The 72,089-nt window shown below is 43.7% G+C and overlaps 1 protein-coding gene across 2 annotated transcripts; it reads right to left on the bottom strand.

Moving 5' to 3' along the window:
- Nucleotides 1-29,838: 29,838 nt before the first annotated feature.
- ETNPPL (ethanolamine-phosphate phospho-lyase) lies at nucleotides 29,839-56,315 on the bottom strand. Of its 2 annotated transcripts, XM_019797184.2 has the most exons (15): nucleotides 56,030-56,315; nucleotides 53,227-53,390; nucleotides 52,420-52,530; nucleotides 45,452-45,570; nucleotides 45,034-45,193; nucleotides 43,137-43,211; nucleotides 39,654-39,744; nucleotides 38,616-38,732; nucleotides 36,671-36,753; nucleotides 35,845-36,070; nucleotides 34,777-34,931; nucleotides 34,034-34,123; nucleotides 33,483-33,613; nucleotides 32,212-32,279; nucleotides 29,839-31,084 (listed from the first exon to the last, which is right to left on the bottom strand). In XM_019797184.2, the coding sequence occupies exons 4-15, from the start codon at nucleotides 45,504-45,506 to the stop codon at nucleotides 30,956-30,958; spliced, it is 1,380 nt and encodes a 459-aa protein (XP_019652743.1). In that variant the 5' UTR covers nucleotides 45,507-45,570; nucleotides 52,420-52,530; nucleotides 53,227-53,390; nucleotides 56,030-56,315; the 3' UTR covers nucleotides 29,839-30,955. The 2 variants fall into 2 exon arrangements, with proteins under 2 accessions (XP_019652743.1, XP_011220238.2); XM_011221936.3 differs by lacking the exons at nucleotides 52,420-52,530; nucleotides 53,227-53,390; nucleotides 56,030-56,315 and adding an exon at nucleotides 48,767-48,986.
- Between the last annotated feature and the right edge of the window lie 15,774 nt (nucleotides 56,316-72,089).

The raw sequence follows: 72,089 nt of genomic DNA, 5'->3' as shown, positions 1-72,089 counted from the left end.
AACTGGAGCTTGAACCCTCTGGGATTTTCCCTCACCCGAGTCCCTCAAGGTACCAGCACGCACTCGGAATTTGGGTTCATGGAGTGCAGCTCTCTTTCCCTTGCTAGCACTTTAGGCTCCTCAAGACAGAGCCCGGTCTCGCACACCCTACGGCACATTCAGAGTGCTCTGCATGTCGGAGGGGCCCGTGTGTCTTGTGTAAAGGTTGTTTTCATTATTTGTTTACCTTTTCACTTTTATCACAGAAACTTTAAACACAGGCAAAGAGGAGCGAACAGTAAGCCGAAGCCTCCCCTCAGCCGTGGTTTAGCTTCGCCCATTACGAACTCATGGCCAGCCTTGCTCACCAGGGCCCAGCCCCAGCCCCCAGCTTCCATCCCAGATTAAATTTGCAGTGAGTTCCAGAGAATGACATATACTTTTATCTGTAATCTTTAAAAAGGTATAAATATATTAGCAACTAGCTGTTAGACCAGAGCCACAGACTTCCCTTCAGGTTCTGTAAATGCCAGTCACATGTCACAAATTGCTGTAAAAGAGAAGTGCTACGTTATATAAGTCCGGCTCAAATACATAATTTGGATCCTACTTGAATTCGATCACTCTTCTCTTGACGTGTTTCCTTGCGACACCAGCATTCTTGCCCAACCATCACACCTTTGCCTCCAGCCATTTCTGTTCCTTACAGGTTTCTTGTTGACCAAGCCGTAGCTGGGGTTGTGTCCTGGGAGACAATCCTGGCACATGACAGTTCCCACTGGCTGCAAATGAAGTCAGCCTGGCACTCACTCTAGCGTCCATGTGGGGCATGCTTTCCTTAGTGTTTCTCATGAGCTGATGGTTCCTCTTTTGGCCAAACAGGAATCAGCCGTCAAAAGGTCCTCTTTGTACTGTAGTCGGGATTACAGCCCTCTGGGCAACCACCCTGTGGGGTCAGCTGCCTTCGCTTTCCGAGATGCTGGTCTGGTATCAGTTCCACCAGCCTTCCAGGGCTGCCCTGGTAGCTTGCTTCTCTCACCTGCCTGCGGCCTCTGAGCAGGTACGTTTCTGGCTGCAGTGATCGTCATGCTACCCGCCTCCAAGCCGGTGCTCTGCTGCTCGTCAGAACCAGCACCCGATCCAAAGGAAACAATTATTTTATTTTACTTTATTTTATTTTAATCGATTCTATTCTCTTCTATTTTATTCTATTCTAGTCTTCTATTCTATTTTATTTTATTATTTTATTTTATTTAAACCCAGTCAGGGTCTGCTTCTTATAGGCAGGGGCTGAAATGAAGGCTTTCTTCGCAGAGCGCACAGGCAGGGTGACATGAGGGCACAGGGCAGAGCCTGGAGACTCTGGGNTTTCTTTGCAGAGCGCACAGGCAGGGTGACATGAGGGCACAGGGCAGAGCCTGGAGACTCTGGGGGCAGTCTAGGTTTTAATCTGGCCTCCACCATCTACTTACTGTGTGACCTTGGCCAATTTACTTGATCCCTCAGTGCCTGTTTTCTTACTTGAGAGAAGAGCTAATCATATTACCTATATCATAGCACGTGAGGGGATTACATTTATTTATTCAACAGATATTTAAAGAATGCTACTAATTGTCAAGTATTTTTCAGATGCTGGTGATATAACAGTAAACAAAATACCCTGTCCTCAGGGAGATTATATTCTAGAAGGAGAGACATATTGAAAGAAATACATATATAGCATCAGGTAGACAGTTTTAGGAAGGAAAATGAATCGGAGTAAGAGTATGGAGATGGAAAGACTTAATACAGGGAAAGCTCTCAACAAACACTAGGTGTTGCTACTGCCGCTTTTAATTTGGGTTCAAAGGAGTGGCCAGAGCCATGGCCCTAGATAAGGAGGAACCGACGTGCGTGCTTGTATGCTTCAGAGGAAGAGGACAATTCCTGACAGATTCCTGACAAATTGTGATTATGGACTTGGCTTCGCGTGTTCAGCACTTTTAACTCCTTCAAACAGTTCTGTAAGTTGGGTATTTTAAAGCCAGATTTTAAGAAGACGAAACTGAAAAAGACAAGGAAGTCGTCTGCCTACTTCATGCCTGTTCAGAGCTCTTGTAGTTTCTTCTACGTGATATTTATCAAGGATGCTCTTTTTCATGCAATGGTCCAAAGAGACCAAAGAGTTCGGAACTATGTGTCCTGGACAGGTGATTTACATGCCCCCTCGCCTGAGATCATCGATTACGGGCCTCCATGTTCTGAATCTCATAGTTTGGTTGCCCTGATCTCAGCTGATCTTCAGAAGCTTCCCAAGCCCAAGGCAGCTATGGAGAGATGGACTAGTGACCTATATGGAGACTAGCAGAGGTGAAATTAGATGTGGGAAATGATGCAACCAGATATTTTTAAATGGTGGTTGGTAGCAGCAGGAGAGGCAGCTAGAGACTTAATGAAAGCTACAGAAGCAGGCAGAGGGGAGGGAGTAGTTGAGGGAGCAGAGTAGATGTGCCGCAGTAACCTGGGGGACTGCCAGTCTGCCGTGCTGTCCTGAGTGGCTGTACGGGGCCAGTTATTTTACTGCTAAGAGGGCTTCTGGTTCTTATTTCCCTCTGATACTTTAAAATAACTCCCTCTTAACTGAAGTTGAAAGAACCAAATGTCCACTGGATGATGCCCATCTTCACACGGCTATGACTATTTACTCGATGGAGCTATGACTGGGTAGGGAAGACAAAGTATGGAGCAGAGAACACGTCATTCTTGCCAACTCCTTTGTCATTCCAGATCAGGACAAACTCTGGAGAACCTGCTGGGGAATCAGAAAAAAATCTTCAATGGCAAGATGTGATAGGTTTTAACACCCCAACAAAGACCTAGTTTCAGAGCTTGAGTCACAGCCCTTGAAAGCCACTCGAGCCTCTTTAAAGACAAAGCTTGCCGCCAGCAAGGACTCTTTTAGATGTGGGAGAGTGCTCAGGTCGGACCTCTTGGCACTGGCTTCTTCTGGCTACATAGGCCCTTCGCATCCAACATGACAAGTGGGGAGGGAAATAGGTCAGAGAGATATTGCTTGTTTTAGGTGTGGAGTGCAGTGAGGCTGGCTGGGGAAATGCAGGAAGTAAGCTGCAAGAATTGATTCATTTACTTGATATCTGTTCATATTAGGTCCCGTTGAGAGAAAGGGTGAGCTGACTGACCGTGCTCACTTGGGGAGCACAGGCACCATCTCAGGCCTTGGCTTCCTCAGCAGTGGAGAGGCTCAAACTTGGGCAGAGTTAGTCTCTAAAGTCACAGGTCTAAATACCTGTAAGCCCAAGATGGAAACCCCACCAAGTAGGAGTCTGAAATTACGTTATCCTATGACACTTGATTCACCCTGATGCTCGCCACAGCGGATTCCTAGAGATGGATCGAATGACATGAACTTGAACATATGAAATTTTGTAACTATTCAAGTCATCATTTTTAACTGGAGCATTGTTCAGCCTCAAGACAAGAAGAAGGTGACTTGGTTTGTGTCATAGTGGAAGAAACAGAGGTCATTGTAGGGGTGGGGAAAATCTCTTGTATATAATGCACTTTCCCTTTTCAGCAAGCACCTTCTCATTCTTCAAAGCTCCTTTGTCCCTGCAGACTTCCTTGCTCTTGTNTTATTCTGATATAATGAACTTTCCCTTTTCAGCAAGCACCTTCTCATTCTTCAAAGCTCCTTTGTCCCTGCAGACTTCCTTGCTCTTGTTCCCATTACCCTTTGTCCATTACTGGGCTTATTACATTGTGTTGAATTAGTCTAAAAGTCTCCCTCCCCTTTCAGATTTTGATCTCCTCAGAGGCAAGGACTGGGCCTCATTTATTTTTGCATCCATTATACTCTACTTGGAACCTTGAAAGTCTCTAAATGTTTGTTGAATGATGGATGATATCTTAAATGTTTATGCTCAGGCTGACACAGAGAGACAGACTATAGGAGCAGAAAGTCATAATACAACCAGTTCCCTGAGCTTAATTAAGTCGGAATAGAATCTTCACCAGTTACATTCGGGAACAAAACTAAGAGGCAAAAGCCAAGAAGATTGAGGCCTGATAACCTCACAGCATATTGAAAAAGGACAGAATTCTCTTTGCCTCTGTTGATGAGTTAACACGTTGAGCTTGACAAACCTCTTCTGGTGAAGAGCCAGTCCCCTCTGAGCCCAAAGTAAGCTTATTTGTCAATTTGTTTCATGCATAGCTTATTCAGCAAATATTTATATTGAACGCTTATTAGTTCCTAGACATTGATCTAGGCACTGGACAAAACAGTAAACAAAATAGACAAAGAAATCCCTATCCTCGTGGAGCTTACATTCCAGTGTGGGAAACAGGATAAACAAATGTGTACAATACGGGTAGATAGGAGAAATGCCGAGGCAGAAGAAAAACAGAAAAGGGGGATATGAATTGGGGTGGGGGAGGGTCCTTGCAATTTTTGATAGGATGGCCAAAGAAGGCCTTCCTGAGAAGGTAACTCTCTTGGGTGAGGAAATGAAGGAAGTGAGGGAGCCATGAGGCAGTTTGGGGGCTCAGCGGTCCCCGTGGGCCTAGTGAGTTCAGGGGATCAATAAGAAGCCCCCATGGCTGAAGCTGAGTGAACTCAGGGGGAGAGCAGTGGGAAAGGGGCAGATAGAAAAATAACATAGGATCATATCTCGCTGGGCCTGGTAGGGCAGAGCAAGGACTTTGCCTGTACTTTGATTGGGATGGGAGGCCATTGGAGTGTTTTGAGCAGAAGAATGATTTACCTTGACGTATTTGACAGGATGAGCTTGGCTGCTGTGGCGAGAATATCCTGCAAGAGGCATTGCAGGGAGACCGCTTAGGAGCCAAGTTGCAATAATGTAGGTGAGAAGTGATGGCGGCTTATACGGAGGGAAGCCCGTGGAGGCTAGAAGCGATCTCTGTCAAAGGCAGAACCAACAGGGAGACTGAGAATGAGCAGGCAGAAAAGGGAGCGGAATACCAGGCATCCTGCAAGCCCAGTGAGGAAACTATTTCAGGGAGGAGTGATCCCCTGGGTCAAATGCCCCTGCTGGGTGAAGTGAGATGAGCCCTGAGATATGACCAGAGGGCTCAGCAGTGTGGAGGCCACTGTGCCATTGAGAAGGGCAGATTCAGAGACGAGGTGGGATGTTTGTAATGAAATGGGAGAAGAGAGATTGGACCGGTACACGTAATGCTTGCAAGGACTTTTGTCAAAAAGGGATGGGAAAACTGAGTATTAGCTGAATGGTCATGTGGGGTTTAAAAGGTTCTATTAAGTTGGGCAAATTAGCAATCTACTTGCATGCTGATGGGAATAATTCAATAGAGAAAAGTGGGTGATACAAATGACAGAGAGGAGAAAGGTGGGGCGATGTGCTAAAGTAGGCGGGAGAGGGGATGACCTTAGCTGGGAGCCCAGACAGTTTAGCCGCCCACCGAAATCCGAGAGAAGAGAGAAGGCCCGGGGATGGGGGAGTGTGCACGATCTCTTCCGAGGGCATCAGCTGCCCCAGCAAAGCGGGAAGCCAGCTTGTCCACTGGATGAGAATGGGGGAAGAGCTGGAGATTTCAGGGGCGAAAGGACAACAGGAAACAGCCCTTTCTTGGCGAAAGGGGGAATGCTCTCTCTACATGCTAGGAAGTTTATGAACCCCAACAAGTTGTCAATGGAGAGATTTATGCATAGATAGAACATTTGCCAGTGATGACTCGGAGGGAATTCAAATATCAGATTGAGGATGTAGCAAGGGTTAAACACTCCCTTTTTGAGTCTTTAATACTTTTTCTTTCAGAAACTTATGTCTGGAAGAATTTTTTTGTATTACATATAAAATCACTGATGTGGTATAGAAATGTAAGTGTTTATGCATAGGTACAAATACATAGACGTATTTGTGTTTATATACACATTCTAATTTACATAGACTTCCAGAAATCCATCTCATCAAAATATCAGTAAAATGCCTAACAAAACTCTGAAGATGAAAAAACCCTGAAATTTATTAAAATCTGAAAAATTAAAATTAGGAATTCTTATCTAATAGCCTGAGGGGAATGTGTGCTCTTTTATAAACCCTGGAAGTTCTCGATAATCTTGCAATAATAATGGTCCTACACTCTCAGCACTCAAAGCACTGCTGGGAAATTGCCTCATTAACCTTTATAATACCCTCGTGGGGTCGGCAGGAATTTGATGAGATTTCCATTCTCTAGAGTGGGCAAATGGAGACAGGGAGATTTGAAGAAAATTGTAGACATAGCTCAAATATAAGTAAATCTTGTGTTGAGTCCTGTGAGAGTCATCAGTTTAGGGGCCTAAGAATGAATTAAAGTCTATTAATCACTGTAAGATGATTTTAACTTACACCATAGATCTCAAGGATAGAAAGTCTTGTTAGAAAACATGGAGGGAGTGAAGGTAGAAGAAAGAGAATTTTATCCAGCACTTTCTATTTGAATCTTTTAAACTGTCTCCCATCATAGGTGTTAGAGAAGCAGGTGCTCATTAGAGAAAGCACCAAGTATGAGAATAAAATGAAGATTGAGCAAAAACAGGAATTCTAAAGTTGCAAAAATGAGAGGGAGGAATGTGATTGAGGCGGAACAGAAGAATCTTTCGTGAGATGTGTAAGGGAAGGAAGGGGAAAAGGTTCTGAAACTTTGAGGTCTGGGAAAGCTGAGCGGACTATAAATCCTATGATTGTGAACTGACCCGAGTGTGTGTGTGTGCATGTGTGTGGGCGGCTGGGGGGCGGCAAGGAGGGGTAGTGGCGTGATGGAAAAAATTGATAATCTCCTAAAAATAACAATTCCTAATTTGACACCCAAATGGCCTTCTGTTACTACTGAGAAGCAGCTAATATTTATAGAGACCGTACATTCTCCAGGTACTCTTCTTAGCGCTTTGCAGGCGGTAATTCAGTCCTTCCCACGTATCTACGAGGTAAGTGCCGCTGTTACACTCATTTCCCCGATGAGTAAATTAAGGCGCAGGGGCGAAGTAACGGGCGCACGGTTAGTCGTGACACGGAGCGGCCCGTTGTTCGTGCTCAGGAACTCTGTACCTGCTGTCGTGAGCAGCGACACGCTGGGTCCCTAATAAACGTCATCGGACGAACGAACGAACGAACGAACGAACGAACCAGTGAGTAAATGACGTGGCAGGGTTCAATGCCAGGGGAACACCCAGTTAATGCTCAAACTACCCAAGGCCCCAACTGAGGTATCCCGGCCTCTCTTTGATCACCTTTTCTCCTCAGCCCAGTCCCCATTGCTTTCATCCTGACCGCAGCTCCCTTGGAGCTTCCCTCACCCACTGAAACCATCTTTTCCTCAAAGTTTAAATTCAACGATCCACCGATACCCTCAACCCTCTTTCTATGCTCACCTTAGCTAAAAATCAGTACTGTTAATACTCGAATCCTCAACACCTGCAGTCAAAATGTGCCCACCGGAAATGACTCTCACTTGGCAAGGATGAGAGGTAAAAGTGGACTCCCTAGAAATGTGTCTTCAGCGAGGTCTTTCCTGGTGTTTTTTTCCTTTCCTCCTGGTGTCTTTCCTTTCCTTTGATGAATGTGGAAGCCACTAGGTCGTCATGCTCAGGCCCCTGAAAGAAGAAAGCTGTAATAAAAATCTTCCCTGTAGAAAATCTGGAAGATAAGTGTGGAAACTCCCAGCTTCTGTAGGTGGGGAACTTGTCAAGATAAAAGCCACAAACACTGCTATCCATAAAGACACAGAATTTGCTGTCCTTTCGCACGTCTATGAGAACTATAAGAGCAATGGCCCGGGAACTCACGTACTCACTTCTTATGTATGTTGTGATATAATGTTCGCAAGGGTCCTGAGGGGCAAGACAACAGGCTAGTAGGGACCTTGACCAACACAGTAAGTGGGAAGGCAGAGTTCCAGTTCATTCTCCCGAACTCCCAAATGGGTGCTTCTTCGTCCTTCAGCCCTGTAACCCATGTACTCTCTACTGGTGACCAGATGGAGACACGCATGGCCCCGGGCTCTCCACAGGCTCCCCGAGGAGAGCTTCGCAGCAAATGCTCTTCAGAAAGCAACGAAAGCTTCACTCATCTGGTGCAGTAATTACAACGTTTATTTCCTGAAACCTTTTCTAAGTCAAATCCCACAGGCCCAGGGAGAGACACATTCCTGCTCTGGATGTCAGACAAGAGTGTTAGCCTTGGCCACATTGTTACTTCTTGTCACTGAAGTGACCCCAAGCAAACCACTGGAATGCTGCTTTTCTCAGCCTTACCACCCTGCGTGCTGGTGACGGCGCATTTGCACAAATTCCAGCAGCTTCCGAAACTTTGAATTTCAATGCTTTTTAGAGTTTTCCTTTTCTGTTTATCCTCCTCCCTTTCCCATCTACCAGACCATTGTTACGTGTCTATTGTTGGTCTCAGATGTTCTTGAGTTGTTATCTTGTTTCATCCAATGGGCTCCAAATCCCTCTTAGGGTAAGCCCCATAAGCCAGGGATCTTGCCTTTGTTGGTCAGGCTGCATATGCCCGGCGCCTAACTCTGTGCCTGGTATACAGTAGAAACTCAATAAATGTTTGCTGAACGAATGAGAAAGTCAAACTCCACTCAATGGAAGAAAAATAGCGAACTACCTTAATACCTTGGCCCTAGGGTATTTAGGAATTTTGCAAATAGAGATTTCCAGACCTCGCAGTAGATCTGCAGAAATAGAACCTACATGGCAGGAGCCTGGGGAATTTGTACTTTTAATAAAAACACCAGACCCTTCTTAGTATTAGGCACATTTTTGAAACACGGCCCTGGGGTTTTGAATAACTATCCTTCACCTGGTTGGTGTCTGAAAGCGTACTTTTTTCACGATCATTTCACACTCATTTACTGAGCCGCTACTACAGAATTTCTGAGTCAATACCAAGCATTTGTCTCTTTCCCATCATGTCACAGTGCTTACATCAATTCCCAGGTTGTCTTTAGATTAGCAAATCCTTTCACTTGTTCGTTTATTCAACAAACACATGTTGTGAGTCCATCTGAGGCCAGTGGTGTCCAAATACGTTCGGTTGAAAGAGGACAGCTTCACTGGGGTTTTATCTCTGGGCCCCTGTTCGGCTGTGTTCGTTGGGTTTGACAGGCAATTTCTGGCGAGGTGGAGGACCGCGGAGAAGGAAGGACCGGGAAGCGATGTGGCTTGGCCCTTTGTCAGTATTACAGTAGAGTCCTGCCCTTGGCAGTGAACAGACTCCGACGGGCTGTCCGGATTCCTTCGTCGGCCACAAACGTGGTTGCGTAAAATATTATGTGCCACTAGGGCTCGGCGGTGACCGCTTTTTCACTACAGAGGTTTGGGGACAGTACGTGAGGTAGCGTGATTCTTGTGCAGGAAGGGGCATGTAGGCCCAAATCTATTTTGTTCTTGCACTTTGCCTACGACCTTTGGTTTAAGTATGGAATCCTTCTTGCTGGACAGTACAATGTATTAAGCAGAGCCAAAATTCCAGCTGAAATGGTAGGCCTGAACCTCTGCAATTTTGTGTGTGTTCGTGGATGTTTTTACTCACCGGTGTCAAAGTCAAGCTCAATAGAGGAGGTGTGTGGACGAGAACGTGCCTCTGTGCTTAAGAGCCCTGTGTCTGGGCCTGGCTGCCTCTGCTGCCTCGTCTGGGCCCCGTTGGTGTTTCTGCAGGAGAACGTGTCCCCCCAGCCTGCCTCGCACGCAGGCCCTGCCCCCCTCTCTGCCGCTCTCCCCCAACCTTCAGCCTTTCTCGATTTAGCCCTTCGACATCAACAAGGAAGAAAGCTGACAAACAAGCCCCAAAGATATGTGAAGTGTATCCCTTAACATTTTAACGATTTCGTCAGTCACCCCAGTTAGTACGCAGTTAATAAAGAATTGTTACTCAACTATAGCACTTTATTACTAGATACCACACTACATACTACTGTATTACTATCGTCCCGAGTTTATTCCTCCTTCCTCCTTCCCTCTGGTCTTCTTTCCTTCTGGTAATTTTTTCTTGAGCATCTGCTTTTTGGGGGGCCCCCCAGTCGTGGGGGCCCACACTTGAGAAAACAGTTGAATTGGGCCCCTCTCAAAAGCTGTCTGGGAACCGCGGGCTGCAGACTAAGCTGGAGCGCTTTGGGGAGAGACTTGAACCAGTCCAAACCTGGTGACCTCAGCCCTGCTGGACAGGGCCGGGAACGCGCTGCTAGCGAACGCCCCTGGTGACTTCGACGCCACTCAAGGCAGTACGACCGGGCTATCAGGGAAGATACAAATTCTGCGCCCGGGAGTCTCGGTCCTTGGTGGGGTTACGTCGGCTGCTGAGGTCTAGCTTCCTCAGCTAGAGAAGCTCCAGGGCCACCGTGACGGGGGAGGCAGATAATAAAGGCAAAGTGCCGTTTCTGGGGGTTCTTGGTACTTGTCGCTACTTAAATCTACATGCCCTGGCGGATAAAAAAAAAAATGTAGTCGGCGTGATTCTCATCACCTTTACCTTTTCCTAAAACCAGTGTTTTCTCCGGAACATCACTGGTTCTCAGCCGGGGCTGCTCTTTAGAATCCTGTGGGAGGCCAGGCAATTTTTAAAATCCTGATGCCAGGGCCCCCCACCAATTCCATCAGAGTCCCTGGGGGTGGGGGAGACCACGCACCATGATTTTTAAAATTCTTCAGAGGATTCCAGTATGTATCTGGTCGACATTTCCTTCATTCTGTCCCGTTCCCTTCGTCCGTGTCTAATAACACAGTCGGGCCCTGAAGTTCTTTTCGGGGAGAATAGCCCATGGCTATGCCATGCCGCTTGTAGTGACCTAGAGGAATGTACTCTTGGTTGTTTTTAAGGGGCACGTTCTGGTGTCTATCCTGTTATTGCGAGGGATAAGAGGGGACCCATATGGTAAATCTGGGATTTGGGTCACAGGACGGTGCTGGTGATAAATGTTATGAGCAACCTTTGATGAGCACAGGTGGAACTAGAAAGGGAAGCTATGAGCAGAGCACGAGGACCCGTAACAAGGACAGACACTGAGGGAAGCTCAGAGGCTCTGCTGGAAGGATTGACAAATGAAAATTCTCTAAGCTCTACTGTAGGAAAAGGGGGTCTTTTCCTCTTGAACCCCTCATCCACACTTAAACTACTTTGAGACAAAAGCCAACCAACCAACAACTATGGATAGGAATGAAAAGGATAATGGGACGTTTGAGGAACTCAGAACAGGTGTGCAGTGACTTCCAGGAGGGGCCGAAATGAGGAACTACCAAGCCCTCAGAGCTCTTTCTCTTAATCTTTTTATTTTTATTTTTCATTTTTGTGTTTTTGAGACAGAGAGCACGCTCAAGTGAGCACACAGGTGGTGGTGGTGGGGGCAGAGGCAGAGGGAGAGGGAGAGAGAATCCCAAGCAGACCCCACCCTGAGCTTGGAGCCTGACAGGAAACTCAAACTCATGACCCTGCGATCCTGGCCTGATCTGAGATCAGGAGTCTGACGCTCCACTGACTGAGCCCCCCAGGCGCCCCTTAACCTTGTTGGTTTTTCTGCTTCTCTTTGCACCACTGTTTCACTGCTCTTTCTCTGGTGAGCACGTTTCTCTGCTCCTCTGGGCACAGGGCACACTGCTCCCTCACAGCTCCCGAGCTTATGTGTTAGATTTCTGGCCAAATAGGGGCACCTGCGTGGCTCAGTCAGTTAAGCATCAGACTCTTGATTTCAACTCAGATTATGATCTCAGGGTCAGGAGATCGAGCCCTGGGTAGGGGGTTCCGCAGAGTCGGTTGGGATTCTCTGTCCCTCTTCCTCTCTCCCTCCCCCCACTCGTGCTTGTGCTCTCTCTTGCTCGCTCTCTCTCAAATAAATAAATAAAATCTTTTTAAAAATTTCTGGCTAAACAGACTCAAACTGCTCTTTGTTTCAATTCCAAATTTTTAGCAGAGGGTCTGATTGGTTTTCGGTCAGGTATTTCCTTTAACCACAGACAATTACTTTCTCTAACTCATAACCAGGGACTACTTTTATGCATAGTTGGTCATCTTATTTCCTTCCGATGTGGAACAGTCTGGCTATAAGAGGCACTTGCGGTCCCTAGGGTTGTGGGATGTGTGCTCCTCTTCCATCATCTCATTTTTACCAGGAGAAATTAACGCTCACTGAGCCAGGCAGAGCAGGGCACTCCCCGTGGTGATTGGTTAGTGCTCTGCTGTGTGGCCACTAGTCACAAAAATCACACAGGCTGCAGAACACACACCGCTGCGGCCGTCATTCAGTAGAAGCAGAAGATATGACACGGGAGCCCGTCTGCACGCCTGAGTGTGTGTGTATCTCCACTCTTTCAGTCCGGAACCTGTCAGTACACAAAGTTAGATGTACAGTCAAGATGAGACACTGGGGAGGTCATCACTTCTCTAAGATCCGTGAGGATCTTACTTGCTACCCCGCGGGGAGGAAATTAAGTAAGACACCTGAAGTGCTAGCACAATGCGTGGCATATGTGGCAATCACTCCAAATATCTTAAATATTATTGTTTTAATTTTTAGTATTAAGGGACTAACTTTGGTGCCTCACTCCTAGAAACTGTGAAGGACATACAGGTGCTTGATGGCATTATTTTAAAGTGGTATCAATTCAGAATGAATTATTTTAAAAATTCTACCACTATTTATACAATTTGGCAGTGCTGACCAGTGGGGGGTCGAAGGCTACAGGTCCACTTTCTCTAGAGCCGAGGACAGAATGAAAGGGGTGCGGAGAGAGCCCATTGCCAGGGGGTGACTCCGGCAGAAAGCTGGTTTAGAGATAAGCATATTGAACGAGTTTCACTTTGCCCTACACCTGAGGTGATGAAACTGACAGATGTCATGATTTCCAGAAAGAGCAGGAGATAACGTCACTGTCCAGTACAGGACAGGGTGTAAGTCCAAGGCTGCATCCCGGGGACTCCTGGATACGTAACCCTCACAGAGGCTGTCCTCTCTTCTCTGGCTGATTCTATTTGAGCTTGCTGTGGAGGGGGAAGGAAATCAGCATTTCTTGGTTCTCTAGCATGTGCTTAGCACGCTACTGTGTTCTGTTTGCCTATGTCGTAAGAAGAAGAGACAAATCCGTGACGCAGGTATGAACTCTAGTTTACAAATGAAAAACGGGCCAGGGTGGGGAGGGAGAGAGAGAGAGACTAATGTAACCAAGGCAATGCAACAACTAGCAAGAGGCAGAATTAGAACTGTTGAAATATTTAATTATGAAATACACATTCAAAAATTAGGTAAATCAGAAATACACATCTTAATAAGTAATTATAAGGCAGAGACCCATATAACTACAATCAGGTCAAGAAACAAAGGCTCCTTATGTATCCCTTGGAAATCATCCCTCCTTATATCCCTCTTAGAGGTAACCACTCCCCTGACTTCTGTGGTAATCAATTCCTTGCTATATTTTAAATTTATCAGTATCTAAACACTATGGATTAGTTTTTCTGAGTTTTCAATTTTGTATGAATGAAAGCATACTATGCGTATGTCAATTCTCCCCAGGGTGATGCATAAATTCGGCAACCCCAGCAAAAATTCCGGCTCTTACATTGACAGGCTGATCTCACGAGGTATACAGACAGAGAGCCAAAGATCAGCCCAGGGTGGGGCGGACTATGTTTTGCACTTTCTTCTGAGAGTCGGTAGAGTGAGACAAACTGACAAATCAGGCAGAAGAGAGGGACAGATACGAGTCTGGAGAAAAAGTTTAAATGTTGGAGGGCTTTCTCAGGCCACCATGTGGGTGGCTTAGGCCCATTCTGTTATTTTAGAGGAATCAAAAATGCTCGGTTCTCTGCCGTATACAGATGTTCATAAAAACCGAGGGAATTACGTTGACTTGGTGATGGGAGAACGACTTGGGGTGAGAGGGTGAACTCTACCCTGTGTATGCTGCCTTCTTTCAGATATTTTCCCTCAGCTGCCTTTTCAACATAATTGTAATTAACCAAGGGACAGATTCCTTTACAGTTCCGCAATTGATTTTACTATTTCCTTATTTAATATTACATTACACTAAATGATGTTTGGAAAGGCGTGAGGAACAATCGTTGAGCCCGTAAAGGCATCAAGGAGTGGCCTCGATACCCTCCTCATCTCCACCAGCCCCCCAAAGACAGCCTCCAAACTCAGTTAAAATAAGGGGAAACAAGGTGCTTACCTTGCAAAAGGCCCTCCAAGACCAGGACCTGAATTCTCAGCAGGCTAATTGGGATTGCTGCCCCTCAAAGCCTCTATCTAGAAAACCATGCCTATAAATCTCTATTCGACACATAGAATTCTAAAATTAGCTAACCATGTTTTCCTAGTTAGGAGGAGCCCAGAAAAAAAAGCAGATCTTTTGATATCAACACTAAAAATGTTCTGAGTACCATTAAGGAGAATGTTGTAATGAGGTGGTTTTTCTTGCTATTCATTTGTACATTCATATTCGTTCAGCAAAGAATATGTATGTATCTGTTAGTAGTGTTAGCTTGCAAAGTAGAAAACCCAATTCAAATTAGCTTAATGACAAAAAGGATTTATTGGCTCATTTAACTGGACTATCCAGAGGAAGAGCAGGTTTTAGGGTTGATTTTTCCAGTGGTTCGGCAATGTGCTTCTCTCCATAGAGATATTACTTTTATCCTCTTGCTGGTTAAGTGCCTACAGAGGCTCCAGGTTCGTGTCTTTGCACCACGAGAGCTCTTCTGTTCCCGCATGCACTCTACTGGGAACAGCTTAGGCCAATGGTCCGTGGACTGTGGGCCAAGGGACAGAAAACTGATTGACTACACCAATGTGTGTGTGCGTTTGTGTGTTAAATATCCATATGAAAAATCAGCACTGTGAAAATGAGGGAAGGAGGAAGGCGCGCTGGGTCAGCAGACAACAAATGTCTAGTGTAGATGTGTGCTCCACTCTGTGGGGGATAAAAGTGTGGATCAGAGCGATTAGGGCTCTCAAGGACCTCAGAGGGAAATAGTGGAGCTAAGCTATATTCGCATCTCTGTGCTTTCCCCACGGGACTGAACTTGAATGCTGGTATCAAAGTCCCATGAGAGAGAACATTGTTACATTTTGCATGATTCCTAGGCACTGCCACACCGGAATCACAGCACTTACATATGAAAAACACACACACACACACAAAGACATTCTGTATCGGTAAAAAGAAAATAAAACCTGATATTCTTCCTCCCTCGAGCCCCCTTACTTTAAGATATTCCCATGTATCTTACGGGTTCATTGGACTTGTCTCTCATTTGGAAACTATCATTGTGGCAGACTGAATAATGGCGCCCCAGGGATGTCCTGTCCCGATGCCTGAAACTGTGAGTATTACCTTATATCCAAAGGGACTTTGCAGATGTGACTAAATTAGGGATTTTGAGATGGGGGAGATTATCCTAGATTATCCAACTGAATCTGGTGTAATCACAAGGGTCCTCAGATGAGGGCAGCCAGCAGGTCAAAGAAGGAGGGGACGGGATGAGATCTGGAAGTCGGGGTGACACACTTTGAAGGTGGAGGAAGTGGCCCAGGAGTCAAGCAATGCAGGTGGTCTCGGAGAGCTGGAGGAGGCAAGGAGATGGATTCTTCCCTGGAGCCTGTGGAAGAAACCACCCCTGCCAATATTTCGCCTTTTAACCCTGTAGGACTCACTGTGGGCTTCTGACCTCCAGAGCCCGAAGGAAATACACTTGTGTTTTAAGCCACAACGTTTGTGATAGTTCGTTACACCAGCAAAGGAAACGAACCATCCCAGCCTCTCTTCCCTATTTCCAGACTCACCTCTTTGCTCTGTACCCTGTGGCTACCTTAGAGATCTTTGTAGAATGAGAATCTGTTTGCTTAAAGCTCTTCAAAGCCCCCTCACGGTTTAGAAGCTAATGTCGATATTCCTTTACAATTCCTTCCTCGCCTTCCACAGCGCTTCCATTCTCTTCATCCTCTGATCTTCCTTCTTCCCATGCTCTTTGATTGTTCTCACTCCAGACCTGGGGCTTTTGCACGTGCTGTCTCTCTGTCTGGAAGGGGGTGTCTACCCTCCTCTGCCTGGGCGATGCCTTTCTTTCCTCATCTCTTGGACCAGGCAGACTTCTGGACCGCCCTGGACAGAGTCGACTGCTCCCTTTTCAGGGAGCCCAGCACTTTCTCTATGCATCTTGACGATATGTAGCACTTAGCAGCCTGTGTTGTAACTGTGCTGTTTCCATCTTCTCCTGGCAGGCACTGAGCCTAAGCAGGAACACGGGAAGAATCCCAGAAACATTTGCCAAAGGCATTAATGCTCATGCCTGCCTCACCCCAGCCTGCCTCCAGGTCTCCGGGGAGCCAGGCTGTCTCTCCTTTCCCCCCCAGCACAGAGCAGACGGACTTCAAAATGATTCCTTGGGTTTGGCATTTACCAAACAGACCTGCATCTCAGTCACAGGCTTTCAAGCCAGAGAAAATGCTCCAGGAGAGGCTGGGGTAGGAGAGCAGACCAATGGATGCTCTTACTTAGAACACAACCATCATACATACGGACACAAATACAGGGACAGCAGGCCTAGCATGGAACTATTTTTCGAGCAATGACACGTCATGGAAAGTTTGTTAGAGCTCATATTTGGCCTTTAACTAATGATTTGAAAGTACTTTGAAAAAAAGTCCACATGAAGGTGGTGATTCCCTCATTATTGTTTTTTCTCACTTCCCAGACTCGCATTCCCCATTTCCCCACTTCGGCTTCCTGGGATTATCTCCAAAGCAAACTATCCGTCCCCAGGTCCTCATCTCCGGGTCTGCTTTTTAGGAAAACCCCAAACTAAGGCACTGTTTAAAACCACATGGCTACCCATTAGGGAAAGTCAAGAAGTTTATGACTTAATTATGGGATGGAGATAAGAAAATGTTGCAGCTCTTTCATCTTGAAGTTTCACTGCCTGTCCCAAGCATCTGTAAGTTAGACGACGTTCTGCTTCTCTTCCCCCGGACTGGCAGCAACTCCCTCTCCAGGGGCCCTGTCAGCCAGCACTCCCAAGTTATAACACCCAGAATCAAGCCAGATCAGATATAAAACTAATGTAGGACTATCTAATGCAAACATGCCATTAAAAGAAAAAAAAAAAAAAGACTGTTTTCTATCATTCTTGGACTTGACCTGTGAAGCTTTCAGAAAGACACATGGAAACAATCACAATGAAAGGATTTCATGCATTTTTGGAGCAAAGCTTATTTATTCAAATTATCTTTATATTTGGATCCCATCACATTAGAAGCATTTAGAGAAACTCTTAGGTTTTCTTTTCAGAGCTACAGATTTCTTATTTAGTAAGTTATTATTATTATCATTATTTGGTAGAGATAAAGTGACACAGTCAGTTAGAATTTTGGCTGATTCCCTGGACATGTGTCCTATTGAATATGTAAATTGGCAATTTTGTTTGAGGAACCCAAAGCGGTTCTTGGTAACAGTGACAACTTCTCACATTTTCATGGAAAGGCCAGCTACCTGTAAAGTACCACCTATCGAGTCTTTATTCTAAAACATCAGAGCCTTCTTGACTTTCCAGAGTTTTATTTTTATAACTTTGAAAATCAGAAAAAAATGCACCACACCGCTCCTTTTAAAGCAGATGCATCAAGACCTCCACGTTTATAATAAAGACGCTAAAATTAACCTCAGGTATTGTGCATCTGACTGTGGTCTCCAAGGGCAGGGAAGGTCCTGACTTTCTGAAGGATAGAACTTTGACTCTTGACTCAAGTGATGAAACAGAGGAGTTATGTGAAGTCTCAGCCTGACACCCTTTGCCCTGGAAAAGGGTAAGAAAGCACCCAGCTCTTGTCCTGCCCACAGGAGTGGATCCTCACATTTCCCCACCAAGACTTAATCGCAAAGAGCATCTCTGAGGGCTCCTGTAGCAGTAGCGGGTTCTTTCCCCTCCCCTGCCAAACCCAGTCTAGGTCTGAAGATTTGAGCCAGAAATATACTCCGTGGGTATGCCATAGACCGAATTGAACTCCCCACACCCAACAATTCCTATATGAAAATTCTAACCACCAGTGTAATGGCATTTGGAGATGGGGGAGTTTGGGAGATAATTAAGTTTAGATGAGGTCCTGATGGTGGGGGCTTCCTGATGGGATTAGTGCCCTTATAAGAAGACATACCGGAGAGCTTGCTGTCTGTCTCTCCCTGTCATGTGAAGGCACAACAAAAAAGCAGCTATCTGTAAGACAGGAAGAGGGTCTCGCTAGAAACCAACCATGTTTCTACCCTGATCTTGGACTTCCAGCTTCCAAAACTGTGAGAAAATACATCTTTTTTAAACTCTTTTTTTTCCCCTAAAGATTTCACCCATTTATTGGGGAGGGGGCAGAGAGAGAGCCAGCATGAGGGGCAGAGGGAGAGGGAGAAGCAGGCTCCCTGCTGCCCAGGGAGCCCCGCTGAGCTGAAGGCAGATGCCCAACCGACTGAGCCACCCAGGCACCCGAAGAAATAAATCTTTGCTGTTTAAGCCATCTAGTCTATGGTATTTTGTTGTGGCAGCCTGAATTGGATAATACAGAATATAAACTCCAGAAGCACCACTTAGATATGTAGAGAACTCAAGTATTCTTACCTTTGTCTTTGAGACTTTTCATAAAACACACAGTTATCCTGACAGCCATGGCTCCTGGAATCAAGCGCACACTGACCACAGACCAGAAGGAAGGGGTTTTGGCTGCTTCTATACTCTTCATATATGTTTGTCAAGTGTGACATGTACTGTTAATCTATATACCTAAATGGGTGAATTTAGGCATATAAATTGTGTATAAATTATATTTCACACATAATTAACCTTGAATTAAAAAAAATCAGTGCTTAGAAAACAGGTTTCTCTGAGAAAAGCCTGGAATAACTGGGCTTAAATAAGAAGACAAATTCTTAAATTCTTGTCTTAAATTAAGACAAATTCTTAAATAAGAAGAAAAGACAAATCTGGGAGCATTTTAATAATATTGGAAATCCAAATGCCAGTTTTCCTCTCCACTTTGAGGGTCATTCTGCACCATTATATTTGGTAAAAGGGGGAGAAATGACATTCAGCCATGACTAGTTTGTTGGCTTCAGATGGCGTGCAGTGGGCTTGGCATGCCATTCCAGAAGACCCACATGGGGGGGGGTGCTGTTGATCCCTTTAAATCTAATCCTTTCTAAGGACTCCTTGCCAGGATTAGTTTTGCAGATATGCTAGTATACCTTTCAGTGTCCTTGAGGTACCTGTTGGAAAATAAACACACACACACCCCTCCCAAGGACCAATACAAATTCTCAGAAATAATATGTACTAAACACATACAAAGGGAGTCATTTCCCTAACTGACTCATAATTTATAAGGTTTTGTATGTTCACAATAGAATTGGCCTTAATTGCTCCATTACTGAACCCTTCGTGGCAACTTTCTTAGCTATACAAACTCCACCTGTTTCAATTCTTTAACCAGGTGTTTCTCAAATTCTGGTCCTCAGACTACCTGCATCGGAATTATCTGGAATGGTAGTTAAAAATGCAGACACCTGAAAATGAATTTCTAAGGAATCTGTATATTAAAAAGTCCCCAGGGGGCACCTGGGTGGCTCAGTGGGTTAAGCATCGGGAGATGGGGCTCTGGGCTGGGCGTGGAGCCTGCTTAAGATTCTCTCTCCTTCCTTCTCCTTCTGCCCCCCACCCCACTCCTTCTCTTAAAAAAAAAAAGTCCGGGGTGCCTGGGTGGCACAGCGGTTAAGCGTCTGCCTTCGGCTCAGGGCGTGGTCCCGGAGTTATGGGATCGAGCCCCACATCAGGCTCCTCTGCTGTGAGCCTGCTTCTTCCTCTCCCACTCCCCCTGCTTGTGTTCCCCTCTCTTGCTGGCTGTCTCTATCTCTGTCGAATAAATAAATAAAATCTTTAAAAAAAAAAAAAGTCCCCAGTGATTATTATACCACCAAGACTTGAAAACACCCATTTTAACTGCTATTAGGAAAGGATTAATTCTTTTCTCTTTCTCCTGGATACAAAACAAGAACAAACTCTCCCTGCTGCTGTTTTAGTTTGGAGATGGTGAGGTCCTAGGGATGACTTGCAGAATTGAGTAGTTGGTGTATTCTGAAGATTTCTTATGGAGGTGGATGCCCATCTTTGTGAAATGACACAAGGGGGGCCAAGCACAAAGGGAGGCAAAGGAATAATGGGGCACAACCACCCAACCAACCCATGCGTGTAGGGCGTTCGGCTAAGGCACTGCCTTGGATGATTTCTGTTTAGTTCTCTAAGGCTAATGATTTCTTCCTATCCTTCTGCCCTTTCTTCCTTCCCTCCTTTTTTCCATTTAAAAAACTTATATATGTATGTGTATAGAATTGAATGAACATAATCCTTGGTTTGTAAATAGGCTCATTGTTGGTTCATGCATGGTCTTTAGTCGGTTATTTAATTAGATATTTTATTTTGTTAAAGATTTTGTTTATTTATTTGACAAAGAGAACGAGAGACCATGAGCAGGGGGAGCAGTAGAGGGAGGGGAGAGGCAGGGAGCCTGATGTGGGGCTCGATCCCAGAATCCTGGGATCATGACCTGAGCTGAAGGCAGACACTTAACCAACTGAGCCACCCAGGCGCCCCTAATTTGATATTTTAAATAATGCAATAAATACCTGAGAACATAACACCTGAGTTGAAAACGAGGACCTTGACAATAACTTAGTTAACCACATGATACTTTCTATCAAACTATCCTTTGCCATCTCTCACCCTCATCCTGTGCTCATCACTACCTGCTTTGATTTCTACATACTTCTTTTTGGTATCTAAATGTATTATTAAGAATACATTGTGTATGTGTATAGTGTGTCTAGGAAGAGGTCTCATGTTGTATGGAACCTTTCAGACGTATTTTTCACCTATGATTGTATTGGTAAGGTTTATCCATATGGTGCGGCATGGCAGCTGATCATTTTTGAACGCTGTATTATACTCCACTGTGTACATATTTCCTAGGTCTTTAATCCACTCAACCGCTGAAGGGGCATTTGTGTGTTTCCAGGTTTTGGCTGTGTTCCGAACAGCACTAGCGACAATATGAAATACAGGAGAGGACGGGGGTCTGCAGGATCTCTTCCAAGTTGCCGGTGAGAATGGAAACAGAGGTAATGACTTCGGTGGGAATAGTTCGGCATCCTCCTCAGCTGAGCGTTCACAAACGCTGGGCGCTTGGCAACTCCACCCCTAAGCACACGGCCAACAGAAACCATGGCAATGTGCAGTCGGGGACGGGGAGGCGAACTTCCAGAACACTGCAGCAGTGTCTTTGCGACGAGTTCCGAACCCTCAAGCTCAGGGAACGGGGCGGGGCTGCGGCTGGGGGTGGAAGAGCCTGAGGTCCCGCGTCAGCACTCCGGTCCCCACGGCCACCCCTCACAAGGACGCCCCCTGGCGTTGCCTGCGGGGAGGAGCCGTTCTGAAAGGGAGCAACGCTCGGATCGTAATTCCTAGCCCAAGGGTTGGCAGAGGAAGGGCGGTGGACAAACAGCTCGGCCTGAGGTCAGTGAGTCCCCACCTACCGTTCTCAGCTCTCCTACTGACCTTTCAGAGCGTGACCCTGGCGCCAGGGACCCCGGAGCTGAGGTCTGGAGCCACGCACCGGGCGGCCCACGGCAACGGAGGGCAAGCGGGCACAGAGCCCAAGGATCTCGGCTCCTGTGTCCTGCGTCCTCCACCGCCCTGCCCCCCGCCTTGAGAAACCGGGGTCAGAGCCGCACCCACGCAGGCTTCGGTTTCCTCGCGTGGTTCCTTCAGCCTCGGGCTCTGGGGGAAGGATCAGCAATGGCCCAGCACCCCGGGGCGGCCGTGTGGGTGCTCGCAGCCTTGGTCCGAGGGGCGGACAGTAGAAAACCGGGGCCGTCCAGGCCGCCTGCCCCTATTCACTCTCGTTTCCTTTTCACACCGCCTTGGGGGGTAGCGAGCGCAGGTGTGATTATCCGGATCTTACGGAGGGACACCAGAGTCGGCAAAACAGACGGGTCACCGAGGTCACGTGGTGGTGACTAGGTGGCAGAGCTGGAGGAGACGCTCCGGCTCGCCTGTGATTCGGGGCGCTGCTGGGGCCTCTGGGAGCAGAGAGCCTGAGCGCCCGGGGCTGCTGCCTCCCACTCCCCTCGCCTGCGCGGGCCGCGGGGGCTCTGAGCGCACCTCGCTGTCTCCGTGCGTGTGTGTCTAGCTGCAAAGACAGCGGTCCTGCGGCGGCCAGTCCACGAGGCTCTCTTGTTAGTTTTGTGTGTGTGTGTGTGTGTTTTTTTTAAAGAATAGTTTTTTTTGTGACAGGGGAAGGAAGCCATGTTTTAAAATGCTGTTTACATGCTCAGACACCATAGTGAAGGACCATGCCCTCTGTCTCAAAGAAAATGTGTTAGAGGGCTCACGACAAATCAATCTCTTCTGAAACCCATTGTAATGGATGCCGCTGATGCCTTGCCCAGACAGACCCCTTTATCGGCCTAGCACACGCAGACCCCAGCTACTCAAGAGTTGACTGCTGATGGCTCAGGGCTTCCTTTTCTCTGGAGAATTGACTTCCGCCCAAGGGAGCTGGCTATCCTAGAGATGTCTAGAAACAGCCCCCTCCTGGCTTGCAGCTAACGACCACCTGATACTGTAAAGGTCAGGGCCCCTTGTCTGAAGGGGTGTTAACTGTATGGTGTCATTCACATTCCAAAGGTAATGGTCGGCTCCTGCTAAGGATAATAGCTTTGCTGCCTCTTTCCCTGACTCCTCCTCTCCCCTTATTTCCTTAATCCGTTCCTCCTGAGAGCACCTCCAATAAATCATTTGTACAAGAATCCCTGTCTCAGGCTCTGCTTCTGGGGAATCCCACCTAAGATCCCTTCAATCAACAGAGAATGTATTAATGCATTCTAGATGCTATATGGTAGAATTAAAAACTTGGTGTATTTGATTCAACATTGAATTTGGTTCAACATTTACCATTTCTAATGTCATTTGAGACTTCTTCACTTCTTTGATCCATAATTTAGAAGTGTGTTGTTTTGGGGCACCTGGGTGGCTCAGTCGGTTAAACGTCCAACTCTTGATTTTGGCTCAGATCATGATCTCAGGGTCATGGGACTGAGACCCACATCTAGCTCCACACTGACCATGGAGCCTGCTTAAGATTCTCTCTCTCCCTCTCCCTCTGCCCCTCCCTGCCCTGCTTATGCCCTCTCTCTAAAAATAAATAAATTAAAGTGTGTTGTTTAATTTCCTAGTGTTTGGAGATTTCCCTGCAATCATTCCCTTAAGGATTTTTAGATTGATTCCATTACGATAAAAGAACATACTTTGTATCATGTATCAGTCATGCTCCAATAATAAAAGCAGAACCACTAGGATTATGTATCTATATAGTATATATAGTGTAGTGTATGTACACACAGACACACACACACACACATATATCCTAGTGAGTCTGCTTTTCCTATACATACACATATGTTTATGCTTACATTACATTTATATTTATAAGGATTTGTTACAGAGATTTGACCTTAGGCAATTGTGGAACAATCTCTGTAAGGCAGGACAAGCATTTATTTGGAAAGGGAAGGCAGATGTAATATGGGAAGAGGAAAATCTGGAATCCAAAGCATAAGCCCATGAGGACAGGCTGAAACCCATGTCGGTTTTTGTTGCCTGTGACCCTAGTGGTGTGAGTGTCATGAATTAGCGGGGTCCGTAATCATGGAACTCAACACGTACCTCAGGTCCAGGAGTTGGAAGAACTAAGTGGGACCCAGGGGAAGGGGGGCGGTTGCAGCCCAGCCACTGCCTTACATCAAGGAGGTGAGTCGGCCATCGGTGACGCCGGGGGTTAGCTATGAAGTGACGTCTGCTTCCCTGCCTCCTTCAAAGCCTCAAACCCAAATCTACCTTATGGCCTACCCTAATCAAAAACACACAAGAAAAGGAATTCTTGGAAATACAGTTCATACTAGGCAAGTTGACACATTACAAAGCCACCACGGTCCTTCCTTCCTCGGCTTGGAACCTATGCACATCTCCATAAACTGTATTTAATCTCCAAATAAAGACAATAGCAACTTCGTGTTTCCACCGACTATGACATACCTATACCACATGCAACCCCAAACACACACGCTTTTCCCAAGAAAAGGATACAAAATCCACTCCAACACACACTTTTTTAAAAAAAAAGGTTTTATTTATCTATTTGAGGGAAGAATGTGAGAGAGAGAGAGCACACGCACGTGCACAAGCAGGGGGAGGGGAGAGGGAGAGGGAGGAGGATGCTCCCCGCCGAGCAGGGATCCAGATGTGGGGCTCCATCCCAGGACCTTGAGATCATGACCTGAGCCAAAGACAGACACTTAACCGACTAAGCCACCCAGGCGCCCCTAATTAGATATTTTAAATAATGCAATAAATACCCGAGAACATAACACCTAAGTTGAAAAGTAGGACCTTGATCCCAACATTTTAAAATGATGTGGAGGAAAAAGCACTGGCCTAGTAGTCAGAGTGATCTGGGTGCCAGTCCCATAAAGACTGTACGTCATTCAGTCACTTGACATCTATGGCCTTCAGTTTATCCATCGATCAAACAAAGGAGCTGAACCAAGAAATACTAGAAGGGTGTTCTACAGGAAAAAAGAAAAATAATTGCAGACGGAAGGAAGAAATGAAGAGCAACTAAAAGCATATCTATAAAACAACGTTAGTACATATATATGTCTAAAATTACAGGCTTAAAATATAAAACAGTAACATTCAGAGAGATAAATGAAATGAAAATATTCTAAAGTCTCTAACTGAACAGGGAGGGGATAAAAATTCTAGTCAGTACTGTATTGTCGGATTTTTTTTTTAAGATTTTATTTATTTGTCAGAGAGAGAGACAAAGGAGAGCACAAGCAGGGGGAGCAGCAGGCAGAGGGAGAAACAGGCTCCCCACCGACCAAGAAGCCCCATGCAGGACTCGATCTCAAGACCCTGGGATCATGACCTGAGCTGAAGGCAGATGCTTAACTGACTGAGCCACCCAGTCATCCCTCGTTGTTGGATTTTAATAAGTACAGATTTGGCTTGCCAGAATTTAGTTTAGGATTTTTGCACATCTATATATTTGAGATATATATCTCTCTCAAATTCTATATATGCCTGTATAGAGAATATATATAACTATAAAATAAAGTACAAAATATATAATACATGTATAAGTGTGTGTATGTATATATATGTATATATATATATATAATTCTACATATAGTCTATATATATAAAACAATGCATCATGATGAAGTTCAGTTAATTTCAGGTTAGTTTTACATTTGAAAATAAATCTGGTTATATGACCCATGTACTTTTTCTGCCAAAATGTTTAACCCGAATTTAATCATGAGCAAAATTATACAAATTCAAATTGAAAGACATTCTTCAAAATGTCCAACTGGCTTGGATTCTTCAAAAATGTCAGTGTGATGAGAGAAAAAATTAGGAAAATATTCTAGATTAAAAAAGACTAAACAGAAGTGACAACTAAATGCTTTGCAGAATCCTTAATAGGATTCTGAATTTTTTAAAAAGGCTATAAAGGATGTTATTGGCACAACTTAGGAAATTTGGATATGAATGGTATATTAGATAATATTATAAATTAATGCTAAATGTCCCGAATGTGATAATTGATCTGTAGGAGGATGCCCTTGTGGGGGGGAAAAACAAGGTGAAATATTTAGGGTAAGTTGCCTTGATATCAGCCACAAATCTCAAATGGCTTAACCAAAGCCAAAAAGTTTGTGCATAACAGTATATAGATTGGAAACGAAGTGAGGAAAAATATTTCAATTGGTGAAAACAGGTGAAATGTACATGGAATTTGCATTACTATGTGAAACTTTCTTGAAGTTTTAAAATTTTTCAAAATAAAAACTTGGGGAAAACGTAGAACAAAATGTAAAATACAATAACATGATACAACAAAATATGAAGTGGTTATTGATGTCAAAGAAATTAACAATGAAACCCAAGGGAAAATGTAACGTCACCTTAAGAGAATACCTAATTAAAGGAATTCCATAAAGAGAGGACTGGAGCACTGGTGGAAAACATAGAAGCATCACACAGAAGTAAGTGAAACTGTTGTTATTTTCAGGTGATATGATTATATATGTACAAATCCAAAAGAATTCACAAACTTTTGGAATTTGCATGAGAGTTCAGCGAGTTTGCTGACATCAAAGTCAATATGCAAAAATCAACTGTATTTCCATCTACATAAATAAATAAATAAATAAACAAATAAATAAATGAATACATAAAATTTAAAGACAATCTAAAGGATGAAGGATGTGGGGTGGCTGTGCCTATCATCACTCCCCTTAATTAGACAACTTGGCTTCTACAGAAACGAGGTGACAAGTGGGAAATGACTAATCACTATTGAAAGCTCAACCAATGGTAAGTAGCCCCAGGCGCAGCTGCAGTGCTAGGCGTGGTGGTGTTGCTAGAGCAGATCCATAAGGTCTCATCTACATGATATGTGGTCATTGATTTGGGGAATTTGCTTATTTTAACCCAATCAGAAAAAAAAATCAGAAACAGTTTGCATTCTTATGGAACAGACGATATTCTTTGGGTTTTTTTTGAAGATTTTATTTATTTATTGGTCAGAGAGACAGAGAGAGCACAAGCAGGGGACTGGCAGGCAGAGGGAGAAGCAGGGTCTCCACTAAGCAGGGAGCTCGATGTGGGACTCAATCCCAGGACCCTGGGGTCATGACCTGAGCCGAAGGCAGACGCTTAACCGACTGAGCCAACCAGATGTCCCTAGACAATATTCTTTATACGCTTTTGCTCCAGAGCTTTATTAACTCTCCTGCCTTCTGTCATAAGTTAACCTCAAGAGACCTGGACTATCGGCATCCTGAAGAATAGCGGTGATCAGTTCCAGATGACATCATTCTGACCCTGTAGGAAGAGAGGCAGTATACTGGGGTACACTCTACGGTCTACAGGAGGTATGCTAGTACCCTGGAGTGTGCTAGTCTGTCGGAAGCCTCCGTAGGACATATTTGCTCAGGAAGGTGGGACATAAACCCTACCAAGAATCAGGGACCTACCATTTCAGTAAAGAGGATGATGGCCAGCTTACAGGCACACTCAATGGTGGCCAGGGAAAATCTTCCAGTGGTAGAACTTTGAGTGGTGCACCTGATCATTCACTCCGTGTGTAAGGGAGTAGTGAGGTGAGCACACACATGGACCCATGAGCAGTGGTGAATGGCCTGGTTAGCTGGTCAGGAGCCTGAAAGTCCGTGACAAAGGGGGTATTGGGTAAAGGCATAAGAATGAATATATGGAGTAAAGAACACATGTTGAAAATTTTTTGTGTCCCATGTTAATGTACACCAGAAAGCAGCCACCATGGAAGAGCCACTGACCAGCCAGGTGGCCAAAATGACTTGGCTAGTTGATATTAGCCAACCTTTGACATTAGCCACTTCACAACGGGCATGTGGGAGAGTGGTCATAATGGCAGAGATGGAGGCAATGTGATGGCCCAAGCAGGGACCCCCAATTACCAAGACAGATCAAGCTATTGCCCCTTCTGAATACCTAATCTGCCTACAACAGAGACCAACAGTGAGTCCCTGACATGACACTACCCCTGGAGGTCAACTGGCCACTTGGTGACTAGTTGACTGCATTGGGCCCTTTCTGTCCAGGAAGAGCCAGTGGTTTATTTGCACAGGAATAAATATCTATTTAGGGTGTGGGTTTGCCTTGGAGTTTCCCACTTACAGAGCCTGAGATAGAACCACAGTCTAGGGGCTCATGGAATGCCTGATCCACAAGCATGGAATCCCATAAAACATCATCCAAAAGGGGAACCCACTTCACAGCGAAGATGTGTAGGTTAGGCCCACGATCATGAAAACGACCGGTTGTATTACACTCGCATTACCCAGAAGCTGCCACTCTGATAGTGTATTAGAATAGCTTCCTGAATAGAGGCACGGCTAAGGAGCTGGCTCAGAGGTAATACTCTGCAAGGATGGGGTGCTATCCTTCAGATGGTAGTATCTGCACCCAACTGGGGGCCTCCATAAGGCACTAGGACCCAGGGGAACCTAGATTCAAGAGGTGAAAGTGTGAATGGCCCCACTTTCCATCAATGTCTCACTGGAGAATTTCGTTCTTCCTGTCCCTACAACTTCAGGATCTATAGGGTTGGAGGCTCTGGTTCCCAAAGGGGTGTACTTTTGCCGAGGGACAGCGCAAGAATCCTGCTAAACTATAAGCTACAACTGACACCTGAGCACCTTGGACTCCTTGCATCTAGAAGCCGCAGTTAGAGTCGCCATATTGGCAGGGCTAATTGACTTTGATCAGCAGGAGGAGGTAGGGCTGCTGGTCCACAGTGGGGGAGGCAGGATACGTGTGAAACTCAGATGTCTCTTGGCACTTCTTGCCTAATTGGAACTGTAATGGACAGTGCCTCAGCCCCTGCCTGAGAAAGGCATGGTCTCTAGAGGTTCACATGTCCTAGGAATGAGGGCTTGAGATACGCCACTGCTAGGACATCCAGAGTGATGGCCAAGGGTGAGTGGAATTTCAGTAGCAGAGAAGGGAGGTGATGAGTACCAGTTGTGGCCCCGAGACTATTTGCAGTGACAGGAGCTGTAGTTTGCTCTGTTGAGCTCACTCTTCGGAGTCTTTCCTGAGGAAGAGAGATGCACAGGGACCACTGAAGAGTTACTTCCCAAACGTGCGGGGACGTGGAGCCGTGCAGCACAAGGGCCTGACCATGGCAGCCATGGGGGTGTGCTGCTCGGCTCTCCTTCAAGAGGGAGCCTGTGGTGAGGGGTGCAGTCCCCTGACAGCCTCCAGCTACAGCATCTCCAAGATCCACAGCAGCCTTGGAGCTGGATACATGCTTGCTGGGGGCTCCCGGTCAGTGAGGGAAGGCAGTAGGGCTCCCCAGGGCCCTGTCATCCCCGCCTGCAGATCTGGGTGCGCAGGCCGCGAGCCTGAGTCCCCAGCACGCTGGCAGAGACTTCTCGCAGAGCTGCATCTCAGTCTGAGGCTCTTCCTACTCAGATCTCCTCTCTGGCTCTTCTCTTTTCATATGTGTCAGACCCGAAAGCTTTTCCTGGCGACTCCTGCTTCTTTGCTCCTTTATCTTTCACAGTCCATTGCTTGTGCATCCAACGATCTTGGTGTTAGATCTGTCTTGGGACTCGATATAAAGACCCACGGGACCCGAACTGACACAACCTCAATTGTGATGCCACAGAAATGAGGCAGTTACCAGGAACCTCACACACACAGAGTCTCTGTTGCGTTTGGAAGGTGTTACTTATTTCTAGATCTCTCCTCCTTATTATGGAAACCTAAATTATAGGCAATGAAGAAGAGTGGAGTATATCAAATAATAAAGTCTTAATTTTCCATTATTTTGTACTTGGAAAACTTGTAACACTGGTATGGACCGTTTTCTCCTTTCTCTCTTGAACATGGATAGCTGCTCCAGAAAGAAAAGCGGACAAGTACTGTCTGAGCATGCCCACGAGGGGCCTCATGGGGGTGTTGATCTGTGCTGCGAAAGATCTGATTAGCTCTTCCTTGGAAGCCAGCCACGGAGATCTCTACACCCCCTCGTTTTCAGCAGCTCCTGGGAACCAACCTCAGTATTATCTAGCCAGAACCCACAGAATCAATGATCCTTTTAGGAGGAAAAAGTATTTAGTAATGAGACCTTGCTTTTTTAAATAGCATTTTAACCAATGACAAACTCAGAAAGGAAGATTTTACAATTAATTTTCCTCTCAACATCCCTCTCAGTGGTCATGAAACAGCCTTGGCAAAATTATTCTTTCTCCCGTATGGATCAAAACCCCAAATACAAAGTTTAATAAATCATAGGAAGGCGACAGAGAGAGAATGGGAAGTGAATACTAACATTCAAATTTCTTCCAGTTCAGTACATTGGCCTCCAAGTGAATGTCTCATGTTTCAAAGAGACCCTTGAGGTTCCAGATTTCCTCACTTCCCTTGGCCAATGTCTGCTTACAAATGTGTGTGTGCTCCCATTCTCGTGTGTGCGGGTGTGTGCTGGGTACTGCTAAACCTGATGAGAAAGGAAGATGCCTGGTTGAAAGGTACCTTCCTACCTGACAGGCAACTGACCTGTCAAGGTGACAGAATCTGATGGAGACAGAACTGAGGTCTCCTGACTGAGCAGAGTGCTTTGGCTGGCGCTGCTGTTCCAGCTACGTCTGTGTGAGTGTTTCCGAGTGTATTTCTTGTCCTCCCTGCTGCCACTGGGCCCCCGCCATGACTCCACACGATCTTGACTGACCTGGTCCTCAGCCAGAGGTCTGAGTTATCCACTTACTTCTTAACATTTGCTGTATGTGCTTTTTTCCAAATGGCTTTGATTTTACCAGCCCTAATATTCTCAGCAAAAGAAGGGTACATTTTTCTGGTAAAAATGTTTTGGTCTACAACATCTTTTATTATAGCCCCCCCAAATACATATAAATTAAATCAATAAAGAATGACTGCTTCATATTTTAAGGCACTAAGTCTCCAAAGTCAAGGAACCTCTTGTGCTTTGCCCTCTCATTTCAAACATTAAAACATGCGGAGTAAAAGTGCCAACTTCATTTTCAGTTTGAAGCATAAATTTAGTAGAATAAATAAAGTACTTTCAGAAATCTCAAGTAAGGAATTAACAGGCTAGAGGCTGAACTAATCATCTTGACATGGCTTGATTATCACTTGGCTTATTCTTTTCACTCCATTACCTTTTTATTTACACATCGAAATGGAATGCAAATTCTACCGTTAGAGGGTATGATGGAGCTGCTAAGAGAAGAGACACTTCCAGTGATTCTCTATAACCCTGGACATTTATCCTGCTTTGCAGTGTTAATCTCTCATGTCTTGAGCCTCTTACTGAGCAGGGAATGTTTATCTGTGCACAATCCGTTTCTCTTTTGGCTGGGATTCTCCCTGGGCTCCGAGGTGCCGTCACTGAGCCGTTCTGAGTGTGCTTCGTTCGGCATCTGCAAGACAGGCGCACAGACTCCAGCGGGCCTGTCCCCCCCACCCCGCCGCCCCCCGGCCTCTGTGGGGCTGACTCAGCGGGCCAGCAGGCCCGCTCAGCGAGACACGACTCTACAGTGCTACGCAGTCCTCCCTCACCCTGGCTACTTTCTTCCATAGACATCCGAAATGCAATGTCAACATAAAATCCAGGACGCCCAGCCAAAACTTCAGGAACATGTGTGCTAACTCCAATGTGCGATTTCCCACGAACTCCCTTCTCCTGAAAGCTCCTTGTCAATGCTCGCTCAGTTCTCAGCTATGGTTCTGTCCTGGACTGGGTAAGCGAGTCTCAAACTGCAGATAAGAATGGCTTTCTAGAATTGGTTTGTGTCCCACCAAGAGACAGAGCAGTCCTGTTAGCAAATCATCTGCTCTCATTCAAAGAGCCTAATGTTTTCGCACCAGGAAAAGGGCTTTGCTGACGGCTCGGTAGGTGCAGGCGGGCTTGAGGTACTGAGTGTTCCTTTATGCATCGAAGTCATAAACAAATAGCAAATTATGCAACAAAGCCTCTCAAGTGTTCGCCTGTTTCCTGAGCCGGGGAGCGCTTTCTCACACCCGGGGCAGCTCCGGGAGAGAATGGAAAGGCCCTCTGCTGGAAGCACATCAAATGCACAAACTAGGCCACTTGTTGCCAGAGGGTTCCCAGGCCCCGGCCGCCATCCGAGACCAAACCCTGGCCTTTCAGAGCCACGCTGCCAGGGCTTCTGCTGATTCTAAAGAATGATGTGTGGGAATCCGAGCCCATGTCAGGTGGCCCTCAGACAAACAGGAAGGAGCTTGGGACATTTGTTATCATTTCTCTCTATATTTTGCCTATTCCCTTTGCAGGCCTGGGGGGTTTGGGGAGTATGGGAATGGTCCTATAAGAATAGCTCTTTGGCTTGCTTTCTTTCAAATGGTATGACACTTGCCTTAAAATGTGATCGTGCACTCAAAATGGCAACAATAAGCCAACCCCAGCAAAGGTGGATTTTATTCTAAAGGTTATTGTATAACTTTTTAAAATTTGCATTCCTTTTAGTCAGTTTTCCAAAGTTTTAAACTTTCCCCCCTAAAAATAGAGTAGCAGACTCTTTCTTACCTTTGCTCTGCACGGAGCATTCTCAGAGATCACACTCTCACTTTGGGCTCCAATGGCTTCTTCTAAAACTACGTCAAGGAAGATACAATGGAGAAGACAGAGAACATAAAAATCTTTAAAAGAAAAAAAACCTTTTTGGTATCTATAGAAATACCTTTAATGAAGAATTGAGAAGTAAATGTAATGTGCTTAAAACGTGTCCCTATTAGAGTTGCTGCTTTTAAACTTTCATCGCCGCATTTCATTATTATCATTTACAAGGGGCACTGAACCTGGGTTAAGTATGCCTCGTTCACTTTATTCAAAGGAAATTCTTCAGCCCACCGCTATTAACACCCCAGCTCTGAGATGCCTTTGAAGCAATGGTGACAAGACTTGCCCCATCCTATACTCTTCCTTCCACGTGGCCCTTCGAAGGACCAGAGGAAATACAGATGTGTGAGGAATGCTTGCCAGGTGTGGGTGTGCGCGTACACTCGGTCCAAAGACAGTGACCATATTACAGATAACTTAGGTTGACTCCCCATTTTTCCAACACTGGTGATCTATTTTGTATGCTGTATCGATTCCTGGCTTACCAGCCTTACCCTAACCCCAAAAGTCTGAGAAGGGAGCAGAGAAGCTGAATGTTAAAAATATAACTAAAGCAAAACCGAAGTGTTCTAACATTTGACAGTGCATCGTGTTTCCCAACATGGTTTTATGTCGCTAGTTTACTTTTCAAGCTCAATTTATGCTCATAACAAAAACCAAATGGACATAATTATATAATATGGGGAAGCAAAAGATAAATTCCTATGACAGGGATAGTTCGGAATGACAAACAAAAAGTCTCAAAAGGTAAATGTAATAAGTGAAATACACATGTGATTTAATCGATTCAGGATATAGCAAAGAATTGTTAACCTGTAACTTGTAAATTTATTAATAATGTTTCTCCAATTTCCCTGGTAGAACCCCAAAACTCCCTACACTGCAGCAGCTGTGGTGGGCAAGGCAGACATGCTGTTTTTTTAAAAAGTGAAAATAGGGAAAAATAAGGTCGTGTCAGTTCCTTAAAAACCCAGATCCGGACTTGTGGGAGTGCAAACAGAAAATTGAGAGTTAACTCAGAGTCTACATAGTTATTACTTTTCAGCTATCTTTTTCTAGTGCCACAAAGTTACACATTCATTTCCAAGCGCCTTCCCTTCTGTCATGAAGAACAACACTCAGTGTCACATATGACCGGGTGCGGGACAGGGAGACATCTGGAATGTCTGTGAACAGACCTGTTAGAATCTCATCAAGCTGGTCCACCATAAACTTTGCATCTTCTTCCGTGAAGCACATGGGTGGTTTTATTTTAAGCACATTTCTGTGAGGTCCGTCGGCACTGAGAAGGACTCGCTTTTCTTTCATCCTAAATAGTGCAGGAAATATGTGTGAGTGCATACAGCTGGTAACCAAGGTTCTTTAAGAATGATGTGAACAGGGGCGCGTGGGTGACTCAGTCGGTTAGGTGTCTGCCTTCGGCTCAGGTCATGGTCTCTGGGTCCTAGGGCACGTTGGGTTCCCTGCTCAGCGGGGAGGCTGCTTTTCCCTCTCCCTCTGCCTCTCCTCCTGCTCATGCTCTTTCTCTCTCAAACAAATAAAATCTTAAAAAAAATGATGTGAACAGAGAGCAGTTCAGTATTCTCATGCAAGCAGCCCACATTTATAAACTGCACGCATCGCCGGCTTTTCTTATCTGGAGAAGTGGGAGGAAGTAAAAGAAGCTTTCAAGTCGGGGGAGGGGCGTGTTTCAAACTCGGACGCCAGTCAGGCGTGAGGGTGCACTTACTTATAGATGACGTGCTGGGCTTCCTCTGTGGCAGGGGTCCTTTTCTGACGGTCCTTCACCAAGTCAATTCCGATAAACAGGCCAACGCCCCTGAGGAAGGTAAAGAAAGAAAACTTGACAGGTGCTCTACCAGACACTGCATTGCCATCAAATATTAACACTGTCCCCAAACTTCAGTTTAATTTGAAGCTGGGTATGATTCCCTGTAGGGGTAACTGTTATTGATTCTAGCTAATCCAAGGTATCAATCCGGTGACACAGGTCTTTCCAGTTTTTGAACCGAGTTGGTTTTGTCATCCAGTTTTTTTCTTTACTTAATTGTAAAAGAAAAAGTCTTAAAAACAACCTTCTTATGCTATTTAGTTTCTCAGGACATTGATGATGATAAATGTTTCATGCTTACCTATATCTACGAAAAATATCAAGCATTCCGGGATGTCATTTTAAATAATTTTTAATAAATCATTTAGAGTTACTTTAAGTTCCTTCTCACCTTTTAGGGGTTGAAATTATATTGGCTTTACTTATTTATTTTTTAAGTATGAAAGTTGAGAAAGATACACACCCAAAAGTTAACAGTGGTGATATCAGGGTTCTGGATTAAGAACGAGTTTTGTTCTTTTATGTTTTTCAGTGTTTTCTAGATTTAGTTTTATGTAATTTATTTAAATTTACAAGATAAAATTTAAACTATTTTCGTTGGAAAAATGAATGACCACATGACAAGTTCATGATAAACATACCTGATGTCTCCTATCAAGGTATGTTTAGCCTTCTGTTTATTGAGTAACTCAGTAAGATAATCCCCTACTCTAGTGGCATTTCCTTGAAGGTCTTCATTTTCAATTATATTCAGGACAGCCAAACCAACAGCAGAAGATACTGGATTTCCTCCATACTGCAGAAAAAAGATTTAAAAACCATAATGGTTGAATTAGTGGTATTGCTTCATCTATGAGAAATTTGGCTCATACGTAAGCAGGTGAAGATATAATTTCAATAAATTTTTCCCTTGTGCTGTAAACTTTTTAGTTTTAGAATACAATGTGATTCTATTTGTTTATGACTGAGTAAAAGTTCATTCCAAATTACATTCTCCATGCTGCATAATTGGTATGGAGGACTATCAGGGAATTTATTAGTTCATCCAAACAAAAACCAGATACTGCATTGGGAACTGAGGATTTCAGAGTGTGCTTCAGTGAGGGGGATATGGGCTTCTGTCCCTGAACAATTGTGTGAAAACAGCTAAGCAATGACATTTTCTCCAAATAATTTATATCCTTAGATTTGAATCTTACTTTTAGTCGTCACAAGTCCTATTACATATATGGCACAAATGATAATAATTTTTCCAAGCTTAAAGTTCATGACTTTTGGGGGTAAAACCAAGGAAATAAAATTTCCCAAAGATAGAAAATTTAGTATCTCCTGTGACAGCCATATCACATTTATAGTACTGTATCATCTAAACACTTTAGAAATGTTTGGGGAATTTAAATGTGATACAAAATAAAGAAGATCTTATCATCTGTGGATGAAACATCATAACCTCTAGAGTTTAGCAAGGCAACCATTTATCACTGGAACAATTTATCATTTTAGAAAGGGGAAAGATACACAAGGAAAAATACAAGGAGAATTTATGCCAGATAGGATGAAATATGGTTAGATCAAAGTTTGGCTAAGATCCTGGGGGTGGTTAGCTGGCAATACTGAACTTTATTCTTTATTCTTTACTACATTGGCAAGAAGTGTAAGAACACACAGTATTTTTCCCTCTTAGCATAAACCAGGAGGCCAACATGTACCGTATTGAAATATTCCATCCCGGAACTGCTGAAGGCTTCTGCGATTTCTTTGGTTGTTACCACGCATGCCATTGGGTGGCCATTGCCCATGGGTTTTCCCATTGTGACAATGTCTGGAACGAAGTCTTCACCATGCATTTGGAAGCTCCAGAAATGTTTCCCAACTCGGCCAAAGCCCACCTGAACTTCGTCGGCTATAAACACGCCTCCCGCTCTGTGTACGTATCTGAAAAGCAAAAGGGAAGTCTAACGTCTTCAGGTCACCGAGAGTCCCCAAACCCACCCACAAAGATACAGACTATGGAGGACTTAAAAAAAAATGTTAACTTGAGGTCTGGAATCATTGTCAAAAACATTTCCGTGCTCAAATCCCCAGTGACATCTATGTGATGTCACTGACTTTGAACTATAATCCCATAACTTCCAGAGTTGACATATTCTCATTATTTAGGTTTGTGCTGCTTCCGGTAAGCTCAACTGTGGCATTTTAAGTGGGAAGAGAAAGAAGTGAACAAGAGGTAGTGTTTCGCAGGGTTAATCTTCAAATGTTTCCTCATCGCTAAGGCACGGGCTCCAGCTGGAGAGGATGCCAGGCTGGGGACTGGAGCAGAGCCCCGGAGGCCCCTCTCTGCTGGGCCACATGTAAATCCTTTATTTGCTGGATCTTGGGAAGGTGGAGGGTTCTGGGGGGCCCTGGTGTGGCAGGCATGCCAAAGTGGCTTTTGCCAGCTAGTCTGGAAGCACTTCAATATTTTAAGCAGTACGGCCTTGCAGAACTGTCACAGAGCCTTCAGTCTGCCCAAGAGTGCCCAAGTCAAGTACATACTCTGCCACTTTCTGGAAGTAGCCTGCTGGAGGAATTATTTGTCCGCCACAACTCTGCATGGATTCAGCAATAAAGGCAGCAATCTATACAAGAAAAGATGGGGTCAAAGTCCATTAGGTCCCCCTTGAACCCCCTAGGAAAGAGGACTTCTTACAGAGCAGGTTATTTTCAAATGGTTGGGAATGGCCCTGTGGCAAGTGGCAAATAGACACTTGATAACAAAGAAAAGAAGAGATGTCCATGCTGGAAAAGCAACTGATCTGAAATTCACCCGTTTCTGAAATTCTAGAGTACCAGTGAAACTACCATGAGAAACAGAGGAGAAGGCAACCTCCAGTTCCCCATTATTAATTCAAATGCAGTGTTTTCATTAGGATCAACTGAATGAGAATGATGTTTTGATCAGTCTTTGACATGAAGTTCTAAAAAAAATCACCCAGGTTCTAAACCCATTACCCTGGTGCCTGTTTCCTCAGCTGGGTGATGACTGCCTGAGCCTGAATTTGCTCTCAGGAAAGGGGAGGGTGACTGGTGGCCACACACGTCAGTTACTGTGCTGTATTTCTAGTTCTTACCCTGAACCAGACTTAACGGAATGAGGCAATTCACAAGAGCCATTGCAGAGGAAATTCTCTAGAGGGAAGAAAGGAGGAGTAGAAAAGAATCAAGAAGAGAAAGCATAGATGAGATGAGATATGAAGTCAAGAGAACCGAGGTTTTCGTCCAGACTATAGCTCAGTAACTGTATTACCTTGGCTTAAGTTCTTCACTTTTAAATATTTTATTTATTAGCTATCAAATGAAGCCAGTGGACTTAAGAGATTGCTTCTCTAAAATCCCCTGACTTTGCAAGCACATCTAATACTCGGAAGCATCTGTCTTATATTTGCTCATTGCTTTCAGAATTGTTAACGGGACAGCATCGGGTCACAACTACTGAATGCTAATGTTCTCAAAAAGTTATCCAAAGCCTTTTAGCAGCAAAAAGACCATGTGATCTTGGGAATGTAAACTTTTTTCTGGAAGCACTCATTACCATTTGTGTAAGGAGGTATGGGTTACCATTGAAGAATAAAAGCATATGAAGGTCCCCATAACAGGTTCAGGGCTAGCTACACAGATATCACATCTGAAGACGCGAAAAATGAATGGGATGGGAAGAAAACAGTTAAGAAATGCAAATGATTCTCCAGTCACTCAGATAAAAGTATTTGCATTGGAAAAAGCAAAGGCTTCATTTTTCTCTCAGTTAAGATTTTTTATTATTGCCATGTTGATGCTATAAGCCGGTTTAAAGGCGAAGCAAGTCTCAAATCTCTTTAAAACTCCACATAAGTAACCCCCAAACGGGCTGAAAATTTATGTTAGGCCGAAGAGAGTAGGGTGAAGACTGAGAAAATGGAAACTCTTTTTCTTACTCTGGAGGATTCTGGTTCTGTCTTTGAAGCCCAGGCTCAGGCTGGAGAAACTGAGTTAACTAAGTTCTGCCTTAGCTAACCCAGGCCCTGCCACGTCAGGAGCCCGCACTGGTTCAGAGGTCCCAGGGCCACTGTGGTTCTTCCCTCCCCTTCCTCATTTATCAGCGCCCCCTGCCCCCGTGCTACTTTCATTTGGAAGAGTCTGTCCACGGGCTGTCGCCTTTCCTAATTCCCTCTCCCCCTACCCCTTTGGACCAGAGTCTGCATCCCACTGGGAATGTGAGAATTAGGCCACCAGTTCTGGAATAGGCATAGTGATGGTGTTTCCAGAATAAATAAAAATACAGAGTCTTAGAGGCATGATCAAAATAATGCACTTTTTGAAATATGAACTGAGTGAAAGGTAAGCAGAGAAAAACAGAAAGGGAATGGCGATCTAATCCTTTTCCACCTCTCCAGTGTGTCACAGTGATTTCCATCCACTTTATAAAAGGTGTTAAGCTGTTTCCAAAGCTGTAAATACAAACCTTCCTTCCACTGTTATGAGCTTCTTCAATAATTTCCTTTACTTCATCTGCGTAAGCGCTGGCTGGGTCTGCGTGATCTTCCCTGTATTTGCCTCGGTAAGTATCTGGAGTTGGTGCCTGGAGACAACCAAAAGGTGGAGTTTCTCAAGATTTACCTTGTGGACAAATGAACTTTAAGAAAAAAAAAAGACATTTCCCCACAAGAGCATATTGGAAAGGTGACCGTGTGGGTTTAAGTGACTCTCGGTTCTTTTGTTTTTTCCCTTAACATTTCTGAATTCTGTGAAAACTAAGGTCTTTGCATTGTGACCAGGAGCCTGGATTTGCTCTGAGACCTTTGTAAGTCAAGACTGCATCCCTATTCGAATCAAGAGCAAATTCAAATCAACAAGTGTGATTATCGTATTTGAAAATTTCAATGGATGAAAATTGTATTAACTATTCTACACTGAAGATAAACCAACACTTACCAACTATATAGCAAATTCTAATCATTCCAAAAACTAGAATGCCTTAGCCCTGGTGCCAGGTCTCACCATCTTGAAAGAAGGAATTGATTCTCTTAAGAGAGTCTACTGATCCTTAATTAAACCAAAGGAGTTTGAGTGTTTCAACAACAACTTGATTGGTTTCTTTATTTTCTTTACTATTTATCTGACGTCATTACTCTATATAATACTTAAGCGTAGAGCAGTTTAATTTTGGGACATTCATACACACTAGATTCAACTCCAAATTTCAGGCTGGTATCAGTAGACGGGAAAAGTAATTGAAGACCAAAAGGTGAGAAAAATAAAATGATAGCTGTGAATAATAGCCTTCACTACCACCATGCTAATTTGCTAATTGCAATACTCATCAATGGATTTTAAACCACATCCTGTCATTAACCGGCTTTTTGACTTTAGTAAGTCACATAACTGCTCTAGATCTTAGTTTCTTTTTCATAGTTTCATTTTGATGAAAGGATTGGACTGGAGTATCATTAGGCATTCTCCCAGTGCCAGCTTTCTGATTCTTGGACTCTAAGTTACTTACCACGTGCACAAATGCTTTCTTGACATCTTTGCCCTTTCGGAATTTATATGGACTGATCTCAATTAAAGATGATAGGTGACCATGATAAGCACTGAAAAGAAAAAGAACAGTAACCAAAATCACTCACAGAAGAAGTTTTTGGAGTATAAGAAAAACAGTAGTATGCATTATCTAGGAGAATCTCAACTTTGGTGCCAGATTTAACTACACAGGATCTAATTCTTCATGGCAAGACTGGCCATTTAATTTGTCCAGTTCTCCTTATTCATATAATAAAACACATAGGAAACCAAGTATGGATCCTCATAGACAATTTTTTTTAAGGAGGAAAAAAAACCCTTGATTTCTTAGGATGATATTAGATGTGCTAAATTAGATTGTCTAAATGCAAAAATTATTTTCTATAGCATCGTGGAAAACTTACTAAGTATGTATTCTTTAAATGTATTTGACAGTTACATTCTAGTGGATTTTAAAAACAACTTTATATCACGGAATGGGCTGTGCTTCTGTCTGGAATGGTTTCTATGGGATATCGGATTGCATATGCTGGGCAAACACAAGTTGGTTAAGAGCAGAAGGTCTCTTCAGGAAGAGCTAAGATTGAGAGATGACCAAGTGGCTATGAGATTCCTTTCTCTTGCTTAAAATACTGGTGGCTATGATATTTCCTTTCCTGTTTCTTGCCCAGAGGCATAAGTGGGAGATCTGGAAAGGAAATTTTTAAAAGTCCAAGAATAGATAAAACAAAGAGAGAGGACTTCCCTTAGCAAGATTAAAGATGCTACAGAACCACAGTAAATATCAGAATGATACCTGTGTATCAGTAAGTATGTATCAGAATGAGAACAAAGAGAAAACTGGACAGAAGGCCAGCACAGAGACACCACCACACATAAATGTAATACAGTGGACACCAGGTGGACTTCATATGAGGCAGTAGAAGAAAATGAAGAAAACATCTTTGTGATCTGGGGGGTGTGGTGGGTGTAGGGGGAGATATATTAACAAAACTTAGAACACATAAACCATACGACAAAATTTTTACCTATTTGATTTGATGAAAATTAAAGATTTCGGTTGAAGGATACCATGGGCAAAGCTAAAAGACAGATGATAGAGGGAAAAGATATTTGAAATGTTGCAAACTAAAAGAGATTAATGATCACAATGGTGGTTCTCAACTGCCTGCATAGTAGAATCACTTGGGAAACTTAAAAATATATACTGTTTCCTGGGATCCACCACTGATTTTCTTTAATTGGTCTGGGGTGGGGCCTGGGCATTGGCATTTAAATAAATCCCCTCCCCCCCAATTTTAAGATACGGTCAAGGTTGAGATCTTTTGATCTAGACTATATAAGCAAACACAAACCAACAAGAAACAGACGGAAATCCCAATAGGAAAATGGGCAAAGAATACGAACAGGTAATTTTCAGAAGAGAAATCACAAATGCATGTAAGTATATGACAAGATACTCAAATTCATTATTAGAAAACTGCAAATTAAAATAACATTGATACCATTTTATAGTTATTGGACTGTTATTTTTAACAAAAGAAAAAATGAGGAGGCAGGATACTATAAGTTTTCAGCGAGGATAGAGGAAAATGGGAAATTTCATGCACTGTGTAGTGTTGCAATCATTCTGGAGACTGATCTGGCAATATTTAGTCAAATTAACAGTGTTTATAGGACCCCTATAGCCTAGCAATCCTGTTTCTGGGTGTTTATCCCTAAGAACTTCTTAAAAATGTCCAGAAGTTCACATATACAAGGATGCTCATTGCAGAGTCACTTGTGGTAGCAAGGAGGAAAGGACAGTGACAGTGTCCATCCGTGGGGTGGGAGGAGTTCAATAGTTTGAGCTGCGTTGTCCCCTATGGCAGCCACTGGCCACATGTGGCTACTGAGTGCTTGAAATGCAGTTAGTCTGAATTGAGATGTGCAGTAAGTATAAGATGCACATTAGATTTTAAAGATTTAATTTTAAAAAAGGAAAAATCTCAATATATTTTACATTGATTAACTGTTGAAATGATATTTTGAATATGTTGGCATTCAGAAAATTTTAAATGCCTTATGTGGCTCACATTATATTTCTAAGAGACAGCACTGTATCAGGAGAGTAGATGTACGTCCAGCAATATAATCTTGAAATAGTGTTGAGGGGAAAAGGTTCGCAACGGAGAGAGATTTATAGCAATTTTTGTAAAATTAAAACAGATTCACATAAAATAATATACATTAATAAGAATACAAAAATAAAAGGTAGACATTTGACGCATTAGAACAGTCGTCCATAGGCGGGGGAGAATGGGAATAAAAAAGAACCAAAGAGTCAGCTGTGGTAGGCAGAACACGCCACCTCCTAACATGGCCGCATTCTAGTCCTGGGGACCTAGGAATAGGTCACATGGCAAAGGGGCCCTTGCAGATGTGATTGAAGTAAGAATCTTGAGATGGAGAGATAATCCTGGAGGGTCCAATGGGATCACAAGTCTTTACAAGTGAAAGGAGGAGGCAGAGGAATGGAGGTCAGAGGCAGAGAAGGCGAGGTAAGGGTGGCGCAATGGCCGCTCTGAAGATGAAGAGGGGAAACCCCGAGCAAGGAATGGATGCAGCCTCTCCAAGCCGGGCAAGGCAAGGGAACAGAAGAAGCCTCCAGAAGGAGCACAGTCCTGTTGACACCTTGATTTTGGCCCAGTGAAGACCCATTTTGGATTTCTGACCTACAGAACGGTGGGGAAATAAATTCTTGTTCTTAAGCCACTGCATTTGTGGTAATTTGTTATAGCAGAAATAGAAAATGAATAGATGACCTGAAACAGAAAACAAGAGAAGCCTATGTAAGGGCAAGAAGTGAGTATGTGTTCAATTTAACCCTCTGTGACTAACATTAGTGTGGTGGAGAGGTAGAAAAAAAGTTAAAAGAAAAAATCGTAATAAAAATGGGGGTTGTCAGCTTTCTTGTTTAAAATGTACTAAATTCATGTTAAGGAGATGAGATTAAACAATGGCTGGTAACGGTTGCAAACTAATGAGAAAGTACTATCTTTTACTTGGTTTCTTATTTTCTTCAAAATTTTCTCTAAATTGTTAACTTTTAAATTGATTACAGTGGATAACCACAACACCGATGTGAACGTATAGAGTTTGAAGAAATCAATTACATTTTTGTTTTGGAAAATATTGGGTTACTCATTATAGTGGCTCAATAAACAGTCAATGACTCATGCAAAGCCCATGAGGCCACGATAAGACGGTCCAAGAGAGCTTCCCCTGTTTGCAGGAACTTAGACGGAATTAAGTATCCTCCGAGCCTCAGGTGGCCTTGATACCTCACTACCTAATAAGATCGTCATTGTGCCGTATACCCGCCCTCCTCCCCGTGTGCTTGTAGTATTAGTATGGACAGGATCAATACAGTGTTGTCTCTTGAAGGAGCTTCTGGCTTAGAAGTCTTGCGTCCCAAACTTACTGGTCAAGGGTGATCACATCTTGGTGGCCTCTGAACTGCCGAGCCAAACGTAAGGCTAAGTCATTGGCTTCAGATCTATTAAGAGAACACAGAGAGGGGGCAAGGTGCCATAAGCTCTTTTTAAAATATTTGAAAATGTTAATTACAAAAGTTGTAAGATCCTGGTTTTTCAGAAATATATGGAGGGAAGAAGTGGAAGTCCTCTCTTTCCCTTTTAGTCTGGTCCACCCAGCAATCTCACTTCATCCTTCTAATACAGTGTCTTCGATAAAGAATGAGACACACGGAACAAAACCAATTCAAAGGCTACCCTGCTCATTTCAAACTTCTTCCCAATTCAGCCCCATGAGTAGGTGACTAACTTTGAGGGTGTTAGGAAGCCCGCATTAAGCCTGATCTCAAAGGGAGGAATGGGAGTGTGAGAGCCCATCAACTCGACCACTACACTATGTTGTACTGACCCAATATTTGATCGGCCCTTCTCGATAAAATAAAGATCATAATTTTTCTATGTGGCTTAGATAGTCCATATATAGGACTCAGACACAGAAGAAGAAAATAATCATTTGTGGGATGTTGACTATCTGCCAGACAGCATGCTGCGAGTTTTGCTTGCATTTATTCTTGGAAGTCCTTTTCAAGGCAAGTGCTGCCATCTCCTTCTTATGGATGAAGAAAGAGCCTCAGAGAGGTTCAGGAGGCAGATTGAGTTCTCACAGCTAATAAGAGGTAGAGCCAGCATTCTGCCTGAAGTCTATTTAACTTCAAGATTACCCTTTGTACCAGCCCAGGCTCTATCCCGTCTGGTCTCTGGTGACTGTTCTTTGGGGCAACCCCACTTTGACAGTATAGGATTCTTTAGAAATGAAAGTCAAATATCATGGTATTTAATTTATTGAAGGCAAAAATGCTTTATAACAATATGTTAGATCCTAAAATACCTTAATTCTTTACAAAGAAAAAGGGATGATCTTCTGCTTATAAATTTGGTTTTAAAATCTCATTGCAAAGATGAAAGTGAATCACAGAATCATATCATCGAACATTTACAGAATTTCTAATAGTTTTATTACATTTATATATATACATAATTTTTAAAATGAGTATAGACTGTATGCACAGCTTTCCTCCCAATACAATGTTGCATTGCAAGCTTTTCACATCATTAGACGTGTATTTCCAAAAACATATTTTTAATGTCTGCATCATATTCCACAGAATGGATATATAACTTGAATTTACAGAATTTAAAAGTTGGAACATATCTATTCTTTTGAATTTACTTCTTCCTTTTTTCTATTTGTGTTGAGGAAATGTTCAAGTGCCTAAGAAACAAGTCAATCAAAGGTCTTACGAAAGTTACAGCTTGTTTAGTAGAATTCTTTCTTCGCTAAAACCCCTCATTCATGCCTTGAAGAAACCATGTAGGCCCATTGATTCTTTAGCTACTTACTCCACTTCCTGAGGAGGTGAGGGCCATTTGACGGGTTGGGTTTTCTCGCTTGAACCCCAGGCTTGGATATTTTTGCCATGGTTTCCACCCAGGCACCTAATGTTCAGGGCTGCTACAGCAGGCCCCGTAAGCTTTCCCCATCTTTGACCGAGGAAGCCATGGTAATAAGAAGTTGAGTGGCATGCACGTGTTAATCATGAGTGGCCCGGTCAAACCCCTAGAACACGCTGTTGGGGATCCTATGGACCCCAAGCTCATGAAGTGACGCCGGAGGAACAGAACCATCAGGGGCCCATCGTGTGATCACTTAGTAAACGTCGAGAATCTCGGGAAACCTTCCTAGATGTCTGGGCTCCACCAGGAATCAAGAAGAAAGGTATGTGTGAGAGAGTGAAAAACCAGATTGGTGGGAATGGGGGGGTGGTGGGAAACCTGGAAACATACCCAGAATTTGTAAAATAGCAGACAGAGAGTTTCTCCGGCAGGGTTGCCGCGAGGCGCCTGGCATACTCCACAATACTGTCGTGGAGGAATCGAGAATTTGTGTTTAGCAGTTCCATCTGTTTCAGGGCAGCCTTGACCACTTCTGGGTGACAGTGTCCCACTAAAATGCAGAAGACAAAAACCCAAAAAAGGAATTAGAATTCTAAATTCCTGAAGTGAGGGGGATTCTGAAGCAAGGGAAAAGGGAAAAGGGGAAAAAAAAAAAGTGGTCTTCTCTGTCTCCCGCGCCGTGGACTACTGGGCCTGTCCAGCCCAGGAACAGCAGCCACTGCACCACCTGGGGCAGATATTAGTGGCGCTGTGTCTGCCCTCCTCCACAAACGCACCCTTCGCAGCACAGCAGGGACAGGACACTTACCGTGGGCCACGTTGTTGATGCAGTCCAGGTACTGCTCGCCTCTCTCGTCAAACATGTACTGGCGCTGGGCTCGCACTATTTTGATGGGATCCGCAGCAAAGAAAACTTTGCATGAGGGTCTAGAAATAATGAAAGGAAACACTTTGGTCTGGAAGGACTGCTCAGTGTTTTTCCTTCTCAATGAAGGTCAAGATCTGTGGAAAATTACAGTTACATAAAGGAAAGGGAAAACGCAACCTAGGTGGCATACATTATTCTTTTTTTTAAATTTCATATTAGCCTGGAATCTTTTACCTTAACCCCCCATCGGTAACCCCGTTCACATTTCATGTGCCTGTTATGTCAAATTTGCTATGATTTGACAATGCCGTTTAGAGGCACACGGATCAACTCTGACAACTCTGATTACACAAACCAATAACTAATTTTCCTCTGGGAAGTTTTGTTCTACCAGAAAACAAAAAAAAACAACTTTTTTTTGAGGTTTACTATGTGTCAGGAACTGACACATATTACAAATATCATTTCATTTAATCCTCCCAATAATCTTATGAAATAGGGGTTTTACCATTCTCATTTTTATAGGTGAGGAAACTGGGGCACAGAAAAATCAAGAAACTTGTTCAAAATTACACAGCCAGTAAATGAAAAAAAACAACAACAATTTGAAAGTAGACTGTCCTATACTGCAGCCCAAGATAGTGCTTGCTGGCTTGTTTTCTCTCTCTCCCCTTCTAATCTAATAGATTAAGAAAAGAATAGCACTGAAAGCTAAATACAAAGAAATTGGTTATAAATACTAAAAAAGAGATTTTATAGGAGACCATTTCCAAGTCTTTTGAGTGACATTTTTCCTGTATCAGATGGATTTTCCATTCTTTTTTTTTTTTTTTAAAGATTTTATTTATTTATTCAACAGAGATAGAGACAGCCAGCAAGAGAGGGAACAAGCATGGGGAGTGGGAGAGGAAGAAGCAGGCTCCTAGCGGAGGAGCCTGATGTGGGGCTCGATCCCATAACGCCGGGATCCCGCCCTGAGCCGAAGGCAGACGCTTAACCGCTGTGCCACCCAGGCGCCCTGGATTTTCCATTCTTAATAATAAAATCCAATTATTGTTCTAACCTCTTCATCCATTATTTTGAGCATAATAAAAAGCCATCCATATTTTTGGTTATTTGAATGAATGTCTGGAACATAAATTTTAGCAACATAGAAACATCACAGAGTTTTCTGATGTTGGCCCTATGGACATGTAGAAACTAAAATGGAATATATCATTATTATTAGTAGTAGTAGTATTTAAAGATTTTATTTACTTATATGTCAGAGAGAGAGAGCACAAGCAGGGGGAGCAGCAGGCAGGGGAAGAAGCAGGCTCCCTGCTGAGCAAGGAGCCTCTTGCTGGACTGGATCCCATTACCCTGGGATCATGCCCTGAGTTGAAGGCGGACGTTTAACCCACTGAGCCACCCAAGTGTCCCTGGAATATATTATTCTTATTATGGTGATTTTGCATGCATGCACACACACACACACACACAAAGCCACATGCATTGGAGGTATTTTGGAGGGAAGCTAGATGCTTATATATTAAATTCATATGCAACTGTTTAGAAAGTATTTGAATTATTGTGTATAGGTAATCTTAATTTAAAATTGCCTCAGATTAAGCATCATCAGTTAAAATGAAAACAATAATTAATGAGAATTTCTAATTGGTTCAATCCCAGCTGTTAGTTTATTCCTCTAAGTTAAAAGCCAAAGAAAACCTTTGTCATGAATGTGGGCTGTTAACTGCAGACTTCACCTTCCCTTGCTAAGGGTACTTTTCCACATCGCCACTCAGACTTTAGGTAGAATTCTTTCAGGTTGTCCATGGCTACATTCCTCCTTTCACAGAATTTCTTCAGTTCACGGTACAAGTCATTGGGTTTGCATTGGAATCAATGCAGGATTGAAAAGTAACAGAAAGAAGTGGTGATTAGGAAAGGACAAGGTGGTGACTGGGTAATGAGGGAGGAATTAGACCATTTTGGCTTTCCCTATGCGGGGATGAGACAGTTCCAACCAGTCTCCTAAAAGGCCATCTAGAAACCTCCCTGGCTGAGACCAAGAGATGAGTATGAGCAGCTGCCCAGCATTTCTCGGAAGAGGATACCAGCTCTTTTCTTTCTTATTTTTTTATTTTATTTTTTTAAAAGATTTTTATTTATTTATTTGACAGAGACAGACAGCCAGCGAGAGAGGGAACACAAGCAGGGGGAGTGGGAGAGGAAGAAGCAGGCCCCCAGCAGAAGAGCCTGATGTGGGGCTCGATCCCAGAACGCCGGGATCACGCCCTGAACTAAAGGCAGACGCTTAACGACTGAGCCACCCAGGCGCCCCTCTTTTCTTTCTTATGTCCCCCAGTCCTCTCTCACGTTCACCGCGACACTGCTTGTTAATTACGTGTGACTATTGCAGGCCTTTGATTTGACAGTGGCCACAATCATCATTGATACTTACATGTGCCTTTTTAAAAACCAGATCGCGCTTATTAGTCTCACTTGCTTGCTCCTGTGAAACAGAACGTTACTTCCACTTCCACAGAAGAGGAATTAAAGTAATTTGACAGAGGTCACACAGGTAACGAGACACCCTACTAGGACCAGAGCCCGGGTCAGACTTAACGTTCAGTCCTGTAGGCTTACCAGTGTTCTACCGAGTCGTTTATAACACGAGCAAAACAGAAGTAGACTGGAGAGAACACTGCACTTTTTAATTGTCATGAGGGCACAGCTGGGGAGACCAAGGTGGGTAAGCGGCATTTTACCCTTAAGAAAGTGGTTTTAAGGATATTTTTTTTTACTGCCTGCGTTAATTAACCCCTTATCTAACCAAGCATGCAAGAAGAAAAAGTTCACCTTAAAACAAAAGCTGTCAGAATTAGTTTTCACAGACATTGTCAAAAATATGTTTTGAGTTCCCGGTTTGGAGAAACGTTCGAGTTGCTGGGATTTGGCGGAGAGCTGCCCATCCTCCCTGACAGCGCCCATCCCTGGACTGGAGCTCCCGTCCTGGGACTATTAACCCTCGCGGGGCAACTCTCCCAGCCGCAGGCAGCCCCCTCTCGTCCGCGGGCGGGGGGCGGCGAGCGCTAAGGGCGCGGGGGCACTGGCGGGCGGGCGGTTGGCGCGCGTGCGCAGCTGCGGCGCGGGTGGGCGGCGGCGGCGTCTAGCCCGCCGGGCACAGCCGCGGCGCCCCGCTTCAGCTCCCCGCGCCCCGCGCTGGTTATTCCCCCCCTGCGCCTTTCCTCGCGGCTCTGGAGCCCTCACCCGATGTGCTTCCTCCTCAGCGCCAGGGTGTCCTGCTTGCTGTACAGCTCGCACATGGTGGCGCGGCCGCCGGTCGCTCCCCGGGCTCCCTCTCGCGTGTGCGCTCCCTCGCGAGCCCGCGGGCTGCCTCCGCGGCCGGCCTTTCCCGCCTTGATCCCTCCTGGGGCCCTTTGCCCTGGACGTCGGAAGTCACCGGTGGCATCAACTAGCTGGGGTCATCCCCCTTTTTAAGTCTTGCCCTGCCTTTGCCCTTCGCCAAGCCCCACCCTCCCGTCCCCTCCTCCGCCCGGTGCCGGCTTTGGCGAGTCGCTGGACTAGCCACTCATTCGCCACCACCCTTGCCCCTGGTCTAACTGGCTCCCGTTCCTGCCTTGCCCTTCCCATTTCCCCTCCGAATACTCGCTACTGCTTCGGACTCGCCTTTTATTTCCCTCGCATGGCCTTGCCTTCGCCTTGCTTTCTCTTCTGCCCGCGAATTCCTTCCTTCCCCCTTTCTTTCTCGCTTCTTTTTGATGTGTCCCATTAAGTTCTTGTAAACGTTCAAAGATAGGCGCTCCCTGGAGTTAACCCAGCCTCTACAGTTGTCTCCTTTCTCACACTGAGCGTATTTCAATACCACAACCTGTAACTCAACAGAAGTTACAAGTCACATGCCCTAAGGATAAATAACAGGGGACTCTGCCTGGTACTTGTCGGGAGTGATTATGTATACAGTATTCCAAAGATCCACTTTAACGGTAATTACACCTCTAATTTCTGTACCACTATACAGACTATAAAACATATACCTTACCTGGTTCAGTCCTTGAAACAACCCTGAGAGAGGATCAGATTTATCATGCCGTTAATGTATAGGGAGAGTGAGGTTATTCCCGGCCCCATGATTACTTGTCTACCTGGTGGTGCCCTTGGAATTCATTCCTAGGTTTCTTGACTTCCTTTGGGATGATCTTCACACACTGATGAAATTGGAAGTTCAATATCTGCACGGAGTTAACCCTAATTAACTATAACATTAAGTCATGTTATTTTAAGAACTAGACATCCTCTGACTGAATTCCTCTGTTCTGTGGATAAGAACAGCGAGGCACAGGAAAGGTAGTCTTATTCAAGGTCATGCAACTACTTAGCCTTAGAGTTTAAACAATTTCATTTCATTCTTTCTGTGTTTTGAAAGGCAGCAAAGAAAGCTTAATTTACCTATGAACACCACACTTGGAAAGTGTTTGCAAACTATCTTTCTCCTGAATGAAGTTATTAATTGACATTAATGCACTGCGGAAGCAGTATTCCTGCATTGCCTAAGATGAGTTGAGAAACCGAGTCCTATGAGGAACAGTGTGGTAAGAATTTTAGGTATTATAAATGAAGGGCAGAAGGCACTTCGGAGACTTGCAAGAAATCCCGATCATGTAATCTTGGTCTAGTTCCATACCTGAAAGATACTGCCAAATGTACATGTATTCTCAAAACACCTAAACTTGGTGAAGTCACAGATAGCCACACTTTGTCTATAAACCTCCATGGTTTCTTATCGTTCCCGGTGCTTTAAAATATGTTCTGTAAATAATGCTGGACCAAGAGGCTTAGGGCCTTGGGACGCCTGGGTGGCTCAGTTGGTTAATCATTTGCCTTTGACCTTGGCTCAGGTCATGATTCCAGAGTCCTGGGATCAAGTCCCACATCAGGTTCCCTGCTCATCGGGGAGCCCTTTCTCCCTCTCTCTCTGCCTGCCGCTCCTCCGCTCTGCTTGTGTTCTCTCTCTCTCTGACAAATGAATAAATAAAATCTTAAAAGAAAAAGAAAAAGAGTGTTAGGGCCTAGATCTGGTTCTTCCCTGAACCAGTTGGGCTTTTGGAGGCCAAATTTCTTTGTACTAAAAAAAAAAAAATCTCTCTTTGACTCAAAGCATTATAAGGAGGACTTAACAGAGGTCATGATTGTGGAATGTGTGGCAGGATCATTGTTAAGATCTCGATGCACCTACCTTTTTTTGTTGTTGTTAATACTTGCCCTCTCAGTAGCTGACCACTCCTTTCTCCTTGAAGCATTTACTCCTTTGATTTCTCGGCACCACCACACTTCCCTGATTTTCCTCTTCTGTCACTTAACATTGAAATGTTGGTATATCTGAGGGTAAGGTGTTGGGCCCTTTCTTTTCTGTGTGCTTTTTCCCAAGGTAATCCACCATGATTCCTTTGGATTGAAGACCCATCAAGGTGCCAAATTTACATCTCCACCCAGATCTTCTCCGTCCCAGACTCTCATATCTACTTCCTTTCTCGACTTCTTTACTTAGATGCTTCACAGATACCTCAGACTGATGAGTCCAAAATGGAAGCTTTGACTTCCACCCCCAAAATGACTGCCTCCGATAGGGCCCCGCAAACCACGCATTCATGGGCTCATTCAAAATACATCAAATGCTCACTGTATGCCACTGAATGTTTCTGTTATCGGAGCTGACAGTGAACCAGACTGAATGGACACACCCTTGGCGGCTCATACTTCGATGTGCACTGTCAGCATATGGCCACCAGCCGCGGGTGATTTTTAAGGACTTAAAAGGCTCATTTTTGCCCCCTCCATGGTATTTCTTGTCCTTAATGACTTCAAAGACTGCATCAGAGAGGTCATTCTTGACTACTCTGCCTCAGATAATTTTCAGTTAATTAAAAACACGAATCTCTGCCCTGTTTCTCTCTCTGAGTCCCCTCTTTGGTCTTTTCTGCCTTGTTCATCAGTATACTTCAGCACTATCACAGCACTTGGCCTATGGTAGACTGATGAATGTTTGCTGACTGACTGACTGACTGAAACAGGAAAGACTTCCTGAAACAGGAAAGTAACTCAATTTGGAAGATAAATTATATGATTACCCATTTATGTATAGTATCTTATTTGGTCTTCACACAATTTTATGAAGTAAGTATGATGATGATAAATACACAAAAGTAATATGCCTGGGGAGCCTGAGTGGCTCAGTCAGTTAAACGTCTGACTCATGACTTCAGCTCACGTCCTGATCTCACGGGTCTTGAGACCTGCATGGGGCATTGCACTCAGTGGGCGTCTGCTTGAGATTCTCACCCTCTGCCCTTCCTCCTACTCATGTACACTCTCTCTCCTTCATTAAGATAAATAAATAAATACTTAGTTTTGAAGATGAGAGTTCTTACCAGCCATATAGCCCCGGAAACTGTTCCCTCTATTTGCTGATTGATGGCCAACTTGCATTTTAACCATTTCTTTAGGAGAGAGATGCTCAGATTCATTATTTTTTTGGAAAAGCAAGTTACTGTTGCAAAAAAGAATGATTTCCCCATTGTTTTAGTTATTTCGCGATGTGGAACACATGTTAACGAAGTGCCAAGGACGGTCTCTAAATAAAGAGCGGACCTATAACAGCACCAGAATAAAGATGGACAAAAGTCAACAGCTCGCCCTCTACAATGTGTTGTCAAAAAACAAATTCTAAGGTATTTTGGGTATATTTTCTCATGTACTTCTCTGTCGTATGACTATTTGGTAAGAGCGGGTGCTGGAGTGCCTTTCCTCTCAGAAGAAGACCTTTGCTCAGTTTTGGTCAAGATCCTATTGATTGGATCACCCTATTGAGTGAGTTCTGACCTGAAGCCCACAGATTTACTCACCCATCTAGGCTTGGCCAAACACACCATACTCTGCATGACTGAAATGAGAAGACACAGCATCCATGAGCTTGGGACGATCAGAAGTCCACTCAGTAGTCCGATGAGAAGAGTCTAAATGGCAGGTTTTAATTTTCTCGTCAGTGAGAAACATGCAAAGGTGAGTGAACCCCATGTCCCCAACGACAGAGGCTCTCCAGCTTATTATACAATACTCAAGATGGAATGTGGGCATTTGACTAGTCCTCGCTCTTTCCTGTTACCCCGGCCTGCCCTGACCTACCCTGCCCTTCATGGAGATTTGTCTTTCCTGAAATAACACATCATCTGGGACAAATGCTGGGTGTGATGCTTTTCTGACATGACACATGATATCCACAGAGGGCCTCCTTTGCCCCGACAGACCTTGCATGAGCGTGCAGGTCACACATATTAACTTCCCCTGAGCGTCCACACGGGTGTCCGCATGTGTGTAGAATTGTGCACACAGCCCCTAGTTCACATCAGGAAGAACCTGACAGGCCCTTCACCCCTGGGACTTCAACGCCACTTTAACGGAGCCATTTGACCACTCACGATGTGTGTGTGTGTGTGTGTGTGTGTGTGTGTGTGTGTGTGCCTACTGTGTACCTACAGCACGTCAGGCTCATACAGACCTAGTCCTCTCCTCCCATCCTGAGGTCCCCCAACGAGGTCCACAGGAGTCTTCCAGACTTGTGCTTGAGTGTGGCAAGGGGAGTCTCCTGAAGGGTGCGTGTGGCAATGGAGTGAGGGGATATTTTGAGTACCCGCGGTTCATCGTCCACTTACTGGTGCTGCAGTCGACCCGGAAACCACGCGAGCGCGCAAGAGGCCGGGGTGGGACTTGCGACTTCGTGACGCTCTAGACGCAGGCGGGGCTGTAGAATACGGCCGCAGTTGCTTCCTAGTGAGCTTGTTTCTAGCGATGAAGGGTCCAGAATATGCCACTGTGGCTGAAAAATTATTTTGAGCTGTGGGCATTTGAGAAACAATAGAGGCAGGAAGGGTTTTTTCCCCGGAACGCCCTTGATCTGTCCAATGGCAGAGTCTCACCCCGCCCCCACCAGCCCGCAAGAACTCAAGTGTCACAAGTCACGGCTTCCTCTTCACAAGCAGGGAAGCAGTCTTACCACCTGCATACGAGACCACCCGAACAGACACAGTCTGTTATATGCCATCTATTCTCCTAGGGGCCCATTTAGCTTTCCTAAATGTCATTTGTTCTCCCATAAGTACTCTTTGTCCCCTTCCCTTTCTCCCATGAGGATGGCCTATAAGGTCTGGGGCCCTGGGTGGTGCAGTTGGTTAAGTGACCGACTCTCGGTTTCGACTCAGGTTGTGACCTCAGGGTCGTGGGACCGGGCTCCATGCTCAGTGCAGAGTCTGTTTAAGACTCTTTTCCCTCTCCTTCTGCCCCTCCACCCTCTCTCTCTCTCTCTCTCAAATAAATAAATAAATCTTACTAAAAAAAAAAAAGATGGTATGGGCACCTGGGTGGCTCAGTCTGTTAAGCATCTGCCTTCAGCTCAGGTCATGGTCTCAGAGTCCTGGGACCGAGCCCCGCATCTCTCCCTCTCCTCTGTCCCCGCCCCTGCTCATGCTCTCCCTCTCTCTCTTTAAAAAAAAAATAAAATCTTTAAAAAAAGAAAAGATGGTATATAAGTTCCAGATTCTAACTGCCCCGTCAAGTCACATTTTCCTGTGTGCTTCCCCATAAACGAATACAAATTTGTCTTGAGCGAATTGATAGGATAACTGGATAGACTGCAAACGGGTTCCTTCTTACTTCAACTGGATAATATGCAACCATGCCAGGACCGAAAAGAGTTTTCTAAGGACACAATCCATGTGAAGTCTTGATATTTTCCTCCAAGGAGCTGGCAGTGGTTAGGGGCAAGTAACAAAGTCCCAAGTTCAACCACTTCTGGGCTAGGGAGGTGCATTGCTCTGCAGGACGCTTCCAGAATGTAGAATGAAACCAATGTTCCATTCCATTGCTCTCCGTTCCAGCTGCCCCTGAAAGCTTTTGCAGTCAGAGTGCCCACTTCTTGCCTCTCTTGGCAGCTGTGTATCTGTCGGTGCTCAAAAAACTCCTATTTCAAGAAACACATTTTTAAGAAACCACCATTATAGGTAATCTGAACGTTGAAAATATAGCAAATGAGGGAGGGAGCAAGAGGCAGCGGGGCTGGAGGACTCAGGGCTGGCTGGCCTGGCTCAGGAGCGTGGATTGTATTCCTAAGGAGAGCGGAAAATCATTAGGAACTGCTGGCAGGGGAGCGGGATGAGCCTGCTGTCACATGAAAGCGTCACTCTGGCTGTGTCACCGTGTGTCACCGTGTGTCACCTCGTGCTTGATTTAATTCTAATCAGGGAAAGTATCACGGGAACTAAGAGTTTACACCTGGGTCCTCCACTGGTTGGGGTCACAAAAAGCACCATTTCTGGAAGGACCATTTCTTTTCCATGGGGAAGGACGGTATATTTCTCAGGGTATTCAGCAGGGTAGCGCTGGACACACTTGCTTAGTAAGAATCACCAAGGAACCTTGTTTAAAGGACAGCGTCCCAGGCACCCTGCCAAGAACCACTGAAATGAGGTCTCCAGGGTGGGAGCCTGGGAACCTGTATTTTTAACCAGCTGCATAGGTTGCGACCCTCAGGCAAGTTTGAGAAACATTGTAATAGCAGGTGGGGTAAAGCCCAGGGCCATCTCAGCAGACGTCTGTTATTCCTGGTCTAACACGTCACTGTCTCCTGTTGGAATTATACCTCCAGCCTCGCAATGCCTGGGGCGGGCTTCTGCTTGGGTCCCCCTCCGGGCCCATCCTCAAAGCAGCCTCGTTGACCATGGAAGCTGGGTCTTCCCACTCTCCTACAAATACTTCGAAATAATTTCCTGCTGGTTTTAGGAATACAATCCAAGATCCCTAGCAACGCCTGCGAGCCCTGTGTCCTCCAGCCCCGCCTCTTGCTCTCTCTTCCTTGCTCACTCAAGCCCGGGGCCCTGGCTCTCCTCAGAGCTACCTCATCCGGGCCCTCGGGTGGGAAACTGTCTTGAGGCCCAGGCTACTCCCTTCTGCCCCTTCCCCCAGGCCTCAGCTTGCTCCGGGTCAGCCACTGCCCCACCCCCACCTACCCCTGAGGAAGTCATCTCCAGCCAGCCTATCTTTGTTTGGCATTGCCCCAGGATCCGTACTGTCCTCAGGAGGCCTTGTCACAACAGTAACCAGCTAATAAATGAGCTGTATCATTCATGTTGAGGGTCTATTTTTTCTCGCTGAAATTAAAGCTCCCTGGGCCGGGGCCTGGGTCTGACCTTTTCCCACCGTACCCCTTGTTTAGTCCAGGGCCTGGCACATAGTAGGAACTCAGTGAATACTTCCAAAGTAAAGATCATATTTGCTTCCCGGGGAAACGGCAGTTACAGCTACAAATTATTTCCTCCCTCTTCAGAGAAGGGAATGGAGACTCGGGCCCTAGGATAGACTCCAGGCCACAGGGCTGCCCTGGGGTAGAGTGAGGGCAAGATCACGGCCCTGTCGCTCTGCCCAGCTGCCTGGAGCGCTACGTGGTGCCCCGTAGTTACCGACCTTCTTCTCGGAACTCCTTGCTTGGCAGTCCTGGGTTTATTTGCTTCCTCACACTGCCAGTCTAGGCTGCGGAGCGAGGGTTAACGTGGCTCCTGGCGGCTTTGCTGAGCCTGATAGCAGCAGCTGCGTTTCCTGGAGAAGGTCTGTGTTGGAGGGTCACGGTCACACCGAGGGAAAATCGAGGAGGCCATCACTGGGGCAGCATTCGGCTGAGGTGTTAGCTTGCTTTTATGTGAAAGAAGTCCAGAAACGTCAGTAAGTCTCTCGAGTCACAATTCGGGTGACCCTGCAAGAATAGGCGTGGGACCCAGGAGCACCGAGGCTTCCAGGCGGGCTGCCAGGACTCAGCCTCCCTGGGAACTGGCAGGCCTGGGAGCCACGTGGCTGCCAAGTGCTTGGCCAACAAGATTCCTTTCTTCCTGACTTGCCTCTGAGACGGAGGCAGACGGGGGCAGGTCAGTCACAGCCAAAGTTATATAAGATGTATGTTTAATTTTAGCAATGGAGATAAAGCAGTGTCAAGTTTGATGTTATAGGTTTTGTATTATAAACTTGTAAAAAGCGAAGTATCCTGAGGTTTCTGTGACACGAGATTTCTGTAGCCCTGACGTCACTCCCCAGCCCACAGTTTTCCTGATGATACAGACCTGCGGTCGGTTTGGGAGCAGGCTGTGATTGCCACTGCCAAAGCCAGGGTTGTGCCTCCTCTGGGGAAGCAGAAACCCCTTGAGAGGGTTTCTAGATGTGTAATGATAGGCCTCAGGAGGGGGTCTTAAATAGAAGGGGCCCTGAGACTGAATGGCTTTGCCTGGAAAAGGGGAGGGAGTCCTTGCTCCGGAGACGGGGGCCCCAGGAGAGAGGACAGGAGGGTGAAGAAGAGAGACGTGAGCTGGTATTACAGCAAGAGTTTAGTAAGTGCTAACCATTACTATTGTTATCGTTATTACATATATAAAATGTCTGGTCTTGGTAGGATATTAATTGCTGACTTCTGTTAATTTTATAGAAATAAAGATCTGAGAATTCCTATGCTACCAATACTTCTTTTCCTCAAAGGAGTTAGCTAAAAGAGAACCAAATGATTGCAAACATCAGTGATGAAGGTTCATAGAATGCTTAAACCTCTCTGCCTTTACTTGAGCCTGTGTAAAGACCTCTGGCTATATATGCGTATACACACACACGCACACACACACACACACACACACACATAATGCTGTTGATATATAAGTATTTTTTATTTGCAAAAAATGTCATCAGTTCTAAGAAATATGCTTTCTGTTTTTCCTTGAACTTCAACAATATCCCTGTAAATGGAGTCACCAGTGTCCGGCCCCTCCCAGCGAGAGGGTGCTCTGACGTCATGCCCCTCAGTTTCTCCCACGTACATGCGTTTTGTTAGTATTGCTTTAGGTGGGTTGTTAGCTGCTTCCCATTGTTATCTGCAGCACACACCCACAAGCCGGAATTTTGCATGCCATACCAAATAAAGGGGTTGAAAAGTAGGTTCTGTAAAGTTGCTGTTCCTGTAGACCTCTGTTCCTTTCTGCTCTTTGTTAGTTTTGGGCTCTTTCCGCTCAAAGGATCCCCTTTAATATTTCTTGCGGGGCTAGTTTAGTGATCACAAATTCCTTTAGTTTTTGTTTGTCCTGGAAATTTTTTATCTCTCTTTCTATTCTGAATGACAGGCCTCCTGGATAAAGTATTCTTGGCTGCATGTTTTCCCCGTTTAGCACGTTGACTATGTCATGCCAGTCCCTTCTGGCCTACCAGGTCTCTGTGCACAGGTGTGCTGCCAGCTTTATGTGTCTACCCTCGTAGGTTAAGGACCTCTTATCCCCCGAGCTACTTTCAGGATTTTCTCTTTATCTTTGGATGAATGCATAAAGACGATGCACTCTGGGATGCATGGGATACTACTCAGCCGGGATACGACTCAGGCATCAAAAAAATGAAATCTTGCCATTTGCAATGATGTGGATGGAGCTAGAGGGTATTATGTTAAGTGAAATAAGTCAGTCAGAGAAAGACAAATACCATATAATTTTACTGATGTGGAACTTAAGGATTTAAGAGATGAAACAGATGAACATAGGGGAAGGGAAGGAAAAATAAAAAAAAGATGAAAACAAAGAGGGAGGCAAACCATAAGAGACTCTTAACCATAGGGAATGAACTGAGGGGAGAGGGTGGGGGGATGGGGTAACTGGGTGATGGGCATTAAGGAGGGCACTTGATGTAATAAGCACTGGGTGTTATATGCAACTGATGAATCACTAAATTCTACCCCTGAAACTAATAATAATAATGAAAAAAAAATAGAGGTGCCTGGGTGGGTCAGTGGTCAAGCATCTGACTCTTGATTTCGGCTCAGGTCATGATCTCAGGGTCATGAGATCAAGCCCCACATGGGGTTCCATGATCAGCGGGGAGTCTGCTTCTCTGCTTCTCTCTCTCCCTCTCCCCATCCCCCTGCTCACACACACACTCTCTCTCTCGAGTGAACAAATAAATATTTAAAAAAATAAATAAATAAAGGGGTGCCTGGGTGGCTCGGTTGGTTAAGCATCTGCCTTTGGCTTGGATCATGATCCTGGGGTCCTGGGATTGAGCCCCACTTTGGGCTATCTGCTCAGTGGGGAGTCTGCTTCTCCCTCTCACTCTCTCTCCCTCCCTCTCTCTCAAATAAGTAAATAAAAAAATCTTTTAAATAAATAAATACTTAAAAAAAAAATAGCAGGTTCTGGAAAAGAAGCTTTCCGGCGCCTTGTCTCTGTGCAGCAGAACTGTTGAGTGCTGATTTTGAGGCACCCTCGAGGTGGAGCACAGCTGGGTGGGAGAGTTAGGGCTCTGATGGCAGGGCATCTGGGTTCAAGTCCTGGTTCTGAGCTTACGCATGTGATCACGGTCAAATAATTTAATTTTTGTCTTTTTGTCTTTTTGTCTTTGGTTTTCTCAGTTGAAATAGGGCAGCTGATATCTATATCAGACGATATCTATATCGCCCTGACAAACGATAAATGCTCTATAAGGCCTGGTTCTTACTGCTTACTTGCTAGGATACTTCAGTGAATTATTTCAGGCTCCAAACCAGACTCTTTCCCACCCTTCATTCAGGGAATAATTAAATCCAATAGTGCTGAATTACTGGGCAGGGCTGAGCGCGGGTGATGGGTTGCATTTCCCCCGCTATGAAAAGACGCCACGCAGCACAGCATTGTGATCTTGACTTCAGCGGTTCTGAATCCCCTGATAGAAGTCCTGGGACTCCTGACTCCCCGCAGACGGCTGCAGCTTGGTGAAAGATCCCGGCAGACATCGGCAATCCCTCCGCCCGGTGCTGGATGCCAGTCCCCACGCCTCACTTTCTAGGGGGAACTTACAGCCGGGCCTTCACTTTCCTGAGTTTGTTTTTACTGATTCTGTAAAATTCAGCTGACTTAATCTATGTGAGATGATTTTTAAATTGGGGGATATTAGAAAGATAAGTTATTTTGTAATAAGTTGATATGAATGTTTATAGAAATAAATACCTGGGCTCGCCTAGAACTTTTCTTCCCTTTGGAATGATGCAGGTGATCTCAGGCACCTCGTCCTTTCCTTTTACAGGGTTGCGACGTTTGGGCAAGAGCCTAGAGACAAGAAAGGCTATAACACACATATTAGTCAAATTTTGCTAATTATTAGCCACAGTAAATGATCTGAAGGAGAAAGATTTTGGGGGGATTACATGTGAAGTTAAACTCTCCATGTGCTTTCATTCAGATGACTTTGGAGAGTGTAGAAGGGACTTTATACAAGGCAAAGTATTATAGATCCTTGATTTCAAGCTCAGAAATGAATAGAAATACACTTTCCTTTATTTCCGAATGTCTGGGTTTTTTTCCCGAATTCTCAATCCACTTTCTCTTTGTACCTCAGGAAACACAGCTAATAATTAGTTGAGGTCGAGGGAGAAAGTACATGCGGTTCACTTTAGTCTAACTATACTCTTGTCCTGGAGTGTTCGGAAATTTGAGTGGAACTACTGGGTGCTCCATTTGCTGGGAAACCTCCTTACAAGTTCTTCTGGCTTTGGGGGTCACGAGGCCCCAGAGTCCAGTCCACCCCTGACAGGTCTCTGCTCTGGCCCTACAGTGTCTGACAGTAATGGATTGCCATTCCTTTGTTCTTCCTGTCTTTTTCTTCCTTCCTTCCTTCCTTCCTTCCTTCCTTCCTTCCTTCCTTCCTTCCTCCTTCCTTCCTTCTTTCCTCCCTCTGTTCTTCCTTCCCTTCCTCCCTCTCTTTCCCTTTCTTTCTTTCTTCTTTCTTTCTTTCTTTCTTTCTTTCTTTCTTTCTTTCTTTCTCTTTCTCTCTTTCTTTCTTTCTTTTTTCTTTTTCTTTCTTCTTTTCTCTCTTTCTTTCTCTTTCTTTCTTGTATTAAATGTTACCATATAGTTGAAGCCTCCTTTGTTCCAAACCTGTTCCCCCAATTCCTCTCTCTCACTCCCGGAAGGAACTCCTATCCTGAACTCCAAGACTGTCTTTACAGCCCAGTTTTTATACTCTGCTTTATTCCTTATCCATAACAATATAGTATTGCTTTGTGTCCAACTATATATCAACACCAACATCCAATATATAAAATTCTGTAACTTTCTGCTTTTCTGCAGCACTATGCTTTTGAGATTTAGCCGTGTTTTACATGTAGAGCTAGTGAGTTAATTTTAACTGCTGTATAGGTTTCCATCATATGACTATACTCCGATCCTAGCCTCTAGTAGCACGGCACTACAGTATCTAGCATGTCCGTCACTATACTGCTGCCATAGCTTTGTTTCTTTTAGAGTTAAGAGTTTTACTATTTAGGTCATTTACTATTTAGGACCTACTTATGTAGGTCATTAATCCACATGGAAGTTACTTTTCTATATGCTATGAGGCAGAAGTTTTATTTTCTTCCATATGAGTTGTCCCCATGTTTTTTCAATTCTTTGACATTATGTATAAGAAAACTGAAGCCCAGAGAGATGGAGTGACTTGCCCGAGAAAACACAATGACCCTGTGGTGGGACTGTGTCAGAGAAGACACTTTCTTTTCTTTTTTTGTTTTTTTCACCTGAAAAATGCAGTTATTTTTATATTACACGATTCTTTATGAATTAGTAAAATTAACACAGCTTACATTCAAATAACTGAATTTTTAAAATTGAGGTATAATTGACATATCACACTATATTGGTTTCAGGTGTGTGGCATAATGATTCAATATTTGTGTGTACTACAAAATGGTCACCACGGCAAATCTAGTTAACACCTATCACCGTAGGTCATTACGAAGATTTTTTTGTTATAAGGACTTTTCAGATCTACTTTCTCAGCAACATTGAAATATACGACAGTATTATAAACTATAGTCACCGTGTTGTACATTATAACCCCATGACTCAGCTATTTTATAACTGGAAGTTTGTACCTTTATCCCTTTCTTACATAACATTTTTATATAAAGGTTTACACATAGAAACAAACTGATTGGCAAGTGTACCAGAATCTCTGCTGAACTCTCGAGAAAGTCCTCACTTGCTAAGAAAAGCCTGATTCAGGACTTAAAAACCATGACGATAATATGAAAGCACTTTTCTTCTGCTTAGGACCCATGAATTCAAGAACTATTTAATATTTCTCCTTGGTTTCCCCCACAACACCTTCTTTGTGCCATCGTTATAGAATTTATTTTATGCTGCCCAGGGCATCTCAGTGGGCGGATTTTGTTGATATAGATTGCAAATAGCTTGAGGGCAGGAGCCTCGTTATGTCCCTCATATCCTGGAGGCTCATATAGGATGTGTGCTAAAGGGTTTTTGACTTGAGAAAAGTGTGTGGCTGGGGAAGCTAGATCGAGAAATATAGAGAAAAATATTAAACAAATCTCACTTTCTGAACCTAAATAATGTTATGTTAATTGAATTGTTAGAGTTTGCTGTCCAATAAAAAGACTATCAAATGTACTATTACTGTTTTTAAAAGCACTTACATAATTCATTTAATTTTTAAAAATCAATGAATTCATGAACATTCGGGCAAGTTCTTTCCATTGGTTTTCAAATACGTGGGCTTTTGGGGGGCAAATATTTTGTTTAGAGTTTATTTTAAACTGACATATAAATCTTTATGTTAATTAGCACACAGATTTTTGGATTTCATCAAACACACATCTTTCCTTGGATTTACTGGGAAAACCTGCTAGTTGCATACCTAAGGTTTTGTACTAATTCTTGTGTTATTTGGATTTGGGACTTGTAGAAACATTTAGTTTGCTTATTTGCTTGCTTTTTGATACTGTTCTCTTAAAACAAGAGACCATTATCTGAGAGAGAAGATGTGTTTATAAAGGAACTACATTTCAGATAAGTAAATTAGATTAGCGGTCACTAACATAATCAGAAAGACTTGCAGCTGTAATTCTTCACTCGTCTGTGAGTTTATGAGGAAACTGGTACAAGGGCATTTAAGGATACATCACTTTTCCGGGCATTCAGGGTCTGCCCTCTATTGGTGAGATGTGTTGGAAAAAATGCCTTTATCCCTCAGAATTCTGCATGAGGTTGAAATAAATTTTATTGATTAGGCTTTGATGGGAAGTCAGGTAAGGATAGGGTAGAAAACTCTTTAAAAACTCAAAATTGGATTTAATTTTTTCTTAGTCTGGGACTTGTTAATACAGGAGGAAAGATTGTGGGACTGCTAAAGAAAAATAAACAAATTATGGGAAAATTTCTTCACATTTAGAAGAATATCTACTTTGAAATCTTGAATCAAATGAGGGGTTGGACACCTTTACTGAAGGAGGAGTGAAGTTCACTCCGTTTACCTCCATGTACCTAACACACTATTATACTTTACATAAATACGCCTTGATCTTTCGTGCATACCAGTTATTCCCTAATAGTAAGCCCAGTGCTCTTGTTACCAATGAGACTCTAAATATTTTGAGATACAAAATTATTTAGTTCATTGAGGAATACTCCCAATTTAAGGGTTTCTAATTTACACTGAAGTTATAACTTAATGAAACAAAGTTATAATATAACTTCATTTAAAAAATTAAAGTTTAGTGGGCTCATTAAACAAAAAAACAGTGCAAAAATATTAAAATTATATACTATTTTTACCATTCTGCCTCCTATTTTCCTCTTATGTGATCTTTTTTTTTTTTTTTGCATTCAAAAATTTAATATATATGAGAAGCTTGGAAGAAGAAAACCCATTTTTTTTAAAGACTTTATTTATTTATTCAACAGAGATAGAGACAGCCAGCGAGAGAGGGAACACAAGCAGGGGGAGTGGAAGAGGAAGAAGCAGGCTCATAGCGGAGGAGCCTGATGTGGGGTTCGATCCCAGAACACCGGGATCACACCCTGAGCCGAAGACAGACGCTTAACCGCTGTGCCACCTAGGCGCCCCATAGAAAACCCATTTTTATTTCTTACTCTTATGGAATAAATGCTACATGAGTGGGCTCAGAAACCAAACTAGGTTTACACATAGACTTTTTCATAGTTGAAAAACTATCTTTTGTGTTTACCATGCAAAGTTGTGAGTTATTTTTCTCTTTGTTCCAGTTGTTGGCTTGTAGACTTTGGTGAAGTCTGAAGAAGTCAATTCCTGTGTCAGCTATATAAGAATCTCTTCCTCTTCTTCTCCTTCTTTTCCTCCTTCCCTCCTTCTCCCCGTCCTCCTCCTTCTTTAAGCAGGCTTTACACCCGGTGTGGAGACTACCATGGGGCCTGAATACACAACCCAGAGATCAAGTCTCTGTTACACTTGTATTCAGCTTATCTTTGTCTGTTCTATCTCCTGTTAGGGGATGAGTTCTGTCCCCCTAAAAGATGTTGCAGTCCTAATTCCCCCTCCTTGTGAATGTGATTTTATTTGGAAATAGTCTTTGCAGATGATTAGGTTGCGATGAGGGCATTAGGGTGGGCCCTAATCTAATCTGAGTGAGTCCTTATGGAAAGGGGACACGTGGCCCCGGAGACAGACCTGTGGAAAGGGGAGACCATGTGAAGCCACCGGAGGAAAGTCATCCACCGCCACTGAACACCTGAGATGACCAGAAGTGAGGAACTCCTTGAAACTGTCACGAGGCCAATTTTCTCTCTGTATGTTTTCTTAGTGGTTCTCCACACGGGCCCCAGCACCCATTCATCTCTTTTACCTCTCATCTCCCTACTTCTCTATAAATCAGATTTGGATTTCTGAATGTCGGAATGTTGCATTCATTAGTGTCCCGAAATCCACTGCAAAGAGTTCCTGCTTACATTTCACTGACGCTCTATTTCTTTTCCCAGGTAGGTTCTGCTTGCTTCCATTTTATATGTGAAGGTGCCCTCAGCACTTTAGAAGGCAAGTGCAACATGACTTCCAAATGGAATTATTCTTAAGAGATACTCTACAGGGAAGCGCTGTGACCCAGGGAAGGCTGGGTAATGGAAGCTTTATTATAATGACCGGCCTCACACGGGACGTTGCAGTACGTGTTCTAACTCAGAATACTGTTGGCATTAACTAAATGTATTCTGAGCATCAGCTTTTGCTTAGGCATCCCTTTCCGTTATCTGATTCACACCTTTCATTCGTGATTTTAGTGTGGATGACTGAATATTCTCTGAGTATAGTAAATATAACAAAACTAGCACCTTAATCACGTGATGAGACTTGTTCTTTATCGTCTTCTATCCTAATGTCATTCTTGTATATCTGGGATAGGGATTAGCTGCTTTTACACCTCAGGAGTGGTTTTTGTTGTGTTTCCAGCTATCCTGAGACCCCAGAACATGCATGTGGGTGTACACACACACACACACACACACACACACACTTACGTACAATATTTACATATAAACTGGCATTTGATGTCTGGGTTTCAAGTTACAGTTGAAGTTTGTGTCAGTCTAACCACTCTAATTGGCTTCTTTCTGCTCTCAGATTTACTCTGACAAGAACTAGATGGTATCATATGGAAGGAGGGGTGTCATGGACTATGGCTAGTTTTTGGGAAACTCAAGAGAACGTGACACAATTTACTGCGGGATTTGATATGTGCAATGGAGGGCACAGAAAACATTTTTAGAGAGTATCATGAATTTTAATTTGGGTTATGGTCTTAGGAAGGGGAAGTTCACCCTCCAGTTCCCATATGGACCAATTGTAGATACTGGGAATAAACGTTTACAAGGCCTCAGTGTCCTGGGTGGATTTTTTTACCTCGTCCCATGAAGCCAACCACATCTTTTAATTTTTTTTAGCATTCTTGAGTTGTAGGGTGAGAAATGGAGTTGGTTTGGCCAAATATTCCTCCCTTGCGCCAGGCTGTACCCTGAACACCCCTGTGACTTGGCCCTGACAGTAAGGCCATTGGTTTTAACATCATGAGAGAGGGTGTAGACTCGGCATTTTGTTTCCAATTCTGGCTCTGCCACTTTCTAGCTGTGTGGACCTGGAGAAATCACTTAACCTCTCTGAGCTTCAGTTTTCTAATGTGTAAAATGAGAACAATAAAGTGTCTAACACACAGGTGGTCGTTACTATTAAATGAGATAATATGTACCACGAGTTAGCGTAACAGTGTGTGGTAAGCGCTCATTAAATGGCATCTATTCCTATTACCTATTAACCCGCATAGATCGTGAATTTTTTTCTTACTTTCAGAGCTTGGCCACGGTCCTCTGTGAGTTTGCTGAGCTGAACTAATTGATTGGAGTTTGATCACACGGTGCCCATGTTACAAAAAGCCAAGGAACGAGTTAAGTTTGGACCTGTTAGCGGATTGCTTAAATTCATGCCACTGGCCTCAAAGGACCTTGAATAAGAGCATTTTCTCGGTTCATTGCAAAGCTATCACTGGTGCTCGAAAGCAGCTCAAGGGCATATGAGGAAGGGTCATGACCCCTGTCCAGGAAGCACCACCAGCGGGTACTTACTGACTTCTTGCTGTAATTCAGGGCTAAGCAGATTTTAGTCAAATATCTTTAAGAGTCAGTGCCTTTACGAGAACACAGCCATATGCGCGGTGGCTGCGGAGTTACGTGGCAGAAGAAAGGGTGCTGCGGGGTCTGCGATACTTTTCTGAGTTTACTTTTACTGAGTGTCGGTGAAGTTCTGTGCTGTTGAACTTAAACAGGAAGAGACTGGTCATGAAAAGCCCATTATCCTAAGCTAGGTGTTAATAACCTCTTTGTCTTTGCTAATACTGTGTTATGCCGCATTGTGCCAGGCTTGGAGCACAAAGCACCAGGGGTATGTACGCGCTCCGGCTGCGCAACTGCCTGAGAGAGACTCTCGGAGCTCTACTTGCCCAGCGGTCGAACAGGACTGTGGGAACAACATGGGTGAAAATCTCAAAATGCCTCTATTTCAATGGCTCCTAATACAGCTGTCTTTTGATGTCCTTCCCTCTAATTGTTCCTTCCTGAGAGTCCCGTATCTCTCTCTTGTTAATAGTTTAGCATCTCTACGCAAGGAAACATGCTAAGTGTGTTGGGGGGTGGTGACATTTTTTGAACTCAAGGTATTAGAAGAAAACCACTGTGGTATTAGTCACAGTAGCCAAGACATGGAAATAACCTAAGTGTTGTCAGTGGATGAATGGATGAAGAAAAAATATATATCACTTGGCCTTAAAAAGGAAAGAAACCCTGCCATTTGGACAATATGGTTGAACCCAGAAGATGTCATGCTAAGTGAAAGAAACCAGATACAGAAGGACAAATACTACATGATTTCACTATATGTGGAATCTAAAACAGGTGAACTCTTGAAAGTGGAGAGTAGAATGGTGGTTGCCAGGGGCTGGGGGGTGGGAAAAATGGGGAGATGTTGATCAGGGGACCCAAAGTTTCAGTTATGCAGAATGAATAAGTTCTGGAGACCGAATGTACAGCGTGGTGACTATAGTCAATAGTATATTGTACACTTGAAAAATTTTTTTGGTGGAACAAAATATATTTTATTTCAGTGATGCTGGTACAGTAAGGCCCAGAAAGGCCATGGGGTTGTATACTTGACATTTGCTGAGAGAGTTGATCTTAAGTATTTTCACCACATTCACACACACAAAATGGCAACTACGTGAGGTGATGGATATGTTAATTAGCTTGATGACGGCGATCATTTCACAGTCTACATGCACACCGAAACAACACATTGTGCACATTAAATGTATACACTTTTTGTTTGTCAATTATACTCAGTAGAGCTGGGGACACAAGAAGAAAACTATTAGCTTTCCTTTCCCGACTGGTGCCTAGGCTGTGTGCACGGGGTGTCCAGAAGCTTTTGGGACAGTAAAATAGTCACCGAAATGTAAGAAAAAACATTTACTTTTTAAGAACAAATGGCTCGTGTTCTTAATATAGAATGAAATCTTCTTATCACTGCAAACTTTCCACTACGATAACAGATATGCAGAGCTTTTATTCTGGAGAGAAGAATAGCTAGTGGTGTAAAGAGTACTTATCAGTGGAATTAATTTATTATTATTAATTAACTTAGTGTAATTATAATTACATATTAAGGGAATGATTATTGTCATTTATCACATAAGGAGTTTTGTCATCTCAGAGCTGGAGAAGATGGTAGAGGCATCGAGTCCCTCCCAGGGGGCGGACCGCGAAGCTGTAAGGTGGTAGAGCTTTCCAGAGCTGTAATATTTGTCCTGCATTGAAATCCTTGCTCAGTCACTTATTGCCTGGATAACCAGTGATCCAACTTCTCTGAGTCTCAGATTTTTTTGTTTGTAGAAGAAGGAGAATAATAGTTATTTTTCAGTGTTGTGAGGAGTCAGTGTGACAGGATGTAATAGTAGTATCCTGTAACACGCCCTCTCAGGAAATCCTCAAATAGCTTAAAACAACACAAAACAAACAAACAAGCTTTCCAGTTTAAATCAATGAAAACAACAAAAATGACCCACCATAATATTTTGAAGATAAAAAGAAGTCAATAGATATTTAAGTATTAGCATAATGAGAAGAATTTCAAGTATTCTTAGTAGCATAGGATATGAAACATGGGATGTGAATAGCATTTTTGCTTTATCTAAAAATATCAATGCTATGTTAACTACTTATAATTTTTAGAAGATGTCAATACGACAAAATCTGATAATATGTAGTTTCTTTAGGTTTATCTCTATACACAATCAAATAACCGGTGAAGAATGGCGGTGTGGTAGGCAGAATAACAACCCCCGCCCAAAGATGTCCACGTGCTAGTTCCTATGGTATGCTATATGCGGAAAGAGAATTAAAGTGGCAGAAAAATTAAGTTTGCTAATCAGCTGACCTTAAACTAAGGAGATTATCCAAGTGGGATGAAAGTAATCACAAGTGTCCTTAAAAGAAGGAGAGGGAGGCAGAAGTGGGAGAACCAGAGAGGTGGCTGCATCAGAAGGACCTGGTTTGATGTTGCTGGTTTTGAAGACAGAAGAAGGAGCCAAGGAATGCAGGCAGCCACTAGAAGCTGGAAAAGGCAAGGATGTTGATTCTCCCCTAGAGCTTTCAGAGAGGATTGCCGCCCTGCCAGCAGCTTGATTTTAGCCCAGTGAGATTCTTTAGATTTCTGAAATATGGAACTGTAAGATAATATATTTGTGTTGTTTCAAACCACTAAATTTTGGTAATTTGTTACAGTGGTCATAGAGAATGAATACAGGCAGTTTTGTTTCTTTCTTTTCAACCTTTTAACCTTATTTTTTCTTTTCTAATTGCATTGGCTGACAATTTCAATACAATATTTAATAAAAGTGATGATACTAAACATCCATTTCTTGTCCTGATTTTAAAGGGAATGTTTCTAACTTTTTGTTATTAAGAAAGATGTTTGTAGATTGTGCTGATGGCTTCATGAGTGCATATGTATCTCCAAACTGAACAAGTTGTAAACATTAAATATATGCAGGTTTTTGTATGTCAATCATACCTTAATTTTTTTTTTTTTAAAGAAAGATGTTTACTATGTCAGGTTAAGGAAACTCCATTCCATTTCAATTTTTATCAGGAGTACCTATTGAATTTCATTAAGTCCTATATCTTAATTGCCCCTTTTTAATGTTTTGTATTTCTCCCCCCTTTTTTTTTTCTATCAAGAGCATAATATAATTAGGCTTTCTTCCCTTTCTTGTATTTTTGGGAAAGTTGATGAGCTAGGGAGGAAAACAGTCTTTCAAAATTAATAAATCCTTTAGCCCTGAAAGTAGAAATGATACCTTTATTGTTGTGGCATTCTCAGAGCAGCACCAAAATTGTTAGATGAATTAAAGAAGAGAAGTGAGAGCTTATATAGTTATGCATAGTAAATTATGGGTAGTAAGTTTAAAACAGTAAATAGTGCAAAATATGTGGCTGAAATTTATCCAAGGATAAATTCTCTTGTCAAACATCTTTACCCAGTTTTCCCACTATCACTTGCTTTGGTGTTTTTATTTTCTGAATGGAGGCAGAATAGACCAGGAAATTCCATAGTTATTGAACCCCAAAATGCCTAAGGTATTTGATACTTTGTCCATCTACCAATGTTTCAGCCACAGGAAGAGTCAACAACTATTTCTTCCACAATCTGACCATTTCTGTATTCCTACTTTCTCAATCAGTGACTTGATATATTGGCTCAATATACATATGGCCCACCTTCTTTCCCTTTCCTCGTATTCCAACCTCCCCTTTAATTTGCAAGCACAAACTCATAATTTAGCAAAGAATGTTGATTTCTGGTTGACTGCCTATTATGTACTCTGCTGAAACACATTTCCCAAATGGAACTTTATTACTCTTGGAACTTGTCATTGTCCTTGAATGATGGATTTGGGTCAACACTGAAATCAGGTTCCAATCCAAATTAAGAAATGAATCCTAGTACATTTTAGGGTGGAGATATGAAAGGGGATTGAAGGTAGCAATGGGGAGTGGAAAAGAGTGCCAAATAATGAGGCATTACCACTGAAGATAGCTTTGCATAGAGTTGCTCTTTGGAAGAACTCCTGTGACCGGAGTATAGCCTGCATACCTGAGCTGTGGCAGGTTTTGAGTGAATTAGGTCAAATAATGCTGTAGAGTAGCAGTGTCCAAACTGTGTTCTATGGAAGCCGTATCTTTTATCCCTTTCCTAGACATTCCGGTTCATATTCCTACATTTAATGACCTTATTTGTGGAATACCCACTCCTATTTCATAGTACATCTGTTTTCTGGAGAATATAATTTGGACCAGAAAGAGTGAGGAATAGTTCCTCTAAGTCTTTTTTGCTGTCACTATTTAGTGATGATACTATAATTAGTAAGAAAATAGAAAGAGGAAAATGCCTATAGAATTATGTCCTTTGTAACAACAGATTCCTTGTTATCATGTTTGAAACAATGGAATAGTCACTCCAATTTCAACATGAATTATATGCTTACTGTTGTATTGCATGTTCTCACACTCAGTTGTTTATATTATCCTTGGATAGCTTGTTCTACAGTCCTTTGGGTAATTGCTTTCATTCATTTATTTATTCAAGAAATATTTATTGAGTAGCAACTATATGCCAGGCATCATGCTGGAATGAAGGACATAAGAGCAAACAACAGAGACGTACCTCTCTCTTTATAAAGCAAAACCATGTTAAAAGTGCTATGATAAATGACAGACAAGATGTAAAGGGAGCACACAGGAACAGTGCCTAATCAAGATTTGAAGACCTAGAGAAGTTTCCCTAGAGCTGGCTATGTCTAAACTGAGACTTCAAGAACTGATTAGGAGTTAGGGAGATAAAGTGGATTTTTAGTTTTAAAAAAAAAAAGATGAAGAAGTGGCAGAGATAAGACCTGGAAGTGATAGAGAAGAGCCTGGATGAAGAACTGAAAAATAAATATAGGCTGTTTGATAAAGTGCAAGGGAAGGAATGATGAGAGGTAAGCCCGGAGAAGTAGATATGGGCTGAGGATACAGGACCTTATAAATCAAAACAGGAAGTCTGAAATTTACTCTGAGAGAAGTGAAGAGCTTCAAAGAGTTTTAAGCAGGGAGAGATCATTCTGGCTATTGTGTAAGGTAAGACCAACTACAGTTGACCCTTGAACAACACAGATTTGAACTGGATGAGTCCACTTACATGTGGAATTTTTAAAATATAGGTACTGTAAATGTATTTTCTTTTCATTAAGATTTTAATAACATTTCCTTTTCTCTAGCTTACTTTATTGTAAGAATACAGTATATAAAATATAGAACGTACAAAATACGTAGTAAGTGTTTATGTTATTGGTAAGACTCCTGGTCAACAGTAGGCTATTAGCAGTTGAGTTTTGGGGGAGTCAAAAGTAATACAGAGATTTTCCACTATGAGGAGTTTGGCACCTCTAACTCATGCCTTATTCAAGAATCAACTGTATTGTAAGATTTGCTACTATAGTAATCCAGGTAAGAGATACGAGTTACCCGATTCTCACCATGCAAATGCTACGAAGATGACAGGTCTGGTATACACTGAGCCAGGAGAATCAGTTGGCCGTGGAGAGTAACTAGGAATGGTAAGGGAGAGGGTTGAGTCAGACATCACGGGTAAGTTTTAGTCTTGCCGACAACGTGAGTGGTGATCCCATCCCCTGAGATATGGAGCACAGGAGGGAGACCACGGTCAGGAGGCAGAGGGCAAGTTCAGTTCTGCACATACTGAATTTGAGGTGCACATCTGGAACTATGCAGTTGCAATCAAAACTGGAGTTTGAAGGGAAATTGGGGCATGTTGATGGTAACTTAATTTATAGGACTTTAGGAATTCACTGTGGGAGAAAATAGGTGGACTGGTGGGGCAGAGCTTACAGGTGGATTGAGGAATTAATGAGAAGTGAAGAAGTGGGTAGGCTGGGTATATCATCAACTTCCAAGCTCTGAAGGAGAGGCAGCAAAGAGGGAGGGCACCAGCTTAAGAGGTAAAGGTTTGAGGAAAAGCTTTTATAAACATAGAAGATGCCTGAATATATTTAAATGTGATTAGGATGGAGTCTGAAGAGAAGAAGTTGGTCTAACAGAACAAGATC

This window comes from Ailuropoda melanoleuca, chromosome 11, assembly GCF_002007445.2.
Source record: "Ailuropoda melanoleuca isolate Jingjing chromosome 11, ASM200744v2, whole genome shotgun sequence".
Taxonomy (NCBI): domain Eukaryota; kingdom Metazoa; phylum Chordata; class Mammalia; order Carnivora; family Ursidae; genus Ailuropoda; species Ailuropoda melanoleuca.
The sequence above is the reverse complement of the archived record's forward strand: the minus strand, read 5'-3'. Positions and strand labels throughout refer to the sequence as shown.

Bases quoted from the DNA above. Each gene is read 5' to 3' on its own strand.
- ETNPPL (XM_011221936.3), bottom strand. From the start codon at position 48,822: ATGTGCGAGCTGTACAGCAAGCAGGACACCCTGGCGCTGAGGAGGAAG. The intron at 34,124-34,776 runs GTATGTTTATCA...TACCTTCCTCAG, and splicing joins ACCTTGATAGGAGACATCAG to GGGCGTTGGCCTGTTTATCG. The intron at 32,280-33,482 runs GTCTGTTCACAG...TCCTTGACGTAG, and splicing joins GCTTGATGAGATTCTAACAG to TTTTAGAAGAAGCCATTGGA.